Genomic DNA, 72,089 nt, shown 5'->3' on the forward strand with positions numbered 1-72,089 from the left:
GAGAGAGAAAGAGAGATAGATAGATAATAAAGATAAAGATGCACATAGAGAGAGAAATAAAGAGAAATAGAGAAAGATACAAAAAGAAGATTGTGGTAGAGATACGGTAGAGATAAATAGATAGAGATGTTGAGAGAGAGAGAGAGATGGGGATATATATATATATATATATATATATATATAGAGAGAGAGAGAGAGAGAGAATAAGTGTATATAAACAATAAGAAATATAGAGTATGAGTATAAAGTTAGAGAAAGGTAAAATATATAGAGAAAAGTGAGATAAAAAGAGAGGAGAATAGAAAATGAGAATAAGTATAGAGATTATAAAGTAATAAAATGAGAATGAGTATCTTGTGAAAGTCGAATGGCATCTTGAGTAGTTGTAAGGGTATCCACAATCCATTCAACTCTATGGAGTTCAATGGATTGTCACATCATTACGACATCAACATATCACTTTTTATTCAACTATACTCTTTAACATCCAAACTCAATTATATTTTACGAAGTTTAATGGATTTCTATATTTGATTTGAAATTTAATTGGAAAAGAAAAGATTAAATCCATTAAACCACTCAATGATCATTCAACTCTCCTCCATGTCATCACGCACACTCTATTAAACTTCTATTTAATCATATGCATCATCTATCCAACTCTTATTAAACCCCCATTGAATTATAATTATTATGTAAATTGAAATTAGGATTACTCACTAAGCTCTTTATAGTTTATCCTCTTTGTGATGTGTGTTTTGCAGGTAAATTTATATAAGCAATGAATGAAGTAAAGAGATTGCAATTCATGGCTCGGATCATTGAATTTATTTTTCTTTGAACCCACCATGCTTGATTTTGTTATCACAAGGACCACCGGCATAACGTTTTTCAAAGTTATCCTTAACATACCGTTTTTTGAAAACCACAAGTATCATGAAAATTTATCTGAAAAAGTAGAGGATTATTTGATGACGTTTCATATAATCATTTTATTATTATGATGAAAAATATTTTATTGTTGTTAGATAATATCAAGCTATCTCAAGAAATGTATATAATAAGAAACACAAAATACGAACAAAAATAGAAGCTACATGTGCATGAGAGATGAGACCCCATATTCATTCTACATAAATTACAATTTAATTGATACTCTTTTTCACACATACAAACCCACATGTGTGCTCGACTGCTCGTAACTGGAATAAAATTTTTGATATATCATATATGCATTCAAACACGTTTACAATTAATTAGTAACATTGCATCTTAAATTTATTATGCTTAACGACTTCATATTGAAGATTTATGCCGTGAGTATATAATTACTAGATCTATACTATATTACATATACAAATAATTAATAACGGAAAATAAATGATGATGTGTGAGTGTATATGCAATGATAAGAGAAAAATTCCAAAAGATTTTTGGTACCCTAAGAAAAGGGTAAGTTGAGAACGAATGAAGGCCTCACAATACGGAGGGCATGCAATACTTAATTAGAGATTCATGACTTATGTACCTTTCCATCACTATCTCTATTAACCTTCACTTCCAAAGTCCAACCCCACCAAATATATTGCTAAAAGTTCTAAAAACCGACTAATCGGTCTCAAAACCAATCACGAATCGAAAGATTAGACGAAGATAAGCAAACATGAAAAAAATCAAACTATTATTTTGTCCCTCGACACGTGTACGGCATTTCTGATTGGAAGGTCCAAGTCTACAACTAAGTTTGACGTAAAATGTTACAATAAATGTGTAATTAAGAATATATGTATATATACATGTCGAGTTGAGTGATATTCAAAATCATAGAAATTATGAGTGTGTTTTGTTGTTTTTAGTTAAGTCAAGGTCAAGGGTATTTTCGTCATTCACATGTTAGTGTTGCTATAATTGGTTTTTTGTATAAAAGGAGATAGTTGGAGCTACCTAGCATAGTAAGTCGATCAAACTTCACTTTGGTTCCCTCTCTCCTTCTCTCTCTCTCTCTCTTCTCCCTCATTTTGATACAAGAAGACTTCGATCATTCTTTTGTTTTCCCTTCGGTAAGTAAAGAGTTCTAAAACCTTCACATGACACCATGTCTTATACTTGTTAACAAAACCTTCAAAAGAATGCTTCTCTTTCATTAAATCCTTCAAACATTTTTGTGTAATTCATAGCTTCATCTCTTGTTTTCATATACACAAAAAAGCACATGTAAACACTCTTTTTGAGTGGGAATAGTGTCTTGCATTTGAGTTATTGAGGTATCGTTTTGGTCGGTTGATATGCTATTTCTGATAAATATCTGATTATTATACATGGGTTAAACTCGGTTAATTTATATACTTTGGAGTTTACATTCTCTTCAAAAGTTTTTTTGAGAAAGAAAAATCAACGACTCCACATATCTAAAATGGTATCAGAGTTGATGTTTAACACCTCAATGACTCGACATCTAATATAATCTCATCACATCTCCCTATTTAGCCCTTATGGGGAGTATTGTTAGTGTCTCAATTATCACACATTTGTCTTTATTTAAGTTGAATTCTGCTCTATCTCCATAAAAGCTTATTTGACATAAAATCTAGGATTCAACATATCTAACTAGCAACTTGATTATACAGGGAAAAAATGGATAACCCAAATCCCAATCTAGGGTTATGGAGAACAAAGTCAGATCAACTTGCGGAAACTCTAACGGCTACAATGAAGGCAGGTGAAGCCTCAAGTGGCGGAGATAGTGGCGGCGGTGGTAGTGGTGGGACGCTATCAAGAAAGTCTAGTAGACAAACAGTGCTTGCATCTCCCGGACGTGGTGGCAAAAACACACACATTAGAAAGACAAGGAGTGCTCAAATGAAATTTGAACTTGATGAAGTTGGTAGTGGAGCTGCCTTGAGTCGAGCTTCAAGTGCTAGCTTAGGGTTCTCGTTCTCATTCACTGGATTCACTATGCCTCCTGATGAAACTACAGATTCAAGACCTTTCAGTGATGATGACATACGTAAGTATTCCGAACTCTTCGATTAATCTCATTTTTTTTTAAAACTTTACACGTATGTAGAAAGTAACATGATCTTTTAACTAGCGACACTTTCCCTCGAGATAGTCACAAAAAATGTGAAACAATATGCAACTTTTATTACAAATGATACAGTAACATGGTCGAATTAGCCTTTCGGTGGTAGGGTTTGTCAAGATAGTAAGAAAATGAAGTTGATGGCTAGAAATTGTCCAGCTCACATGCTCCCATGATCAAACTTTTGATTGGCAAGAAGCAGCTGAAAAGTAGCTCAAAAATTTATTATTATTTTTTCTAGCTTTTTCAAATTTATACCTTCATGTTTTTAGTAATACATTTAACTATATTTAGTTCAAACTAACAATAAAACATGATGGTAAAAAGTATAGTTTTAAAAGCCGTGTGAAATTAATAAGATTATAAGATGCGATAAGTTAAAAATGTTTATGCCTATAAATATCATGAATTTATTTTTTCGAAAGCTGATGGTTACCTTTCCCGCATTAACTAAAAATATGAACTAGTAACACCTAAAAATTGATAGTATGGTTCTAATTAGATCAAAATTATTATGCATCTTTTAATTAAATTTTCAAAATATTCAAATTCATAAATACTTTTTTTCGACGTTATATTAAAAAAGATATATTTTTGGTCCGGACATTTTGATGTTAAAACTCTAGACTCTATTTATAGGCATGGATGATGGCGCTTACTTTTTCTTTTTGTGCTATACAAAAATGACGCTGGTTTCTTCTTTCATATTAGCCAACAAATCTCAATAATCTACTTTTTTTTATATGTACCAATATAATACAAGTTCATCCTTTGATATTAGCCAACAAATATCAAAGATTCTGTCTTTTTATACTCTACCAATATGATATACAAATTCCTCTTTTCATATTAGCTAGTAAATTTCAACAAGTGTCCATAGTACAAATTCCTACTTTCATATTAGCCAACAAACATCAACAAGTTGTTGTGAAAGGAAAGTTTTGTCTCGCGTGTAATGTAAGTTTAAGCTGAAGTGCATGCACCCTACGGATTAGTGAAATCAAAGGACATCGATGGTATGATAAAACGAAAGAAAATGAAAGATTAAGCATCCAACTTTAGCTTTCATTTTCCAAAGAACAAAATAATAGTCGCAATTGTACAACTGTAACCAGCTTTTGTTAATTGGACAGGCCCAAAGTCTACTTTAACGTCGTAAGTGGGCCAATTGGCCCACTGTCTGTCTGCTTTATCTTCTTCTCTTATCGGTTTCTTCCGCCACCTGGTCCCCAAGAACATGCACCATGCATCCATCAGCAAGCAAAAAACAGACTTTTATCATTGGTATCTTTATTTCCGATTTTGATCCGTTTCCTCGTCTGTCATGTCTATTTCGTAGGTCCCACCTTCTACAGAACACCAAAAAAGAAAATCGGGTTCATGAATTATGAGAAAACCATGGAGAAATACAATAGCATGACCTAGATTTCATCCAGCGAACTTATGGCGTGTTTCTTTTTAACTTAATGTGTTTAATGAGTTATTCATAAATCTTAACAACTATACAGGACTTTTTTTTTTTTTTTTTTTTGCATAATAACATAATAGGTCGAGACAAAAAAAACTGAATTAATGTATTAAGAATTTAAGATACTAACTCTTTACCTATTTGTGAAATTTATCTATTTTGGAAAAATTGTCATTCAATCTCACTAAGACGATTTATAGTGTAGAAAAGAAACACATATTATGTATGCAACACTTTATCCATACGATTTAGTGAGAATAATAATAATAATAATAAAGAAACAACCCCTTAATCTTTTGTACTTCAAGCAAAAACAGAATGACACGTATATTTGACATTATAATATGGTTCTTACAGCGGAAGACATTGAAGCCGGGACGCGTAAGAAGTTTCAGACAGAACCCACTTTGCCAATATTTCTAAAGGTATCAAGATTCAGACAAAAAACAAAAAAGAGAGAAAAAAAAAAGTTCACATTAATGTATGAAATTGTAACCTTAATTTGTGGAATACATGTTTATAAAAACAGATTAATTTCTCTAGTATCTATTTGGACAGGCAAGGATGGAGGTTTATCTATTATGAGATCAACGCAACTCAAATCATGTCAGGTTAATTAGTCTTGTACAGAGTCTCATATCCTATGGCATTTATGTACAAGACTACTTTTATAAACCAATAAAAAAAAAAAGCTAACAAAAGTGGTCTCATATCAACCATCAGAACTTGCCTTGATCAATTAATTACATATATAGTCATAAGTTGCATAATAAAACTAAAGTGCATGTTAATTAAGAGTGTTTTATACTTATATATGATATGAAATTATGAATCATATGATATGCAGTTTACAGAAGTGACATACAAGGTAGTAATAAAAGGATTAACCTCTACAGTCGAAAAGGATATTCTGAATGGAATAAGTGGAGCAGTAAATCCAGGTGAAGTTTTGGCATTAATGGGACCTTCCGGAAGCGGGAAAACTACACTTCTAAGTTTGCTCGGAGGGAGGCTTCCGGATCCTGTCCCAGGAGGATCAATCACTTACAATGATCAACCATACTCCAAGTTGCTAAAGAGCAAGTTTGTATTTTTTTTTTTTTTTAAAGATTCTTGGTTTTATAAAAAATGAATGGAAATTAGTTTTAATTTATGCCCATATGAATGTGTAGGATTGGGTTTGTGACACAAGATGATGTCTTGTTTCCTCATTTAACAGTGAAGGAAACACTAACATATGCAGCTTTGCTACGATTACCAAAGAGATTAACAAAACAGGAGAAAGAAAAACGCGCACAAGATGTCATCCGTGAACTTGGTTTAGAAAGGTATAATGGTTTCCCGAATCAAATTCAAAATAATTCGAGTAATTAGTAATTACCAATTAATATGGCTTAAACAGGTGTCAAGATACAATGATAGGTGGGTCCTTTGTTCGGGGAGTTTCAGGTGGAGAGAGGAAGCGTGTTTGCATTGGAAACGAAATAATAATCAATCCTTCTCTCTTGTTTCTTGATGAACCAACTTCCGGTTTGGATTCAACAACAGCTCTCAGGATAATTGAATTGTTACAAGACATAGCGGAGGTATAATTATCCAGAAAGAATCAAACACTTCAAGTATATATAATCCCAATTCCCAACATTTAATCATAATCATTAGTTAACATTGTTCATGAATATTGGTTATAGACAGAGAAGACTGTGGTTACGACAATTCACCAGCCATCGAGCAGACTTTTCCACAAATTTGACAAATTAATCCTACTTGGAAAAGGGAGTTTGCTTTACTTTGGGAAAGCATCAGAGGCCCTGGTGTATTTTTCATCTATCGGATGTTCTCCATTAATCGCAATGAACCCAGCTGAATTCTTGCTAGATCTTGCAAATGGAAACATGAATGAAGTTTCTGTTCCTTCTGAATTGGAAGACAGAGTCCAATTAGGAAATTCAGAAAGAGAAACAAAAAGTGGGAAACACACACCCGCAGTTGTTCATGATGTAAGCAACATTATTACACGAACCATTTACTGTTAAATGATTCCAACCTCTTAATGGATCAGAGAGTATACGGTTACTTAACCATTCAGAGGTTGGATCAAATGTTAACTGATTCAGAGGTCACCTCTGAGTGGTTCCATTCAGAGGTTATCAAACACCCCTAACATAACAAACATCTTATAACTTATCTAATTTTCAATCGATTGAAATTTGGTTTTGTATTATAGTATTTAGTGGAGGCGTATGAAACAAGAGTAGCTGAAGAAACAAAGAAGCAGCTCATGATTCGCGCATCACTTGATGAAGATATGAAATCGGGTGTTGGGTCAATGAAACGCGAATGGGGAGCAAGCTGGAGGGAGCAATACTCGATATTGTTTTGGAGAGGGCTTAAAGAAAGGCAACATGATTATTTTAGTTGGTTGAGAATCACACAAGTGCTTGTGACAGCTGTCATTTTAGGACTTTTATGGTGGCAATCGGCTGTTCATAGCCCTAAAGAACTCGATAATCAAGTAAGGGTTCTTTATCCAGACAAAATCAAAACATGTTGTTGTATCTAACCCTACATATTGGTTTTCAGGCCGGATTGTTGTTCTTCATTGCTGTGTTTTGGGCATTTTTTCCGGTTTTTACAGCGATTTTCACGTTTCCTCAAGAACGAGCTATGCTAAATAAGGAAAGAGCAGCAGATATGTATAGATTAAGTGCTTATTTTATGGCAAGAACAACAAGCGACCTTCCACTTGATCTTTTTCTCCCAATGCTTTTCCTTCTTGTTGTTTATTTCATGGCGGGGTTAAGACAAACTGCAGAGTCATTTTTCCTAACCATGGTTATTGTCTTCCTATGCATTGTTGCAGCTCAGGTATATCCTTTTTCCATCTAACCATGGTTAAATTAAACTCGAATTAAGAAATTAAAAAAAAAATGACAATGAGTAAATGACAGGGACTTGGGCTTGCTATTGGTGCTACACTTACAGACTTGAAAAGAGCAACAACTTTGGCTTCTGTAACTGTAATGGCCTTCATGTTGGCTGGAGGGTATTTTGTGAAGGTAATGACTCATTCCATTCCTACTTGTGAATCAAGCATGATCATGGAATGGAATGACTAATTCCATTACTTTGTTTATTTTGCAGAATGTTCCGATATTTATATCGTGGTTACGTTACTTGTCATTCAACTATCACACATACAGACTACTTTTGAAAGTGCAATATGAAACCATAAGTCCAGTAATTGATGGAATAAAACTAGATAGTGGTATGAAGGAAGCTACTGCTTTGGCAACTATGGTGTTTGGCTACAGACTTTTGGCATACATATCTTTGCGCAGAATGAAGATTCATTGAATATGAATACATCATAGAATACAAAATTTAACTTCAAACAAAAGACAAGGGAATGTATGGAGGGAATGAGTAGCCACAGTAACTGGACAAAGAGTTTCAGATGTTTGCTATGAAGTTGTGAAATTAAAATCCAGCAGGATGTGACATAAAGGAAAATTTTAATGCTTTTGTAGGTGATGAAGGTTGTAACAAAAGGAATGAATGGATGTTAGTGTTCTTGATCTTCATATCTGACTTTAGAATAACTGCTAATGTAAAATAAGGATTACTGATGAAACTATAAATTGATGTGGTTATTAAACCGATTAACATAAAATTTTCCAAGTAACGCTAATGTTTTAACAAGTAGATATGTTTGATGTCGAATCCATAACAACAAAATCCACATTAAAATTAATATATGGCTCTAGATTGTGACTGATGTAGGATCCAAATGCATGAAGTAATGACTTGACTTTCAATGCCAAAATGCGATATATTTCAACTTCAATTGTGATATGATTCCGAAAAATTGAAGCAATATTGAAAACACACTGATGTCGGTGTTCAAAACCGTTCCAAAATCCGTAAAATGTTTTGTTCAGTATGAAGCGTCTACTTTTTCGACATGAAAGAGTATATCACAGAAATTTAAAGCCAATGAGAGAGAGAGAGAGAGAGAGAGAGCGTCTGATCGCTGGTGATTACGGCTGTCAGCAGTGAGATGCTTTCACCATCAGAGAGAATTCGAGGTCGTCTTTATAGCTTCCCTCGAAAGATTTGCAATTTTTTTTAAAATAAATCACTTAGTTATTAAAGTATCACATAATTCCAAACTTTACCACAAAATTAACAAGATTAAAGAGTATTTTAGTTAGGGAGATGATTTGTACACAACAATTTTTTTCCATACACAACAATTGATGCTTTAAAATGTTGTATTGTACAGCTCTATAATGTATAAATTGTTGTGTATGGTAAAAAAACTGTTGTATATGAATCACTTCCTTTTTAGTTATCTTGACCTACTGTGATGCATAAAATTAATCTTTGATAGAGGTAGGTTGGGGTTTTACTAAAACTTAATTGCAATGAAATATAGGGGAAATCTTGGAAAAAGCTTTAAATATTATGTTTTCAAAATATTACTTTAGTTTTTGAAATAATCTCAAATTAAAATTTATTTGCGAAAAAATATGAATTACCAATAAAAATAGCGATTTGACTCATTTTTTATGGTTTACCGGTTTCATTACTTGCATGTTTCATTAAAATCATATTATTTTAGCCTAATTTACGAATAAGTCTAAAACTAAAATTTAGTGATCAATTGACCATTTTCTCTATGTAACATACATTTTATCGGTTTCATTGCTGACTTGGATACCTAGTCATTAAATTAGCTGAGAATGTAACGTCCCAAAATTTAAGACTATAAATTTTAATTTTTATAATAATAAAACCATCATCCAAAACATTTTATAAAAACCATAACGAAATCAGAGTATGTCAAAATCATCCAAATACATCAGAGTTAAATAAAATGCGGAACAATATGATGTCTGCAATGCGATCATCCCGAGCTCTTCCCCTTCAATCTGAAAGTACCTGAAACATAAACTAAAAATCGTAAGCATGAGGCTTAGTGAGTTCGGAAAATACCACATATCATACATATATGTCAGCTTAAGGCTATGTCCGGTTTATTTCACCCCCGTGTCTATTTCACCCTCGAATCTATTTCAACTCATATGTCGGCCCAAGGTCGTACCGGTTCTATTTTACCCCATGTCTATTTCAACTCTTATGTCAGCACAAGGTTGTACCGGGTTTATTTCACCCCACATACATATAGAAAACAGGAACTTATGCATATAACAAATACAATAAGAATCACAAAGACTACAAGCACACAACATATCCTAGTGTCATATAGTATAGTGAGCAAACTCACCTCAGTCTGCTGACAGTCAAACAAATGATCGGGCTGCTGAACCGGAAATCCCCACTAAATCCCAAGTAAAGAAACCCTAATTAGAAATTAGGTCAATAATCCAACCCGAAAGTCCAAACCCTAAATCTTGGCCTTAAGGGGGAAATTTACTTATTCCTTGCCTTATTGGGCCTAGCCCATCAAGGCCTAAATGCTACTAGCAACGAAGCCCAATAGATAATCTTTGTCCAAAATGGGCCTAAGCCCCAAAGACCCAATACAGCAAAATATTGCAACTTAACAGGAGCCCAAAGTCCCTTACATGACTAGAAACTAGCCCAACACTCTGATGAGTACGCTCAGTGTACCACCCAGTATGCCCGATGTACTTGCAACCCTCGCATCATCGGGACCTCAAATGCATACTTGCAGCGTACCCCACGGTACACCCTGCGTACGCTGCAACTAGCCAAAACATCGATCCAAGGCCTTAACCAGTTAAGACCCAACATCTAATATTAGATCTAGGCTTGTTAAAGTGCATTAATCTGTAAAGTTGCCAACTTTATGCTTTTGCATGTCTTAATGGGGAAAATCTTGGATTAAACTATATTATCTTCATGAAACCACCTTCAATCCTTGCATGATTGAACTTAATCCATCAAGACTTCATTTTTATGCTCACGGAACGTTAGAAACACTAGGATCTAACATTACATTATAACCTTCTAGAGTAGCTCATACTCTCAAGAACGCCTTAAAGGACCATTTTATGAAGAAATAAGCCCTAAACTACAAACTAACACATGGAGTCATCAAGGTAGAAACTTTTTACCTTCATAAGCTAGAAATGATGGGAAACCTCTGGATTTACAAGCTCTTTCTAATCCAATGCTTACTCACAACTCTTCTTTTTCTTCTTCTTCTCTAAGCACCACACACACACATACACAAGCTCAAACTTTAGGGAAAATGGATTAGGGTTTCGAGATATGACTTAAGAGCCAAGGGAGGCTGGTAAGGGATGGTCTTGAGGCACTTAATGAGTTTAAATAGGATGCAAACCCTAAAAATTAAGGGTTGCCCCTGGCTTGAGTACGCCCTGTGTACGCATGGATACACCCAACATACGTAGGGATCACCCAGATACATGCATGCAAAGGAGTATGTTGTGCGTACCTAGTGTACGCCAACGTACTCATGGACTAGTCTTTGATTTAAATTGAAATAATGGCTAAAGTTTATACATGGCGACTTGGGCGTTATATATAAGATGGATATAATGGGTTATATAACACTACATTTACTGTAAAATTTGATATACATCTCATTGGCTCATTTATGACTATGTATCTAGGCCGGCAATGAACCTAATGTTGGGTCAAAAATATGGTTTATACTTTACTTTTCTAGAAAAAAAAATGTATTTTTGTGTTTTGGACCGTAAACAACTTGGTGTTTACGGCCGTATACGTGTTTACGGCTGTGTTTACGGTCATAAACAGGTTTACGACCGTAAACCCATTTACGGCCCATGTTCCCCTTGTGTGTGTGTGTGTATATATATATATATACACACACACACAAGGGGTATATATATATATAGGTGTTAGTGTGAGGAGTATAGATTAATGAATAGTAGATAGTGTACAGTAGAGAGAAGAATAAATGTGTGTTGTGTGTGAATCTTGTAAGGGAACTTCATTCTAATCAATTCAAACAAGATTCATATTATTCTTCTTCTCCTTCTCTTCTATTTGATCTGACATCATCCGTTTGATTGGGATTTCGCATCATCAAACGGATCTGATTGATTCACAGGCATTTTAGGGACTTACAATTGGTATCAGAGCACTGGTTGTATCAGTCAATTTTGTCAGATTTGGAGCATTATTTGATCTTATTTTTGAAAGATTTTTTGCATCTTTGGATAGATCTCTGAAAAATAAGGGGGGTTTGTTCTTCGTGTTTTTCATAAAAAAAAGGGTTTTGATCAAGTTTTGGAGCTTCAAAGTCGAAAAATCGGTGTTTTTGGTCGAAACATGCGAGGGTGCGCCGGAGTTTGCGGACGGCGGCTAGGGTTTCGGAGTTCACGGCCGATCTTCGCACCTCGCAGCAGCAGCGGAGGTGACGGGGTTCGAACTCAGGACCTCTGGTTCACCAAGCTGCGCTACTTCCAACTCCTCTAGGCTACGAGTTGCTACATTTCTCCCCCTTTTAAATCTTAAGGCCTCTTAATTTCGATTAAATTTCGCATTTTTTACACTTTCAGCCCAAAATTCAAATTTCTTTTAATTTTAAATTCCATTTTAAATCAAATAATAATAATAATAATAATAATAATAATAATAATTATTATTATTATTATTATTATTATTATTATTATTATTATTATTATTATTTTTAATTTTGACTTTTTACTTAAAATTTTGACTTTGACTTTTAAAAATTTGCCTTTGACTTTAAACTTTGACTTTCTCATTTAACTTTTAAATTTTCAAATTTAGCTTTTCGGTTTGATTTTTCAAGTTTGACTTTTTAAAGTTGACTTTTAAGGTGTGTAGTCAAAGGGTTTGACTTTTAAGTTTTAGTTTAGCTTCTAGTTGTGCTTTTTAATGGTTTTTAAGGTCTACGAGGGAGTTGAAAACATGAAAGAGAGTCGTCAGGATATGTTAAGACAAAATTTCAACATTTTCGATTATATCCCTGGAGAAACCCTCGAAACCCAATTGCAGCGATTTACTACACTTACTACTGAGATGAATATAGTTGGGATCTTCTTGTCTAAGTTTGAGATAAACAAAAAGCTACTGAATTCACTTCCGAAATCGTAGGATATGAACGTGGCTATCATCAAGAAGACAAAAGATCTCAATCATCTTAGTCTTGCTGATGTAATTGAAGAACTTGATGCTTTGAAGTGTGGAAAAACAATGAGTTCTGAAAACATTCCGGTCACTGAAGTTACATGTACTCCAGCTTGTGAAACTACGATTAAATTTCTTCGGGAACAAATTGATTTATTAAAAAGAGAAGTTGAGGACCTGAGATATGAAGGATATCAACTCAGGAAAGGACAAAAACCCCTGAATGCTGAATTAGAAGCAAAAACCAAGGCCTTTAGGAAACTTCAGAAAGAGTATAACAACAAGGGTGAAAATTATGACTATATTAAGAGACAACTTGCTGCTGTAACTGAAGAACTTGACACTTTGAAAATTAAGTGTGCAAAAACAGATGTTAGTTTTAAAAATTATATTGCGTCAAGTCAGACAGTCGAGTCCTTATTTGAAAGCCAATTAAAATTCAAAGATAATAAAAAAAAAAGGGTCTAGGGTATGATAGTGTTCATCCACCTTTCAATCATAACTACACATCCATCCCTATGACACATAAAGAAATTGACAAGGAGGCAAATCTTCAATATGGAAAACCATCTGGATTTGTGTCAGGAGGTATTCAGGTTGAAGATTCTAATGTTTCTACTTCTTGTACAGGTAAAGTAGCACAAGATGAGAACAAGGAGAACACTACTGAACAAACCAATGACTCCTTGAAATCAGAAATTGTTGCTTCGAATTCTGCTACTCCTAACAAACCTGCCGTTGAGAAATACAGGCCTTTAATTCCAGCGCAACAGAGTGCTTGTTGCAAGTGTGCATGTGGGATCAATAAGAGACAAGGCAAGGATACGCCACCAGGAGCAGGTATAAACAACTTTACAGTGAAGAAAAATACATGTTTTCACTGTGGAACACCTGGATATATTTCCAAAAATTGTCCTAATCGCGCATACGTTCCCTACTATGCATAAGGGTGGCAGAACGCGCCAAGAGGGAGATACTCCAACAAAAACCCCTCAAGGTCACGTTCAGACAATGGTGACTGGAATGCGCAGAAGGCCAAGAATCAAACCCGCAAGGCAAAGAATCCAAATCCCAATGGCAAGAATGGAATGTCGGCCAAGAAGCCAAATCCAAGAAATGCTCCCGTGAATCCAAAATCAAAGTCATCTCAACGGCCGACATCAAGATCAAAAGCAAGCACTGAGCCACCCATCAAATCGAAAAAGAAATGGGTTAAACCCAACTATAAATGGGTACCAAAGGCTCAATCTCCTAAATCTCCTAATGATTCTAATATTTCTACATCTTCTGTTTGTGATAAACAGGACATGTTATGGGAGAAAGTATCATGTGTTGATGACAAAGGTCGACCCAGTTTCAAAATGGACTGGTCTCGCTCTATGTCGGAGCAGCTATGGAGGCATATCATCAGACTTCGGTTTGTAGGTAGTGGTTGTTCCAGGCACATGATATGGAGGTATCTCTCAATTGTACGACATTGAAACCTTTGTTTGAGAGTATGTGTCCTTTGCAAGAAGGGAAGAAAGGAAGGGATCACTCATGGGGTTAGTGCTTAACAATGTGAAGAATTTTTGGATCTGTTCTGAGATTATGCGTGCTGTTTTCAGACCTTCTAGATGCAAATTCAATTGGTGACTTACGGTTTGAGTTTTCTTCTCTATACTCCTAAGTTTTTCTTAAGCTGATTCGCTTTAAAGACTAATTTTTGTTTTAGGATAGTTTAAATTTGCGCATTTACTTTTGTCTCTCTCTTATGCACAAATTTAGGCGGAGAAATAAAAACAAAACAAAAATTAGAAAATTTTAATTAAAAAAAATTAAATACAAAAACATTAAAAAATCAGAAAATCAAAAATATGTTGTTAATGGAATGTGTTTGCACGAGATGTTTTGGTAAATAAATACAAAAACATTAGAAAATCAGAAAATCAAAAATATGGTGTTAATGGAATGTGTTTGCAGGAGATGTTTTGGGAAATGAAATTAGCAAGTGATAACGGGCAATCTGAATTTGCGTAACGTACCTAAGTTGAACCATCTACGCTCTGTGCTCGATGCGCTGGTAGGCATGAAAGATTTGAAATGGACTGGACTAGGCATAGATGAACTTAAGGAATCTAGAGACTTGAAAAATCTTGACCTAGATAGATCCGTTTAGCCTGACATCACGACGCTCGGATAGGTTGAGCAGGGAGATATATTGTCACAACTTGGAATTTAGTGCCTTGTAAACATTGAACAATGATACCAAATATGAACCAACAATGTGAAAACATGTATGATTCTTATTCAATAACAACAAAACTTCCACCAAACACTTTATAAGAGCGCATCAAATAGTCAACAAAAGGTTGGAAACCCTAAAAATCCTAGTTTAAGTCCATTTTGGACTAGGATATCCTTATTGGGCCTAATGGACCAATAAGTTTCCAATTTGATTTTTTTTTGGGTTTTAGAACTCTTAAATGAGCTCTAATTGGACCCCTATACATGAAACTTAATATTTTGGGCCTTACAAGCGTAAAATGAACTAGTTTATCTTAAATGGGCCTTATTGGGCCATAACAAATCTAATTAGCCCTAATGGATCATAAAGATCATCCTTTGATTTATTTTGGGCCAAAAATTATCTAATTGAATCATAATATGGGCTTAAGCATTCAAGGCCCAATCTTCTTTTCTTTCCCCTCTCCTTTTCTCAACCCAACAACCCAAAAGAGAAGGAGTTGACTTTAGGTTGCCACCTCACATTTAACCATTAGAAACCCATGCAAAAATCTCATGTTTTCATGCATGTCAACTCAAAAGTCTTTCTTCCCTCCTCTCTTTTTTTCTCTCGGCCGAAACCAACACAAACACACACACACATTTCACTCAAACACTCTCAAAGAAACTCTCTTCACTCTTCACCAAATTTTCGAGATTTAGGAAGCTTTTCAAGGAGATTATTCCATAAATTCATCATCTAAGGTAAGCTATTGCTTGGATATATGATCTTGATTCTTTTTCTTATCAAAAATCTCTTCCTAATCTATTCAAACTCATGATCACCCTCTTAGAAACATCTAAGTTCGAGATCCTCCAAGAAGACTTGCTAGGATCGAAACTTTCTTCATCACTTCTTTCAAAAACCGAAACCACAACTCAAGGTCAGCTTCATACCCCTCTCTTTTCGGTTTTCATATGTTTTATGGGGGAGAATACAAGAAAATGTGTAGATCTATGTGTATGTGTATGCTATGTGTGATTTTATGTATGTATGTATGTATGATTTTATGTGTTTTTATGATGAACATGTAATTAAAAAGGGGTGTTAACTCGAGATCTATGACATGAGAAAGTAAACAAACATGATCTAAGTTATTTTACACCAAACAAGTCAAGAATAATAACTTATAAGATTGTGTTAAACATACTTCAACATAAAACCCATTTTTGGGCTTAAATTGTCAAATATACAAAAATTTGGGATAAAAGTTGCCAAATCATGGTTTCTTAAGGGTCAAAAGAGTCACAACAGTTTCAATAATTGTTTTGCTAAATATTAAAATTTTCAAAGGACTTGAAATGTAAATTTTTAGCTTAATGCGCTAATTTTGGGCTTTTCGGCCCAATAAGCCCAAAATTGAGAAAAATGACAATTAAAAGGAATGAATGAAACTTTCTTCAAATCAGGGGATAAAATGTGTAACAACATTGTTTCAAGGGTCAAAAATTCTTTTCATTTCCAAAAAGGATAAAAAAATGTAAAGATTTTGGATTTTGGGCCAAAACTGTAAAAATTGCAAAAAGTTGGGTTTAAATCGAAAATACTATTCTGAAAGGGATGAAACTGTTAACAAAATATGTTTTGAGTTAAAACTATCATTTCAACAAATATATGATGCAAAAGTGTCAAGAAAATATTTTAAGGGCTAAAAATGTCTTTTCTTTTATATAAAGGATTAAAATTGTCATTTTTATAAAAAGGAAGGTGTTGAAAAGGTCAAACCATTGTTTTAAGCAAATTATTTCATTATGTCAAATATAAAACCACGAATTACGAAAAATTGAACGACGAATACACGTTTAACTCCAAATATCGTTATAAACAAATCGATCGGTCTCGAATCGATACAAAAAACAACTGTTAAATCGAACCCTCCAATAGATATGCGATACCTAAGATAAGTAATTATTCAAACTTTGGGCTTGAAAGTTTCAAATCATGCTTGTTAGACCTTGCAAGTTCATTAACATGATCTTTGGGCCCAAAAGGATAACGCTTATATGTTATTGGGCCTCCTGTGGCCCAATTCCATATAAAGGGACCTTCAATGGCTCTTAAGTGCTTTTGGGCCCCAATGATCCAATAGTATTGCCAGTAAGGTCAAAATAATCAAATGCGAGATGGGCCAACGAGTCTTTCGCATCCCCGACGGCCTAAAGTAAACTCACGGAAGTAGCAGGATTTGTAACTCCTCTTTTCCTCGTTTGCTAGGCTTATGAGTAATCAATGTAAACAGATTCAGGGCGATAATCGAGAGTAATCAAGGTGGTTGGATTAAGTGAGTTATAACGGGTGATGCCTCTAAGGATCGTTCGTAAATTGTAGTTATAAACTAGTCATTACTAATGCATGATTATAACAACTCACAGGTCTTAATCAATCCAACACCACCCAAGTAATCAAGGAAGAGTAAACAAAATCATTTATTGTGGAGGTATAAAAATTTGAGAAATCACTGTATTTTATGTTTTTGGAAAACATCGGGCCGGGGAAGTTTAACATTTTCACTTGTACGTTTAATACTAAGTTCTTCAATTATACATGTTTCAGAAAATATCAGATTTTCTGGGTTTTACAAACTACGCAAATCATTTTATCACAACATACTTATGAACTCACCAACATTCCATATGTTGACCGTTTTTCAAAATAACTTGTATTCTCAGGTAACAGGTAAGCCAAGGAATAAGTACCAAGTATGTTAGGGTGTTTTGCTTATGAAATCTATCAAACAATTTATGTATGGATTTGTAATGTTAAAACAATGCACTTGATGTGAATAATTCCAGTTGTAATATATTGATGCATGGTGATGTTTATGTTATGATTCATGTATATTCATTGTGATGATATTCAATTTAAGTCACGCGAGCCCTCGGACGTTTCCGCCGTCTGGTTCGAGGGCGTGACATATACATGGGAATCTACCGGTCATATTAAATAACCCGTATTTAGAACGGTGGATTCACTTTTCCTCGATGTGCGGATTCTATCCTTAATTCCGGTTGGATGGGGTGACAGGGGAATTCCGATAAACAAGGTCTGTAGAAGGTTATTTTCTTTATTTTTGACTGTTAGTCATATATTGCCTCCTCTGCGTGATCGAGAGATCCGACCTGGACTATAACATATGCAATTCTATCTATCTGCATCTTCTCTCTATGCAATTCTTTCTATCTGTTAGCCATATAGTGTCTCCCTTGCGTGACTCATAATCCAACCTGGTAGACAGTATATGCACCATTATCTTCTAAATCCCTCTAAAAACTTCAGTTAGTCATATGTTTCATCCTTTGTGTGATTGGAAAAGATCCGACCTGGATGTACAACATATGCATTCTAAATCTGTCTTCTCTCTTAATAATTGTCTGCTCACCCGGTGTAAGGAGTATTCTGGAAGTTCGTAATGGTTGGAGCATATCAGGAAGCGGGAAACACGTTCTAGTACAATTAAAATTGAATACATACAGTTTATCTGTAGATCTCGCTGCTCAATTTAGATTGACAACAATATATTTGGTCGTCGTCAACTAAATGGTCCTTAAGGAATATTATCTATGAACTTAGGATCACATTGTTTTGTCACTTATAGTATGTCCTAATTTTGTCACAATCTCTCGTGTTTAAGTGGACCATAATACCGGCGACTGACCAGATTTATTCATGAAGGGAGAGGTACCGATAAACGGATAAAGGTTGTCTAAAAACTTTGATCCTAAATCACTCTTAAAGTTAGCTATTATTTTTGTTTTTGTTAAGTTTGTTCATAGTGTTCTTCTAATTTAAATATTATGGGAGAAATAAAATTAAAAAAAAAAATCAGAAAATTCAAAAAAAAAAAAAAATAGTGTTATTTATGTTTTATTTCTTGTTCAAGAAAATAAAAAAAAAATCCAAAAATATTTTTGTTTATATTTTATTTTTTTCAGAAAATATGAAAAACCCAAAAATATTGTGTGCTAAATTTTATTTTAGTTTTGTTTTGTCTTGAAAAGTGAATTCAGGTGAAGATGAAACTCATGGAGTTTGTGTCGAATATTTCTGAGCCAAGGCTTCGTCCGTGAGCATCGAATAATTCTCATTTGAAGGAACAAGAAATGAAGATTATTCTTTCAACATTCAATCCTTCAACCCCAGAAGCAAGGTGAAGCAGAAATTGAAGATTATGTGACGGATTGCATTGAAGCCTCCTCAATCAATCTGCTGCTATCGTTGTACCTGCTGAAGTGATCCAGAAAATTTGTTCTCTCTGAAGATTCTCAAGCTGAAAGCGCAATCTTTCAAGAATCAGTACAAGAAGCCTGCTCACCCAATGTGCGTTCAGAGTCAAATCTTGAAGAAAAGCTCAAGTGCTCAAGATGAAGTCATTCATTGAAGATTTATCAAGTACATCTTGAAGTTGTAAAGAATTTGAAGATAAATGTTGAAGCCAATCTCCCAGTGAATATTAACAAGAAAAGCCAACTACTTTTAAGGGGGAGCTTGTTCTCTCAATTAAGAAAAGAAAGTTATAAACCAAGGGGGAGCTTGTTGGGTCAATTAAGAAAAGAAAGTTATAAACCAAGGGGGGATTGTTGGGTCAAAAATATGGTTTATACTTTACTTTTCTAGAAAAATGTATTGTTGTGTTTTGGACCGTAAACAACTTGGTGTTTACGCCCGTATACGTGTTTACGGCTGTGTTTACGGCCGTAAACCCATTTACGGCCCATGTTCTCCGGCTCATGTTTCCCTTGTATATATATAGGTGTTAGGGTGAGGAGTAGAGATTGATGAACAGTAGAGAGTGTACGGTAGAGAGAAGAACAAATGTGTGTTGTGTGTGAATCTTGTAAGGGAACTTCATTCTAATCAATTCAAAAAAGATTCATATTATTCTTCTTCTCCTTCTCTTCTATTTGATCTGATATCATTCGTTTGATTGGAATTTCCGCACCATCAAACGGATCTGATTGATACACAGGCATTTTAAGGACTTACACCTAATAAAATGTGTATTTACATGATAAAAAATAGCAGGAAATGAGTTGATGTTTGATGAGATGGATATATTGGGTTACATAAGTTTAGATAGACAATTTGAAATTTCTTATAAACGTAAAAATAACGAAGTTATTGCTAGTTTATGTAATTATTGCAGTTTTCGTTTGATGCATTTTATATTTCAAAAAATATACAATGCATCAAAATATCAAGTTTTATGGTAAACATAACAATATATAACCCAAAATATCCATTTCATCAGCTCATTTAATAACCAGACGTCAGATCAACAATGAAACCAATAAAATGTATGTTACATTAAGAAAATTGTCAAATCATCACTAAATTTTAGTTTGCGACTTATTTGTAAATTATGGTAAGATACCGGGATTTTAATGAAACCAGTAAACCGTGAAAATGGATCAAATCATCATTTTTACTGGTAATTCATGCTTTCTCGTAAACAAATTTTAGTTTGGGACTTTTTCGTAAATTAGGGTAAAATTTTAGGATATTTTCGAAGATTTCTATGAAATATAATAACGAATGGTATTAGAAGACTTTGGTGTTTTTGTTGTTTGTTTGTTTTTTTTTTCTTTTGAAAAATGCATTTTTCATCACTTATGTTTACCGGCAAGAAGACATAGCCAAAATATATCATTCGTAAAAATGTGTGCTTGACTTCTTTTTCTTCAGAAGAATAACTTTTATTCTTGGAAGACATCTTCTAAACCCTATCATTTCACTTTCTCATGTCTTCCCCTTTGAGAGTTGTTTGTTGTTCAAGACCCACATTCTTCTTCGTAAAAGTTGCTATCATGCCAACATCCCTTTACCACTCATTTACCTCTCATCGACACTACCCATTTCTCCACACTTATGTCTCACATCGATGCATCACACTCCTCTCCTCCTGTCCTCCATGCCTTTGTCTCCCATCAACTGCATCCACTCCTCCACGCCTTTGCATCCTTTGTTCTCGTCTACAAACACCCCTGATGAAGCACCACCATACGTTAGCACCAGTGAAACAGTAACCATACCACCATCACAATTCTCCACTTTGTCCACTAACAACTTCTCCATTTGGCTCTTCTGTCCATTGCATAACCCATATACCTTGAATTCTTTTGATTAAAAAACGTTTTTCCTTTTAACTTGGTGAGTTCATACTTTAATTAAACCTTCTTTTAGTTTTCTAGCATTTTTTTAAAAGAAACCGAATTAAACCTTCTTTTAATTTTCTTGCACTCCCTAAAGTCTAAACTAGTATTTATGCATACTTGGTACTATTGTGTTCAATTACACTTCTTCTAGTTCTCATTGCAACTCTTTTGATTGTATGATTGTTGTACTTAGGTAAACTAAGTTCTTTAATATTTCCATCCATGTTGTTTGTATGGGCATTAGTATCATGGCTATGAAACATATGTTAGGTGATTTACTTTAATATCTTGAAGCTGAATCTTGATGTGGATATGACAAGTCCGTTGATTTTGAAGACCACGTGCGAAATATAAACATGACTCCCTAAATATAAGTAAAAGTTCATTAATATTATGATACGATTTGATACCTAACAGATTGTCGCTAATTTATTAGTGAGTAAAATTAAAATAGAAAAACTATACGTATAAAAATAATCACGAAAGTAATTTAGCAACCAAACCATGAAAGACGCTGCATGATTCCAACTGATTGAACATATTATAACCATGGAAGATATATACCAGATATATCAATATATTTTTTTAATTTAAAATACGTTACGAGTTTTTACGTTTTCATAAAATATATTATTATATATTAAGTTTTTTCAGATTAAATATTCGGTTTTATATGATTTAAAAAAATAATAATAATAAATAAATAAATAATAAAAACCTGAACTTTTATATTTGGAAAAAAAGGTTTTACGTGTGACAAGTCTTATAAAACAAAAGTAAAACTAATATTTAATCTGACAAAAAATAAATACTTTCAAAACCTCCATCAGACGGGTGGCCTCGTATGGGCCCCGGTTGAAAAGAAGATGTTGTAGTCGACAGATACAAACTGATTTTAACGAAAAAAATAACATGGCGAGGTGAAGGTGACATGAGAGATGAGAGAAGACAACGCCACAGAACTTGGATCATTGTTTTTCAAGTTTTCATCAACCATCTCTGATCTCTGTGTTGTCAGGGCTAACAAAATTTAAAGGTCACGAATTTACCAATTGATTTCGCAATTTTAGGTTTCCATTCGTTACTTATCACCCTCACCTTGTCTGATTCGATAGCCCTGTTTTCCCCGGTAAGAAATCTCTCTATCTCTCAGAACAGAACATGCATTTTGCATCTTGATTTGTTTACGCTAAAAAACTATTCATCGGAAATCGATTTCATGTTAACAGTTCACCTGCACATTTCCTAATTGAGGCATGTTGTTCCGGGATTTTATTTTGATTTCCGTTAGTCGGTTACAGAGCCCTGTTTTTCCCTAAACGAGTCGTTTGCGAGATCGAAGAAGTTCTTTGATTTTGATGAGTGACTTCAATTATAAATTTTTATGAATGTATATTAAATAATTTCATCATGTTTCACGATTGATTACACTTCCTTCTAATCATTGTCTTATTATTTGTTTAATCTAAGTCCTGGAAATGTGATTCGGAATGCAAATTTATGGGCGAGATTAACCATCATTCACTACTAAGTGTATAACTCAGGACTAACCTTGCTACTGGTTTTACAGGGTTTATCGACAAGGACAATCATGGACAGGTTTACTAGTTCTCCACGTCTCATGATCGTATCAGATCTTGATCACACCATGGTAGGTGCTACTATCACACAGTATACATTCATAGAGATTCCAGAGTCCAATTCTTCACATCTAGATGCATCATGTTCCTAAAACTAAACCGAGACTAACTGCACTAATTAAGCCTGCCTTTTTGGACTTATTGCAGGTTGATCATCATGATCCTGAGAACCTTTCTATACTAAGGCTCAATGCGTTATGGGAGGCTAAATATCGCCATGATTCACTGCTAGTGTTCTCAACAGGAAGATCACCTACATTGTACAAACAATTAAGGAAAGAGAAGCCCATGTTAACCCCAGACATAACCATAATGTCTGTGGGAACTGAGATAACATATGGTAACAACATGGTGCCAGATGAAGGTTGGGTTGAGTTTTTGAATCAAAAATGGGATAAAAAGATAGTCTCTGAAGAAACAAGCAAGATTCCAGAACTCACATTACAGGTATCAAAATCATCCATAGATAGCATCATAAATATTTATCTCCTCTCCAGTTAGTTATAACTACAATAATCTTGATTTTTTAAGCCTGAAACTGAGCAACGCCAACATAAAGCTAGCTTCTTTGTCAAGAAAGAAAAAGCTCAGGAAGTAATGAAGACACTTTCTGAAAGACTAGTCAACCGAGGGGTGAGAATTGAACTTCATTTTCTAAAAAGTTTAATGACATATTTAATTATTCATCAATTTTTCTTTTCTTGTTTGTCAGTTAGATGTCAAAATAATTTACAGTGGTGGGATGGATTTGGATATTTTACCCCAAGGTGCTGGAAAAGGACAAGCTCTTGCTTATTTACATAAAAAATTAAAAGACGAGGGCAAATTACCCCAAAATACCCTTGCATGTGGAGATTCAGGGAATGATGCTGAGCTTTTCACCATTCCACATGTCCATGGTGTCATAGTGAACAATGCACAGGAAGAATTATTGCAGTGGCATACTGAAAATGCCAAAAATAACCCTAAAATCATCCATGCAAATGACAGGTGTGCAGGTGGTATCATAGAAGCTATTGGTCATTTCAATTTGGGGACAAATATATCATCTAGAGATGTAACCGATCTTTCAGATGCAAAGTTGGACCATTTTGACCCTGCATATGAAGTAGTCAAATTTTACTTGTTTTTCGAGAGGTGGCGACGTGCAGAAGTTGAAAGTCCTGATGTCTATTTGAGCAACCTCAAATCTGTTTGCGTATGTTACTAAATGACCATTTTACCCTTACGTTCCCAAGTAAAAGCAATTATAAGAATATTCATCAATCTTTATACATATTTCTTTACGCAGTCTGCTTCTGGTGTGTTTGTTCATCCATGTGGAGTTGAGCAATCTCTTCATGATTGCATTGATAAACTAAAAAACTGTTGTGGGGACAAAAAGGGAAAACAATATCAAGTTTGGGTTGATCAAGTTTTCCCATCACAGATTGATTCAGACACGTGGCTTGTGAAGTTCAAGAAATGGGAACAAACTGGTGAAAAGCAACAGGGTTGTTTGACAACCGTTGTAGTTAGCTCAAAGGTAAGGGCTTTTAAAATTATCGTTAATGACTATATTACCCTTTAGTGTTTCTTGATGTGTTTTTGTTGGTTTTAGGGGGTGAAACCCGCAGAAGGGCTGACTTGGATTCATGTGCATCAGACATGGATCAATAGCACAACACAGAATACACAAAATGATTGGTTCTTATAGTTAATGCTTTCACAAATTAAACATGTTTCATAAATTAAGGTTAAAACATGTAACCTTTAGAAACGGGTGTAATGATTTTTAAGTAGGTTTGTTATCGACATTGTAATGTTTATATATGATAAAACAATTATTACCAATATTAGTTAGGAGGGAGGTAGCAAATATAGAAGAATATGACTGATCTTTGTGTAAAGTTCTTTTGTTTGGTCATCTTATTTTGTTGCTATATATATATATATATATATATATATATATATATATATATATATATATATATATATATATATATATATATATATATATATATATATATATGTCCTTTTGATCTTATCTTCTGGTAGATACATCTAACCTTGATGAACACAAAAAGAATATATATAGTACTTACAAGGATATGGACTATAAAGTCATTTTTGACCTTCTGCCACACTAATCTCTAGAAAGAAAAAGAATATTTATCTGATTTTTGTGAAGGAAACATTCTGCATAATTCCGTATATTAGAGGACAAAAGATGTCAATTTCATGTGTTTTAGTTTTTATAGAAAATAAATAAATAAATACGTGGTCAAGTCGGCACTTGATGGTCGAAACTCGAAACAAGAAAAGGAATGGAAAACTTAAAATCTAGTTTTTATTTTACCATAAAATATAATTAATTCAAATTAAAAATTAAAGATGTAAACCTTGAAAAGGATGAAATAAAAAGAAATAATGGAGTTCTATTGATTATTTAAATTCTGTATTTATGTATCGTTGACGTCTATGGATTCAAATCTTCATTGACATTAAAGACTTTGAACAATCGTTTGATGTTATTATTAAAAATCCATAATTTCTTCGAAATAATCTAGATGTATTTTCGTCAAAACACGTAATATTGGCTAATACATCACTGGCTGAAAATGATGTGTTTGTGTGTGAAACGTATGACCACCCGAAGAAAAAAAAACAATATCATTGATATATATTATCCCTAGAGTATATTTATTGATATAAGATAAATTACACGAATCGTCCTTCGTGTATAGCTTAAATTGCATGTTTAGTCTATAATTTTTACTTTGAATCCGGACCAGCCCTAGTATACTTAAAAGTTACAAGCTTCTTGATGAGACATAAAATGATTATACTGCCCTTACTAATTATTTTTTATGTTTTTAATTCATTTATTAAATTATTTTAATTATTAAAATATATATCTCTTCTCACCCTACTCCCACCACCCGTCAGCATCTTCCATCAACCCGCCATATTCACTTATAATCCTTATATGTCATCTATTTTTGGTTTTTTTTGTTAATGATCGAGAGAGATGTATAGAAACACAAAACACAAATGGATGTTTGTATGTTGGTGCAATACCAAAAAAGTGAAAGGACAACATAGACAAAACACCTCAAGAACAATATTTATAACACCCATGTGGGAAAACATCTAAACCACCATCACTCCCTTGCATTTGGCTGAAGTTAGGGATTTAAGATATGAAGAACAAAAGCCGAAGAAGGAATCAAATACGTGTTTGTGTGTGTGTGCGCGCGCACGAACGCTTCAAGAACTCCATAACTCAAGATTCGCAAACGATTTCTAAAACGATAAGGGAGGAGGTTGTGGTTTTTAAATCTGTAAACGTATAATAATAAATAAATAATAAATGGATAAAGGGTAAAATAGTCATTTTATATCATGGATGAAACATATGAGTTTAAAACAAACAACAAAATGTCTGAATTAAAAAATAAAAATTAAAAATAGAAACTAAACGTACAATTTAGACCGTACACTAGAGGTGATTCGTATAATTTACTCTTTACACACACACTATTATTAGATCAAACTAATCCACGTAGAAGAAATATAAAATCTAAATGATTTTCATTAATAAAACAAAATCATCTAAATTTTATATTTCTTCTATGCGGATCAATTTAATCTAATAATAGATTATTTTCTAAAGTTTAATAGTTATCGTAAAAAATTTGACACTAAACTTTCTATTAAAACCTATGATTTTTTTATAAATTTCCGTTGTGATCACTATAATAAGATAGAGAATGTCAAAACGTGTCAAAATGATATAATTAAAATATATTGATTTTTATGTTTTGTTATATTGATTCTTCATTTTAATTTTCCTAATTAAGCTGGATTCTTCCATTTTGTTTTTCCTAATTAAGTTGGAGTCTTTGATGACATAATGTTAGGTGTTGTTTGTTTTGGAAGTTGTTAAATATTTTTTGTTTTTTTTTTTCATGTTTACGGAAGAAAACGTGCACTTGCGAAACGTCACCCGCCAGAAGGGAAAAATGCTCAAAAAGTACTTTTGTAGAAAAACAAACCAGACCTGCGTGTCATATTCATATCAAAATCAAAAGCACCAAAGTTTATATTCGTGTCAAAATGATTCGGATTAACCGAATTCTTGAATCTTGGATTTTTCCGTTATGATCCGAATTTTCGATATATACGATTCAAATTTGTAAGTTACTTTGCTATTAAAAAAACATAAATTATTAAAAAAGGATATAGATAAAATGTTGAGGGACTGTTATTGTACCTTTATCTCCTAAAAATCCAGCATCCATTTTGGACTTTACGAAAACATTAATATAAACCCTTTGATGACTCAAATATTACATTCATGCCCTTCTTCGTTATATGACCCCTTAAGACCTTGCGGATTCACAAGTTTGCAGCGACTCGGATGACGATCGAAGGAAATCTCTGAATGGAATCCTTCCGTTTCACGGCTGTGTACCATCGGCGATTTAGAAGATCGGATTAATCTTATTATCCTTTATTAATCGGATCGCTGTTTGCATAAGGAAGGAGAAAGAGCTCGGTGATTTCTGTGTGAGTTGAATCTGGATTAGGTTTTATACTTTTATTATGACGATTCGAAAAATCGTGATCCGGCAGTATACGGTGGATGGACCGCAGCCGTTGTTAGAAGTACAATATCCGTCCAACAATCGGTTTGCGGAGGTCGCTGGTGGAACGACGGCTGAGTGTGCGGCGGTCTGCTGCTGCTGCCCGTTCGCTTTCATGAACTTGTTGGTCTTAGCAGTGTACGGTGTTCCGGCTGGGCTGTTCCGGAAGGCGTTGAGGAAGAAGCGTCGCCGCAGGCTTTTAAAGAAAGGATTGTTGGTCCAAGGCGGAGATGTAGATGGTGATCGGAGCAGCTCAGACGCGGGTGAGTTATTGATTCATCATTCGATCAGCTACGACGTGACGGAACTGTTGATCGATTCGCCGGAGGAGAGATTTATGATGAAACCGATGGAGTTTGACAGTGAAGTGATTGAATTAGAGAATGAAATGTGGGACAAATTCTATGGAACGGGGTTCTGGAGAAGCATCTCTCAAAGAGTCGATTGAACACAACCAAAAGACGCCTTTCGCCACCATTGCCGACCTTCTGCGAGTCATGCACCTTGACTTGTACGGTACAAGTCATCATTGCATGCTGGAAATTTTCTAGAATTGATCTCGTTTAGTGTAGATATTTACCTTCGTTGCCATTCAGACTCTCTGAAGTTTGTCAATCAGACTCTGAATTTCAATTGAAGGGTTTTTTTTTTTTTGAAATCAGGAAAATGAATTTTGTTTTCCAATTCATCTTAATTACGAGTGAGTGAGCATTATTATTTATTTAACATTGTTTTGTCCGTGCCACTAAATAATAATGTCACATGGATCGGTTTTAGACAAAATTTAATGTTTTTTCTGCAACATATAAATGGTTTGTTGTTACATATTGTTAGTTCTTTTGTGATTTTGTAATTAATTAATTATAATGATTAGTTTATAACTAGTGTTCTAAGATAGAAACAATGTGCATCGGGACTATAAGACACATCTTGATGATTTTTATCATACAACCTGTAAAAATAACTCTAAAGAGACCATTTAAGTTTATAAAAAAGTTTTTAAATAGTTAATCCATTTATTAAAATATCAAAATATGTCAAGTTTGTTAAACATATCTGATTTACATCCACGCAAGAAAGTAAGTATGAGAATAGGAAATCGGTGTATCCTAGATTCATTGGTTATACTGGGGAAATGATGTTGCTTCAAACGGTGGTGATGCAACGGAGGATTTGGAGGCTAAACATTTGTACAACCAATGTCTCCATAAGGCATCAAATATGCATTTTAAAGCATTAGTCAAAGTGTTATGTTCCTCCAGCCTTGTTCCATACAGTTGATATACCATGAAGACTATGGAGGCTAAACGTATGTACAAGCCACCTCCGTCCATGTTGAACACCATATTTTATGAACCTACATTTTGTAGTGGAGAGTGATAGTATCATTGGATGTGGTAAATTGTTTTCTAAGAAAACTTCGTTTAGGAGAAACAACTAAGAGGCACATGTTTTTCATTCTCTATGTGGAGAGGGGTTTGACATGGCACCACAAATCTCTTACATGTTATCATTGTAGTGGCGAATCGTTGATGATGAAGAAGATGTTCATTGAGGTTGTCGTGAAAGGATTTGGTAAAGAAATGGAATAATATCTTAATGGTTTTCCGTTCACGGTCGACATGTCATGTGGAGCTGAAACCGTATTGCATAACGTCAACATAGTTTGAGTGTATGTCACGTTGATGAGACCCTTGCAATGCTTACAATATATTTCTCAAATGTTTCTAATCTTGTGGATATATCGGTATTACTACATGAGGCCATGTTGAGGTTCCTTACTATATATATAGTGTATTATTGGGCAGTGGCAAATCTAGAATAGAATTGCATGTGGTTCCTAATTAAGTGCAGACGGAAAAACCAAAGAACCAACATTATATATGACATATCGAGTCGAGCCGAACCAATAAAAAATGACCGATTTGTAAAAACTCGAGTTCAACCGGACCGATAGAATAGCTAAAAACTGATAAAATCAGTCTACTCAACCCTACCACCTGATTTTTGCAACAAAAAAAAAACAACTACTTTGCACGATCGAGTTTCTTTTCTTTTTGAAAAAAATTCGTTTGTAACAACTATTTTGTACGACCAACAATATGAGAGGAATTGTGTTGTTTTTTAAATTTCCTAATAACCATTCATAATTTATTTTTATAACATCAAACAATTTCAGCTTTTTCTGTATCTTTAATGTGATGTTTTGAAAATATTAACTATTTACTTTGAAATTTAAATAAAAGTTCTGTCATTATTTTTTTATTTAATTGTTTTCTTATTTTGTCAAAAAGTATTCGTAATTTTTTTTAAAGTAGTTCTTATTTTGTTTCCTATATAAATACTATATAATATTAAAAAATTAGATGGGTACTAAAACCCATCTTACTTCTAAGTGACTAGGTCCTTGTTATTGGGGTAGCCATCTTGGAAATTTTATTTCTTTGATTATCTTGGCTTGGAATAATCTTTCAACTTATCTTGGAAAGTTCTTTTAGATGCAAATTTTATTCTCTTTTGTTATTTGGATTTGAAACTCGGGACAACACTTAATTTGTAAGTAATTACATCTTTTGATATACGTGTGTATCCTTGTGTTTCATGTTAGATTTTCAATCTTTTTCTACTAAAAGCAAAATTTTGGATTTTTAAAAAATATCAGTTTTGTCACTTTTTAGAAAGCAAGATTTTAGGATACCTAGATTTCAAATTTATTTGTGCATAATTATATGTGCTTGTGTAACTTCTTTTTTGTTTAAAATGGATTTGTAACATTCCAAAATTTAACACCAAAAATTTCGTTTTTATAATAATAAAATCACCAATAAAACATGTTTATAAAACCATACAGGAAAAAACAGAGTATGTCAATCAAACATCCCAAATACATCAGAGTCAAGTAAGGCGGAAATTATGGTGTGTATGTGTGATGCAATCATCTCGAGCTCTTCCCCTTCGATCTGGAAGTACCTGAAACATAGATTGAAAACCATAAGCACGAAGCTTAGTGAGTACTTTTAAATACAACATATCATACATATCTGTCAGCTCAAGGCTGTGTCGGGTCTATTTCACCCCCGAGTCTATTTCAACTCATGTGTCATCACAAGGTTGTACCAAGTCTATTTCACCCCATATAGACATATAACACATACAATAGGAGTCACAAAGACTAAAAACACATAATATATCCTAGTGTCCTACAGTATAGTGAGCAAACTCACCTCAGTCTGTTGTCAGTCAAACAAATGATCGGGTTGTTGAACCGGAAAATCCCCGTGCTATTCAATAAAATAAAACCCCAATTAATAATTGGCTCATAAACCATAACTGGGAATCTAGTTCATTTGTCCAACACCCAGGGTTGCGAGTCGGAGGTTGGACTCGGCGAGTTGGTGCTGAAGAGAGAAAAACCCTAATCTTCGGGGTTGCACCTTATTTAAAGGACTTAATGTCCTCCCCTCAGTCCCCTTAGCCCCTTTTGAAGTCCAGAAACCCTAAATCCGTTTGTGAGTGCATTGGAGAGCATTTGGAACCTTGATAAGTGCTTGGTGAATAGATCTTTGAAGATTAAGAAGGTTGGAGCAAGGGGCTTTGCAGAGATTTGGTTCATTCTTCAGTTAGAGCTTTCATTTGAGGTAATAATCTGTTGATTAAGGTCCTTTGCATCTAGATCCTTTATTGCTTGAGTTTTGTGGCATTTCTAGAGTTATTTCGGATTTGGAGGTTAGATCTAAGGTTACTACCTTAGATCTGGACTTGAGATGGTCCAGAAGATCATAAAGTTCCTGTTTTTGAATCGTTGGTGAAGCCTTCTTGTCCCAAGCCCTAGCTCAAGAGTCTTTTATGCTTAGATCTCTTTGGATTCACGTAAAGTTTGCAACTTTACGTGAGGAATAGCTTATAGAATGGTAGATCTATGGATTGGAGCCCCTGCATGGCTTGGAAAGCCACTGTATGGATTAAGAACTACATGTACTCAGCGAGTCACATGGGTGTACTCGCGAGTTGGATGAAGATAGGCAAGGACTCGACAAGTTGGAAGAACAACTTAGCGAATCTGTTGAAGATTGCCTTGGACTCGGCGAGTCTGTTCTTGGACTCAACGAGTCTGGTCGCGAAGTCCTAATCGTTTTGGTTGAGTTGTGAATCGGTGAGTCGAGGGACGACTCAGTGAGTTGAGCAGGAGGTGACTCGGAGTTCGTGGGACTTGGCGTGACTCGGCAAGTTGGGTTGCGATATGGGAGTTTTCAGAGCATAGGTACTCGACGACTCAGCGGGCTGACTCGGCGAGTAAAGTCAGTCAGGAAGTTTGACTTTGACTGAGGACTTTAACTTTGACCAAGAGTTGACCAGTTGACTTCCAAGGGTATTTTGGTAATTATTGGTATTTATTGAGTTCAGTCTTTTGGTATTATCAGTGGTGGAGTTTGTGTCGGAGGTTGGAGCAGCGTGATCTTATCTTTTCAGTCAGCAGTTGCGAGGTGAGTTATCCTCACTATATCGATAGGGTCTAAGGCACCAAGGCCGGCCCTTTATCGGATTGTAATCAGGGTATTGTTGTTATGTTAGTGCTTTGCTATGTTTGCATCCTGGTAGTTAGGATAGTATATGTTAGTGACTGTTTAGGTCGGTATCCTGTTAAGAGTATGCTATGTACGTGATCTGCTAGATCGGTTGTCTGATGATTAATTGTTATGTGGTTATATGTTTATGTGCACATGGTTGGTTGATTAGGGTTGGGTTGAGGCGGGTCCTACTTTGTGCTGTAGGCCAACATACCCAGGGCGGACCGGATATTCCGAAGGCTCAGCGAGCGGTCCGGATAGACTATAGGCCCCATGAGGGCGGACCAGACGTGCCGAGGCTCAGAGAGTGGACCAGGTCGACTGAAGGCCCGGTGCGCGCGGACCAGTCATACTGTAGACTCAAAGAGTGGACCAGGTAGGTTGAAGGCCCGGTGCGGGCGAACCAACCACACTGCAGACTCGATGGATATGGCTAGACTCGGAGGGTGGAGTAGGTGGACTGAAGGCCCGGTGCAGCGGACCAGTCACACAGTAGACCCGAAGTGCATGGTTGTTCTGTTCTGTTATGATATGTTATGCGTATGGTATATGTGGTTGGTATTTTGGGGGTATCTCACTAAGCTTTCGGGATTACAGTTGTGGTTTAATGTTTTTTAGGTACTTCAGGAGACCGTGGTAAGGCGAAGGCGTGATCATACCGCTCCTTATGTTCTTGTTTTATGATATGGTTCTGGGAATACTCTGATAATAAATGTATTAAAAACCTTTTTGTAATAACTTAATGAAATTGGGTTGTTTTTGAAAAGTTTAAATTGGCTTGAATTTTTAGAGTGTTACAGGGCAAGGCCCAATATGTGTTTATATGTTATTGTATGGTGTGTGGTAGTTTGGGGGAGCTCACTAAGCTTCGTGTTTACAGTTTCAGGTACTCAGTTTCAAAAGAGGAGCTCGGGAAGATTGCAGTGCACACACCATTTGTCCAGCCTGGGATGTTTATACTCTGATATTTTGACAATTGTTATGATATTTTGAGATACATTGTATATGATTTTTATACGATGTTCGATGACAAAGGTTTTATTATTAAATTAAAACGAAATTTTTAGACTGTATTTTTGGGATGTTACATCATCAATTTATGAAGATGTAGCTTCATGACTTAATGGAGCCATAGAACTCATCACCACCTTCGTGACTTTAAGGATTAAGACTCGTAGGCACTCAGTCTAAAATGACTTAATGGAGTCGTAGAACTCATCACCACCTTCGTATGAATATAAGATTTTTGGAAAACGAAAATAAGATAAAGAATATACACATCTTTGAAGATACATTAGAAAATGGGAAAATTTTGTATTATGAGATTTTTACATGGCTTAATGGATTAAGTTCCGTATGATTTAAGCCAAAAGTAATTAGATAGAATTGTATGGTCTTTTAATACCTTCGTGTGGATATAAATATCACTTAAAACGAGTTTGAAACGAAAAAGTTATGACTGTTTAAAGTTGGAATGGAAAATGGCCAAAACTAGAATCTATGAAGTGCACTCACCACGACGTGGTAAGAAGGTTGCAACGGCGTAGTGATACTGCTATAACATATATTTAATCTGTTAAACTCCTTTTCCCCTAACACATTTCACAAGGTATGAGGTTGTTTGGAGATGTCTAGAATCAAGGGAAACAAATGCATCAATTGGAGATTTGGATCCGATGGTAGTTAGTTTTCACTAACTAACAAGGTGAGTTATAACTTTCAATAGAGTATTATTATATGATTTATATGATTATTTGATTTATAATATTATAAATGAGTATGAATGCATGATGATATGTTAGTGTTATTAGTATATGAATGCTTATTTTTAGTACTTAATGAATTGAGTATTAAATCAATAGTAAAAGATTTCTTAATGAAATGAGACGATAGATTGTTTATGTGCCAAGTAGCACGAAAGACTATAGGACGACTATAACATTCACATGAAAGAATATGAGATTGTAGAAATGCAATTCCTTTGAGAATAGAGATATATAATTCCTAAATTCAGTTTTCTCAATTTTTTACATTTTATAAAACCGAAACCGACCCAATATTTCGGTTTTTAAAAAAATCAAACCCAAACCATTGGTTTCTATTATGGTTTTGGTTTTATCGGTTTTTCGTTTTTTGGGTTTGGTTTTTCTCAACCCTGGTTATGTTTGACTAAATATAAAAAAGAAAAAAAAAAGTTAAAAAGTAACATACGTAGAAAAAAAAATTCAATAACAATATATATATATATATATATATATATATATATATATATATATATATATATATATATATATATATATATATATATATATATATATATATATATATATGGGAAGGGAAAAGTGAATATACCCTTAAGGGTATATAAACTTAGGTACCCAAACACACCATAATACATCGTTTTGTTTGATATATTCATTATAGTGTTCTTAAACTTCAACCCCTAACTTGATTTAATTTCAAAATTTCACTATTATCTTTCTCTTATGTCACTCTTTTTGTCGAACACTTATTAAGTTATATTTATTGTAGTTGAAAATGAAAATTAAGTAAGAGGAAGATAAATGTGTAATTTATAAAAATCATGGAAGTAAATCAACTTACAAGTTAAATTATAATAACATTGGACAATTATAATGTATTATATGATACAAAACGACGTAGTATGGTGAGTTTGAGTACCTAAGCTTATATACACTTAGGAATATATTCATTTTTCCATATATATATATATATATATATATATATATATATATATATATATATATATATATATATATATATATATATATATTAATTACCCTGTTTATCCATTTTTCCAACTAGATAAGAAATATTTCGGGTCAATCAAATCTGACGGCAACTTTTTCGATCCATTTTCCAACCCGTCGACCTCTTCATTTTGCAACGGTTGAGCTTTAGTAGTTAAAAGAAATTGATTAAAAGATAAAATGGAGGAACATTTTTGTTAAAACATCCAAAAGCGAAGTAGTTTCACTGAATTCGATTCTCCATCGCTTTCCTCAACACGCCATCATTCTCTCTCTGTTTTATGTCTCATCACAATTCGGTGGTTTAAGAACCATCACGATGATATCTGGATACTAATTTTCCCTTTGCAAGAAGGGAAAATCCTACGAATTTGATCTCCAATTTTCATGAGAGGTTCTTAAAGTTCTTGATCCCTTTTTTTCGAACATCACGTCTATTCCCATGGAGGTAAATCGATTCCTCTATCACAATAAGCTGATCTATGTGCTAAGCGATAGGAATTTGATTAGGGTTTTTGATATTTAACCTTTGTTTTTACACCTTATGGGTTGAGCTGTTTATCTTCTAGGGTTCTCATATTTGATTACTTATCTGATACATCTGTTATTACGAGTTTGAGGTGATCGGTACTAGAAATTGAAGTCTTTGAGTTATACGGAAAGAAATTTGCGGGCAATTTCAGGGAATCACCTTAGTATGCAGTCTTGATGGTGGTTTTAGGGAAGAAAAGTCTAGGGTTTTGATATTTAGTTTTGTGAAATTGAATTCAGGGTTTTAACGACGAGTTAAACAAATTCAATCATACTTTGTAAACTTCGTTTCGGTGTCTTTTCTTCTTGATGTTATATCTAGGGTTTTATAATGTCTAAGGTTTTGGAGAAGGAAGAGAGCAAGAACGATAGTCATCTGACTTCAGCTGCAGCTTTTGTGGAAGGAGGAATTCAAGAAGCTTGTGATGATTCTTGTAGCATTTGCCTTGAGGCTTTCTGTGATAGTGATCCTGGCACGGTACTTAATTTTATACTTATTACATTTATGCCATTGCATTATTTTCCACTTTAGAAGCTCTTAAACTACACCATTTTTGGCAAAATTAAACTTTCCATTTGTTGCAGGTGACTGGATGCAAGCATGAGTTCCATCTTCAGTGCATTCTTGAATGGTAATACCTGAAATATATCCATATTTTGCTTACCCTATAAGCTTTCCTTTTTTTTTTTTTTTTTTTTTTAAGAAAAAAAACTGATTCAATATCTTTCTTATAGGTGCCAAAGAAGCTCAAACTGTCCAATGTGTTGGCAAGCCATCACCCTCAAGGATCCTACCAGGTGATTGTCCAATTCTTGTAATATACATTTGATTACTATCTGTTTACTCTGTTTTGTGGGTCCCATCTTGATTGTGAAAATGCTGACATGTCACTGGTCAACATGAATGTGCAGTCAAGAGTTATTAGAGGCAGTAGAACAGGAAAGACGCATCAGGTTCAAGCCTGCAAGAACTTCAACAATATTTCATCATCCCACTCTCGGGGATTTTGAACTACAACATGTTTGTCATCTATCATTTCTAAAATAATTTATAAAAAGACGTTTTTTTTTGTTAAAATGGATCTTTTAACATTTGTGTTTCTATTTCAGTTACCGGTTGGTGTTAATGAGGGTGAACTTGAGGATCGAATTATCCGGCATCTAGCGGCTGCTGCCGCCATGGGTAGGACTCACCATGTGAGTAGAAGGGAGGGGTCAAGAAACCGGTCAACGGGTCATGGTCAACCACAGTTCTTGGTTTTCTCTGCTAACCCTAATGCACCTTCATCTGCCACTGATCCAGGTGGAGTGGAAGGTGAACCCGTTGGTGTCACTTCAGCTAGCCCATCTGTTCCACTTAGGTCAACTTCAGAAACAGCTAACATATCCAATAGTCAACAAGGGACCTCAGTTATACATAGGTATTTACAAAAAAGATTTAATCTTTCTTTGTTGGGTGTGTACGTGTATGAAGTGGCATGAATATTTGTTAACTTTTTCTGAATTTGTGTTTAGAAAGTGTTAACTTTTTTAATCGGGTATTTAGAAAATTTTGATCTTTCTTCATTGGGTATTTGCATCGATACATGTATGAAGTGGCATAAATGTTTCTTGTTCTTGACCTTTCTAATTGGGTATTAAGATTTTAGAATGTTTTGATTTTCTTTCATCGGTTATTCACTAAGTTCTGATCTTTCTTCATTGGGTATTTACAAAGTTTTGATCTTTCTTCATTGGGTATTTTCAAAGTTGATTTTTCTTCATTGGGTATTTACAAAGTTGATCTTTTTTTTTTCTTGACTATTTACAAAGTTTTGATCTTTCTTAATTGGGTATTTACAAAGTTTTGATCTTTCTTAATTGGGTATTTACAAAGTTTTGATTTTTCTTCATTGGGTATTTACAAAGTTTTGAGCTTTCTTCATTGGATATTTACAAAGTTTTAATCTTTCTTCATTGGGAACCTACATGTATGAAGTGGGATGAGTATTTCTCGACTTTTCTTATGGGTTTATTGGAAAGTGTACACTTTTGACTTTTGAGGTCAAACCTGATATGTTTTTTTTATTATATAGTTGGTACCTAAATGGCCGTTACTATTTGTTGTAGGATTTATCATCAGATTTTTCCATAAATTAAAAAAAATCATACCAATGTTGCAATCTTTTTTATATTCTTGGAAATCAAATTGTATTTCTTGATTGAATCATTTGGTCTTCCTACAGAAGCTCAAGTAGTCAATCCTCTCTTCCTGATCAAGATCAAGCTGGTCCTTCAGAGTTCCAAACAGTTACAAATTCATGGAAATCAAGATTTAATGCTATTTCAATGAGGTTAGGATTTGCTAAAAATGGCATCATAAATTCTGGACAAACTCACTAGTTCATGCAAAGCTTATTTTTTAATTGTTAATTTGAAAAAAGAAGATTATTTTATTTTGTTTTTTCTGAAGATATAAGGAATCACTATCGAAGAGTACACGAGAGTTGAAGGATAGGCTTTTCAACAAGAGTCCATCCATGTCAAACATTGGTTCAGAAGACAGGAGAGAAGTGAACGCTGAAATTGAAAATGTGTCTCAAAGGATGGAGTTCCTGGAAACCCATGAAGATAATAGACAAGATCATGATCATGATCCAGCATCAAATGACAATAATACCCCTGCTACCGGTCCAAATGCTGCTTCAAACTAATATGTTCAACTCATTTGACCAATCAAAGATTTCATTAGTTATCTGCAAAAGCGAGTAGTTACATTTTCATTTATTCATGTTGTAATATTTGCTTTTGTTCTCACTATTCTAATGTTTTTTTTTTTTTTGAAGGTTGTCATGTATCCATATCCAGATATGTCCTGTAGAGGGGAACAGAGAATAAACAGTGGGGGTGGGGAGGGGGATGGGTTAAACACATGGTTTAATATTTCACAACTTTCTTCTTCTATCTGCTTGTGAAAAAAAAAAAAAACCTTCATATAGAAACATAGATTTGGTATGGACAGCATACGTTAATTACATGATTGTTTTGTTTGGAGGGTTTGTGTTGAATTATTTGCTATACCATTAATTACTATGGAGAGATCATGATATTGGGTCAATCACAAGAATGAACATACTGCTCAATCTCATTCTTGATTCAAGAATACTTGAGGATTGTGATTGTTACAACAAATCTCATTCTAAATTGAATGAATTTTATTTAATGGATTATTACAAATATAATATTTATAAAAAGATCGAGGGCCCATTTGAATATACCTAAAGATAAAAGTTTCTATACAACTAGTAAATGACATTCGACGCATTTATAACGTTGTGTGTCGTAATCCCTTCTTGATCGTATGCCCCTTCCTTCAACATCGACTACATGTTTTTTGAATCATGACATTCTCGTTGAGATGGAATACAATCATTCTTATATGCCGACCAGATTGACAGTTGTCCGTCACTGGTGGTTTAATAACCATCAGGTTAATAGAATTTCACATTCATAGGGGGGTGGAACGTGATTCACACCTTCCTCATATACAACTCAATTAACTTGCAAAATAAAGTAAGGCATGTCCCATGATCCCATCCATAGGATTCTAGAAACTTATTTCAAGATCATTGTTGAGTGACCAAGGTAACCATAGCGTTTCAATTTTCATTAGGCTAATGACTCGTCAATGGCATTATTGATATAATATTCGTCTACTTAAAATGTGTAGTCCGTGACAAAGTATACTGTTAATTTTATATTTTATCCAATTCTTTTATGTACTTTCCCCTCCGCCCAAGGGGTGAGTCATGTAGAAATTCTACTACAAAATTGAAAAACATTTATTATCATATAGTTCTGCTAATATATATATATATATATATATATATATATATATATATATATATATATATATATATATATATATATATATATATTCAATAGAAAACCATTATTAATTAAGGAACCAATCAAAAGCGTCAAAATTTAAAATGATCAACGGCAAAAGGAATGGTTGTAAACATTTACAATAAACGCACATGCACCAAAATATAACAAAACCCACTTCTTTTTTTTTCATTTAAAAATTTTTTTAGGCCATATTTTTTATCGAAAAAAAACCGAGTATACCGTTGTTCACGATTTTTCGTCCTCTTTCCAAACAGATCAATGATGATATATAAAAAACGAATTTTTTTTTTCGAAAAAAACTCACTTCATTTTCTTTGTTGAAAAGTTACGGTCTAATTTTTTATAGAAAAAAAATAATAAATATCTTTCAAAATTCATGCTTTTTTGCAATTTTTAAAAATAGATTCATATTCATGTAAAAAAAGATATTTCAGTTCAGATTCATATTGTGAATCTTCTCAGATTCACAATGTGCATAATAATAAGTCGGATACACAGTGTGAATCTGAACTGATCGGAGTTTTTTCACATTGTAAATGTTAAAAATTAAAATATTTACAGTTTAGATTCACAGTGTGAATCTACAGTGTTCGAGGTTTTTTTTTTTTTTTTTTATAATCGGTGTTAGTGTTTATTAATAGAGTACAAAAAATTAATATTTTTGGAATAATTATTTTTTTTGATAAAAATAAACCTAAATATTTAAAAAAACTAACAAAATGAAGTGGGTTTTTTTTTGTAAAAAATCATTTTTTATATATTAACATGGATCTCTATAAAAAGATGACGAAAAATCGAGAACAACGGTATATTCGGTTTTTTTTTTTATAAAAAATATGGCCTAAAAAAGTTTTAAACGCAAAAAAGAGGTGAGCTTTTTGGTAAGAATGTGAATTTTTTGGTATAATCCGGTATGTGTGCATCCAATATAAAAGTGTATATCTATTTCCTTGGTCATTGTTCATTATGATTTCCGACGCTCACGATTGGTCATTGGTTCCTTGTTAATTATGGTTCTCTATTGAACCTCACACACACACACACACGCATATATATATATATATATATATATATATATATATATATATATATATATATATATATATATATATATATATATATATATATATAAAAGGTGGAGTGCCAAATGGACTGTTCGGCTGAGGTGGGGCTAATTTTTGGCACACCATTTCTTTATTATTTAAAAAATCTAATTTTTGAGAAAAAGGGGGAGAGGACTCAAACCCGTGACCTCCCACTCCCAATCCATACACCTTACCATGTGAGCTAGAAAGTTTTATTGTTATTATTTCATTAATTGTATTTATAAAGTTGTATAACCTCCATCTTCATCCCAACAGGACCCATCGATATACCTTTAGTCTTATCGAAACTTGGATTCTTTCTCCCAATTTGTTGGTACGTCCGTTAAAACCTATTTGAAACTGACATCGATGAGTCTGATTTTGCATCATTACTCTTTTGTAACAACTGTCGTGGAGTCATCATCATCGCCGACCCGTACACATACTGTAACTATGATACACTCCCGATGCTTTTAGCGTCATATCCTTTATCTATCAAAAAAATAGAAATCGATCAATAGCAATTTCATAGAATTTTATCCATGTTTCATTCAATTAAAACAAAGGGAGGACCTACAACGACATGCATTTCCAATGGTAACTCAGGGAAGATATGTCAATACGGTCCACCAATGTTGATTTACTAACCAGAATGGAGGTGGGGTGCCCGCCCTTTGAACCAAAACAAATTTTTCGATGATGAAGATGTAGTGGTGGTTGTCGGAGTTGGTGGCGAAGTTGAGATAAGACAATTAAAGTTGGAAGAAATATTTAGGGAAGAAGAAGGATTAGTGGGAGAAAAATGTGAATTTTCTGATGGTAGTTAATGGTAAAGTATTAAGATTTTATAAACACATTTGAAGAAAACATAACAATAAATTATTCTAACTCATGTTGTAAGGTGTATGGTTTGAGAGTGGGATGTCATGGGTTTGATTCCCCTCTCTATTTTTTCTTCTAAAAACTAGATTTTTTTTTTAATAATAATGAAAAGGCATGTCATATCAGCTGCCACCCAACCAAACAATCAATTTGATACACCAGTTCAGCAAGTAACCTGTTGCAAAAGGTAAAAATGTTTAAAATGATAATAGTAATGAGTTTCTTATTATTTTTCGTTAATAAAATTTAATTTAGGACTACATATTAATTGATCCAAAATTTTGGATTTTTTTGAAGAATTTCCATTAATACCACTTGAATAAGGTGGAAAACAAATATTGTTAGTTGGATTAATGAGAATATATGGTCCGTTCAGAATATACAACTTATTATTATTAATGTTAGATTCCAAACCTCTCAGTCAAGATAACAACTAATAGTTTGAAATGGGATGTTTCGGACCAAATGATCCAAATTTATAAATAGTGGGTGTTTCATATACTCGTTTCATTTATCATAGTTATTTTTGTCAATATCCATAATAAAAATCGTGTAAAAATATAATGCTGATTATATTTGATTTGCAAACACCAAATGTATATAAAGAAAAAGAATGTGTCGGTGGCTGGTACAGGGAATGAGTGCCTATTGATTTTCCGGTCATAACATGACTCTAAATAAAATTATTTTTTAAACAATATAAAAATAATTGCAAAATAATTCATGAGATTTGGAAACACCAACAAGATATTCTTATTAGTTATGATTATTTATATTCAAGCCTATATTTATTTATTAAAATATTCAAAGTAAATCAGTTTTTAATAGAATGTGTCAAAACTATTTTATATCAATATTCAAATATGTACAATATAATAATATATTTCAAACTTCAAATATATTATTATATATGTTCTTATACCGTAAGACATGTGGGTTGGAACTCTGGATGCTTGTTTGGAAAAATGTTCCCATCCCCTTTTTTCATCATTGGGAAGCTTATAACAACAATGAAAATATCTAATTTTATAACAATGAATATATATATATATATATATATATATATATATATATATATATATATATATATATATATATATATATATATATATATATATATAAAAGCTGATTGTCTCAATTCATGGGTTTTAAAATTTAAATACAATTTTTATTTTGGTAAAGTAATTAACTGTTTACAAGTTAAGTCAACTGCATATGGTCCATTTTTATTAATACAAATATCACATGTTAATCGTTAACCGAATTATTTTGTTATCCTTTATCAGGAATGTTGTTTAAGTTTGGTTGATATTATATGATAATGAAATTTTTGCAAATGGTTAATATTTTTTTATACGATTTATTATTAAGCTAATTTGAACGGCTTAAAATGTATTATTTTAAATGGATATTATAGGTTATAATGTTTTTTGTATATGATTTATCATTAAATTATAAGATATATATGGAACCAAAATTATCTCACTAAAGAGCTCTTATAAGAGATACATACATATATATATATATATATATATATATATATATACTTATACGATTATGTCATACTGATATGAGATACGCTAACCCCCCCCCCCCCTCTTCGAATCGAAGGATTGATGATGACATACATGGATGTGTCGAACCACATGGTTGTGAGATACTGACTCTGATACCATGTAAGATATATGTAGATCCCAAAATTTGTCTCCACAAGAACCCTTGTAGAGAGAATGGAGACCCTAACATGTATAATTACTTATAAGATTATGTTGTATCGATGCATGATACAATAACATAAACTATGTCACTGTCATCTTTTCCAGCCAACACTACCCACCTCCCACCATTACCATCCACCTCCATAAAAAACATCACCTTTCACCACCACAAACCACCAAGTAACTAATCTAAAACCAGTTTTTCAATCTGTAGCAAGATTGATTCAAACACAGATTTTAACAATAATACTGCTACCTTAAACGGATCTAATTATTGGTGGCATGCGATTCAAGAAAAATGGCAAGAGAGGGATGTCGGTGCATGTTGGTTTTTGCAAAGTAACAAGAGAGGATGAGGAGCGGGGGAAGATGTGACTAGTGATTGGAGGGATGTTGGCAGTTTTTAAGGCTGTGAGGGTATTTTTACCCGAAAAGATAAAGAAGACTATTTGCTTTGCAATGATTTTTAAAATAGTGTTTTATTTCTTCTTTGAAATTGTGTTAGCTAGAGTAAATGATATTATGACAAAAATAAATAAATAAATGTGAACAAAACTTAATTTCATGGTAAATCGTGTACGAAAATAAGTTTAATATTGCTTCTCTAACATAAAATTTGTTAAACTATATATTTTAACGTGTAAACTGGCTATATATCTAATAGCTGATCAAAATAATATTTTTTAAATAATAGATATAGATTTACTGTTAATTAATATAAATTGCATACAAAGTCATTTGTCTTTTAATTTATAAAACCAGGTATAAATGTAATGTAATATGTAATATTTTAAAAAAATAATAATAGGTGCTTTGCTTTATTCTAATTTATTTATTTATCTATTTTTTATGAAAAACCGGTGATTAAAATTATGTAGTTTTCAAAAGTAGTTACAAGATTATTCAACTTTTGAAAATCGTAATAAAATTGATAGAAACATTTATTTTCTTTTGTTAACGCGCATCTCATGGTGTAAAGCTAGTGCTATCTTGGCGTATAACCAAAATAAATAAATAAATAAACAATTTGATATAAGAAATGAAGAAAAATAAATAAATCGAACGACAGGAACAGCTCGTCTTACAGCTAGCACAATTATATACAGCTCGTTTCAAGCCAAGCCAAATGCCTCTCAAGCCAAGCCGTACCTTAAATTAAACATATTCGTTTCGTACGTTAAAAGTAACGCAAAGGCAAACGAGTTAATTCTCATCACAAAAACAAGAGGCAAACCATATATATATTTATAAAAGTTTGATTTTTGTGGGATACTTTTTCTTTTGTTTCTTTAATAGTCAATCACTCAACAAATTTCTAAAAAATATCCTATCTTATATTTCATTGAAATAATATTATTTTTGCAAAAGAATATGTTCTCTTTGCATAAAAAGTTATATGGTTATAATGGAACTAGTTATTTTATAAGGATATTAATTAAACTAGCTATATTTGTAATTATATTCAGTGAAAATAACTCATTTTCATGTTAATTAGCAAAATAATCCAAAATTTTGGAACGGGTACGTTAAGCACTGGTTAACGTAATTGTTGGATATCAACAAAACAAGTTAAGCACTTCAGGTAAAAACCAAAACAAACTTTGGTGACCTAGCGTAAATAAAACTTCTAAAAAAGTAAATCAAGTGAACACAATATTTAACATGGTTCGATCAAGCTGACCTACATCCACGGGCGAACGAGAGAGAGAAGATTTTACTAACTTTCAAGAACAAATACAATCAAACATAAATGTTACACCTCACTTGAGCTCTCAAAACAAAAGAATCTCTCTTGCTTACTAACTACTCCAAAGGAGTGCCTCAACCTCACAGTGCTTACTCTCTTAAAATTTATGCACACATATAATAATAGAGATATGAGTATATTTATACTTGAGGGATCAGACCTAAAACCCTAATGGGCCAAGCTCATTAGCTCATAGGTCCATGAATGATGACAACCAATTATATTTTGTCATGCACCATCTTCTGGAACATTCTTCCATGTCATACAACCCATGAACATCAACAGCATACCTGATGGACCACCTTGACCATAGTGGAGCATCATGATGCACATGTTGCGCATCATGAACACTAATGGCCCAACATCCATCATGGTGGCAGAGCATGGTGTATATATTAAGTAATACCAACTTTTGAGTATCCCTGAACGATCTTGAGTATCACTGAGGACTTCATAGCATACTTGGCTCATCAAGGACCAAGATGGTCCATCTTGTGCCATCATGGCGCAACAGAAATATGGATGGCGCAAGAGACATCAAGTGTGGCACAAGAGCATCTAGGTTAGAACAACATCACCATCTTGGGACAACAATAACATGCATAGCACAACAAGGCCATTCTTGGCGCAACAACATACTCTATGGCGCAACAGGAGTACCCCATGGCGTGAGAGGGAATATCTTGGCATAAGAAGGAGTGTCATTGGCGCAACAACATCCTTCTTGACCCAAATCTTTAGCAGATGGCGCAACAAAGTCCAGTTGTTGCTCCATATCACTCCCACGTGCTCCAAACATCTTCCAGGTGCTCCAAACCCCCTTCTGTATGATATGTTCCTTTGGCACTTGATCCACTCCTTTGTTATAAGATCCATTCCTTTCTCAGATGATCCATTCATTTGTCACATGCTCCATGAACCTCAAGTGCTCCATTGAGTTCTAAGTACTCAATGTTGGACAATACTTTATACCTTAACAGTAATAACTGAATGGGCCACATATTTAAAAGAATTACGGAATGTGGCACCTACCACCTCCCCGAAACGACATTTCAGACTTACGAAAAAAGTAAAAAAAAGGGCAATCGATCATGACGATATTATGCTTTTAAGGGTACATTTCTTTCTTTTTTTTACTCGTTTATGTGTTTTTAAGGGAGTAAGAAGTTAAAATACAAATTTTGATATGTTGAAAACATATATGGAATGTGAAAAATAAGTAGAATTGGACTATTTTGAATCTGAAGCCTTGGAAAGGTATTTATTTTTCATTAATTACCATTCAATTACTTGTAGAACTAGTAATATGGTCTTCTTCCTTGCATTTCGACTATTTCAGATTGTCTTTCATATTCTAAAAAGTGAAGAACATTATGGAATATAAAGAATGGTTTGAAATATGACAAACAATCATAAACAAAAGGGACTGTCCGGAACGCACTCCGAAATAATGTCACAAAAAGATTTTCTTAGTAATTCAACATGATGATGTGCATGAGGCTTATCTGACCATGTCGTTCAAACCTATCATTGGTGCAATTAGTATTTGTAAGCTACAACATCGACTGGCATGCAAAGCCTTTTTCTGATAATCGTGCATTGGTAGGTGGCTGAATATTTTTGACTACATGGAGGAGGACCATTTGCCTATGCATTACATGTCCTGCAAATACAAACCATCAAGTGAAGTGAAGCAAATTTTCTTCGAGATCGACGAGTACAAATCACCTTTGGGATGAAGGAATTTGGTATTATTCACCGAGTTATAGTTTAGTGATTACTTATCGGCTACCTCGTCAATTACAAATTACGGCTATGGGTCTTTTCTCATGGTTTTAGTAAGCGACCCATTTAGGTTGGAAAAGTAGAGGACGCATCTGATAAATCCCTTGATGGGTTACTGAATGAGGAGGTGTTATGAGTGTCATTGTTGTACATGTTCAGCGATAGGTTTAACGGTTTGTCAGCCCATAAAGAAAGAGTTCTTAGCTACTGGAGCAAGTCTTTAGGAGTTCAACGAGTATCGTGACAGTTACCATTTTCATTTACTTTTAAACTATAATTTCTTATTGTTTTGATTTAAATAGTGGATTTATTTTGGTGACATGGGTACTTAAGAGGCAAGGTAGTTTGAGATCATTTGTATAGTCAGCTGAAGACCATATTTAGCAAACACCACAAACATATTGTAGCACGATAAAAAGATAGTTAAGGAAGTTACCATATGTTTGTATATTGAATTATGTTTGTGTATGTTTCTAAAAAGGGCCAAGTCTTTACAATGCATAAAATATGAACAAAAGTATGGATCATGTCAAATATTACCCAATAACCAAGTTCATGAGAAATTTATGATTAAAAAAGTCATGATATGTTATAGAATAATATATTTATGCTTACTATTTGGTTTATTCAAGAAATGTAAAATTGACAATGCATGATTTCGTTATGTTGGAAGTGGGATAAAAGTAGGAAAAATCACCAAATTGTAGTATGATGAAGAAAATAAGTAATGTAATGCTTGGTTAACTTACCTGCATGTATAACATTTGTGTTATAAAGGTTAAATCCCTATAAAAGATAAGACCAAAAAGGGTAATATGCAAGAACCTTGAAAATAAAATAAAACGGGACAAAACATGGAACGCAATGTCAATTTTGTCCTATGAGTTATTGTATAATAAAAAAATCATTGTGACATGTTATAATGTTTATTAAGAGTGAAATGGTGTAAAAGTTTTAGGAGTTGGGCATAAATCCAAACAGATAGAAAAGTAGGTTGCTATAGTTGGAAAATGTACACAAGTGACTCAATAGTGTACAATCATAGTATAAACAAAGATATAATTGAAGTAAAACTGTAACGACCCAATTTTTTTTTTTAAGATATTACTTTAGAAAACATTGATAAATAAAAACATTGTTTGTTCACACCATAACACTTTGCAACCATGTTCTCAAAAGCCAAACCGTACATCCCATCAAAATATCAGAGTACAATCCCAGCAAATCTCATAAATGCGGAAACCGAAGAATGTGTGTATGACGTGCCGCTACCGCGCCGGCTCCTTCCCTTTCGATGCAGAGGTACCTGAAAACAAAACTGTAAACGTAAGCACAAAGCTTAGTGAGTTCCCCCAACGTACCGCATACCATACAAACACATAACATACATACTGCCAGGCTATTCTGGGGTGCCTGACTACCCGGTACGGCCATTCTGGGGTGCCGACCTACCCATGTCAAGCCATTCTGGGGTGCTGACCTACCCATCGGTCCTAACAACCGATCCTCGGGGACTATTTCACCCCCCCTACTACTATGATCACATATAACGTAACAAGCCAGCATGCATACATATCATCACATACTGTCAGACGTATCTGGGGTGTCTGACTACCCTTCGGTCCTAACAACCAAACTCTACTACTATCACATACAATATATCATGCTAGCATATAACATGTCAGGTAATAGCAAACTTAGATGATATCACAAAGACAATCATCTATCATACATCTCCTACTGGTGGGTCGGCATTGTGGCCTTAGACCCACTGCTACTGGAAGGTAACTCACCTCAAAGTAGCTGCTGAACTGATCGGGAACTAACTGGCTGCTGCGGCTCCGGGAGTCCTCCGGCTGCAATTTCCACGACATACTCAATCAAACACTGCTAACTGTCCTTTAGGTAAAATGACCATTTTACCCCTGGATTAGCTCTCAGCCAAAGCTGGAGTCAATTTTCAGTTGACCCGACTCGCCGAGTGGATCACCACTCGCCGAGTCCCTAGCAAACCGATGTCCTGGGTCCCTGGTTCTACTCGTCGAGTCGGGCTATGACTCGACGAGTTCACCTTCTAACTGTCATTCAACACCTTCATCCTACTCGCCGAGTTGTATGAACAACTCGTCGAGTTCGTCTTCATCCGATGAACACTTTATGCTAAGACTCGCCGAGTTGTATGAACAACTCGCCGAGTCTGTTCTTGAGCTATGAAGATTGCCTTGGACTCGCTGAGTCAGGGCATTGACTCGCCGAGTCCTAACATGGGTGAGTTCAGCTCCCAACTCACCGAGTCACCCCCCGTGACTCAAGGCACAACTCGACACATGAAGAAGGGACCAAATCGGTGACTCGCGACCAGACTCGCCGAGTCACCTATGCGACTCGCCGAGTCGCCGCCATGCACTCCTTAAATATACCGATTTGCTCGGTTCCAGTCCATGCCATTCATAGATCTGGACTTCTAGGACACGAATCACACGTAAAGTTTCCAACTTTACGTGTGGATATTCACCAATATGGATTATAAGGCTCAAAATGTCTCAAAAGGGTAGATCTAGGGCTAACAAGCCTCATGGGGCCAAAAAGCTAACAGATCTGAGCTCCTGGAGCTCAATCTTGCATAGATCCAAAGGCCAAACGCCTTATTACGACATATAATGCACATGCAAACTTGGGGCATTGACCAAGAAGGACCCAAATGAAGTTTTAAGCATAGAATCAAGGGGAAAACGGGTTATACCTCAAAGGAAATGTTGAAATGACACAAGGATGGCTGATCTCCTTCTCCTCTTCTTGATCTACTCCTCTTACTCTTCAAAACCTTCAAGAACACACCAAGAACACCTCAAACTCTCAAGGAAACAAGGGAAAACGATGTAGGGGGAGTTCTGGGGGTGAATGGGGACGAGTTGGGGCGGAATGAGAGTTTAAATAGGGTGCAAACCCTTGAAACTTAGGGTTTCATCCCGCAGCGGTGACTCGCCGAGTCCAGGATGTGGACTCGTCGAGTCGCCTACTTAAAACGTGTCCTGAGTCTCGTCCCTACTCGGCGAGTCGGACCCTATGACTCGCCGAGTCTAAGGCTAAATTAGGGCAATGCTCAAATAAATTCACATACCGGAAACCAGGTGCTACAAATCTCCCCCACTTATTTTAGACTTCGTCCTCGAAGTCTGCTGCCTGGTCCTGAAACAGCTCGGGGTAGTGCTCCATCATCTCGTCTACCGGCTCCCAAGTCCACTCTGAACCCTTGCGGTGCTGCCATTGCACCTTCACTAGCTCCACCCTCTTGTTCCTTAAATCCTTCGACTTCCTGTCGAGGATTGCGACTGGGCGCTCAATGTAGTTCAGGCTGTCATCAACCTGAATATCCTCCAAAGGTACTACTGCAGAATCGTCCACTAGGCACTTCCGCAACTGCGAAACATGGAAAGTGCTGTGGATCTGGCTAAGCTCGGCTGGCAGATCCAGCCTATATGCTACCTTGCCCACCCGGGCTAAGACCCTGAACGGTCCGATGAATCGCGGGCCCAACTTGCCCCGCTTCCTGAATCGGATGACGCCTTTCCACGGCGACACCTTCAGGAGGACCATATCCCCGACCTGGAACTCTAAATCGGATCGACGCTTGTCGGCATAACTTTTCTGCCGACTCTGAGCAGTCTGAAGCCTGCTCCGGACCTGCTGTATCCTCTCAGTCATCTTGAGCACCACTTCGGTGCTTCCCATAACTCTCTGGCCAACCTCACCCCAGCATATCGGGGTCCTACACCTCCGTCCGTACAACATCTCGAAGGGAGGGCGGTCGATACTCGCGTGATAGCTGTTGTTGTAGGAGAACTCAGCCAAAGGAAGATAGGTATCCCAGCTACCACCGAAATCCAGAACACACGCCCGCAACATGTCCTCCAAAGTCTGGATGGTCCGCTCACTCTGTCCATCCGTCTGCGGGTGAAAGGCGGTGCTGAAATGCAGACGAGTGCCCAACTCGTCATGGAATCTCTTCCAAAACCTGGAAGTAAAACGCACATCCCTGTCCGAGATCACCGATACCGGCACCCCATGCCGTGCCACAATCTCCCTGATATAGATGTCGGCCAATTTCTCGGCCGATATGCTCTCCGGAATCGGAATAAAGTGAGCACTCTTGGTCAATCTATCCACGATGACCCAAATCGAATCTACTCTACGCGCGGTCCTGGGAAGCTTCGTGATAAAATCCATCGTGATATCTTCCCACTTCCACAGTGGAATGTCCAACGGCTGCATCTTGCCATGCGGCCTCTGATGTTCGGCCTTGACCTTCCTGCAGGTCAAGCACCGCTCGACGTACCATGCCACATCCCGCTTCATGCAGGGCCACCAATAGTCTAGACGAAGATCCCTATACATCTTCGTCGCCCCGGGATGAATAGAGAATCGGGACTTGTGCGCCTCCTCCATCAAAATCTGGCGCACGCCCCCGTGATACGGCACCCACACCCTATGGTGTAGTGTCAATAACCCTCGGCTATCATAATCGAAGGAGGAAACCTGACCTACTACACGCTCGCTCTTCCGATGCTCCTCCTTGATAGCCTCCTGTTGAGCCTCCCGGATCTGCTCCAACAGGGGAGTCACCACAGTCATCCTCAAACAGGCGTCCCTGATCGGCGCCGTCTTACGGCTAAGCGCATCGGCCACCACATTGGCCTTTCTCGGGTGGTAAAGGATCTCGCAATCATAATCCTTCACCACATCCAACCACCGACGCTGCCTCATGTTCAAATTCGGCTGATCCATGAGGTACCTCAAGCTCTTATGGTCCGTGTAGATGGTACACCGAACCCCATAGAGGTAATGTCGCCAAATCTTGAGGGCAAATACCACCGCCCCCAACTCCAAATCGTGCGTCGGGTAGTTCGCCTCGTGAGGCTTGAGCTGCCTCGAAGCGTAAGCAATGACATGCCCCCTTTGCATCAGCACCGCGCCCAACCCAGAAATGGACGCATCACAATAAACCACGAAATCCTCTACGCCCTCTGGCAGGGCTAAGATCGGCGCCTCACACAATCTCTGTCTCAGCATCTCAAATGCAGCCTGCTGCTCGGGTCCCCACCGAAAGACCACGGCTTTCTTCGTCAGCCGCGTCAGGGGTACGGCTATCTTGGAGAAATCCTGGATAAACCTCCGATAGTAGCCTGCCAATCCTAGGAAGCTCCGAATCTCAGATGGGGACTTCGGAACCTCCCATCTCATCACGGCCTCGACCTTGGCCGGATCGACCAGAATCCCGTTCTGGTTGACGAGGTGCCCCAGAAATTGCACCTCGCGCAACCAAAACTCACACTTGGAGAACTTGGCATACAAGCTCTCCCTCCTCAGGGTCTCTAACACCTCTCTCAAATGCTCCTCATGTTCCTCCCGGGTCTTGGAATAAACCAAGATATCATCGATAAAGACTATCACAGACCGGTCCAGCATCGGTCTGCATACACGGTTCATGAGGTCCATGAACGCGGCAGGAGCATTGGTGAGCCCAAACGGCATCACCACAAACTCGTAATGGCCATAGCGCGTCCGAAACGCGGTCTTCTGCATATCCTCCTCCCTGACCCTCATCTGATGATAACCCGAACGCAAATCAATCTTGGAGAACCAAGATGCGCCCTGAAGCTGGTCAAAGAGGTCATCAATCCTCGGAAGCGGGTAACGGTTCTTCACCGTTACCTTGTTCAGCTCCCGATAATCTATACACATCCGATGCGACCCATCCTTCTTCTTCACAAACAGAATCGGGGCTCCCCAGGGCGAACTGCTCGGCCGAATAAATCCCTTGTCCAGCAGCTCCTGCAGCTGCGTAGACAACTCCTGCATCTCGGGAGGAGCCAACCGATATGGTGCTTTAGCTATCGGAGCCGCACCGGGAATGAGGTCAATCCTGAACTCCACCTGTTGCTCCGGAGGTATCCCAGGTAGTTCCTCCGGAAAAACATCAGCAAAATCTCGAACCACCGGGACCTCGCTCACGGTCGCCTTACCCGCCTCCCGGGTGTCCATCACGTACGCGACATAACCCGCGCATCCCTGCTGAAGGTAGCGCCTAGCCCTCGCTGCTGAACATACAGTGGGTCCACACTGCGGCCGCTCTCCATGAATCACTAACTCTCCCCCGCTTGGGGTCTTGACTCGCACTAGCTGCTGTGCGCAATCTATCACTGCCCCATTAGGGCTCAACCAATCCATACCAATAATCACCTTGTTCCCACGCAATGGAATGGGAACCAAGTCTACCAGGTAACACTCCTCAAACAGTCGCAGGACACAATCTCGAAACACCATCGATGCTCGCACCGATCGATCATCGGCAATCTCTACCTCTAACGGGCAATCTAACTCGCCTGAAGTCTCATGAAATCTCTTGCTAAGAGCAAGAGAAACGAACGATCGGGATGCACCCGAGTCGAACAATACCTGAACCGGGATGTCGTTCACATGGAACGATCCTAATACACATGTATACACACGGAGCACATATCAATATCATAACAACGTAAAATAAAAGATAGAAGGAAGGAATCATACCCGTCACCACATCGGGCGCGGCGCGTGCCTCTTCGGCAGTCAACTGAAATGCCCGACTCCTCACCACTGGAGCCTCTGCCTTGCCCTGACGGCCATCCGTGATCCGCAGGGTCGCTGGAGCTGGCGCCTTCACTAGCGCTGAAGCTGTCAACATGGGGCAATTGGCCTTCTTGTGGCCCCTCTGGTTGCAGTGGAAACACAGCAACTCCGATGTCTGAATAACGGTCGCAGGAGCAGTGCAATCCCTGCTGATATGCCCAAACTTGCCGCACTTGTAGCAGCCTGACGACCCCATCCTGCACGCCCCCTCGTGCGGCCTGCCGCACCTCCTGCAGCGGCTCGGTCCCGACTGGCCTTTCGGCCTCCCATCTGGTCCCTTAGGCTTCTTCCCCGAAGCCCCCGATGCCTGACCATCCTCAAGTTTCCGTTTCCGGATGTGCTCCAAATCTATCTCTCTCTCCCTAGCCCTGGAAATCATGGAGTCCAGGGTAGGGCAAGCCGAAAAGCTAACATGCTCCCGAATGTCAGCTCGTAGCATATCATGGTAACGAGTCCTCCTCATATCCTCGTCACCTGCATACTGGGGCACCAATAAAGCCCTCTCCCGAAACTTGGCGGTGATCTCCGCCACGGTCTCTGTCGTCTGCCTCATGTCTAAGAACTCCCTGGCCAGCTGCTGAATCTTGACCGCTGGCGCAAACTCTGCCCTGAACCTAGCCACAAAGTCCGACCAGGTCATTGCCTCGATAGCCGAGGCTCCCAACGAGTCACCCACTGACTCCCACCAATCTCGGGCCCGGTCCCGTAAACACCCTGCTGCGTACCTCACCTTCGACCCCTCGGGGCAGAAGCTGATCAACTGGGCGGACTCGATATCCGCAATCCACCGCCTGGCGACAATGGGGTCCTTCACCCCATGGAAATCCGGCGCACCATTGCCCCTGAAGTCCTTGAAGGACAGTGTGCGAGATCCTGACTGGCTAGAGGCCAAGTCGCTCCTGAATGCCCGTAGGCGATCCTCCATCAACTCCACGATCCCTTCCTTGATCGACCCAAAGATGATGGGGGTCGACTCAAGGATGCCCCTAGTGATCTCCGACGTGATGAACTCACGTAGCCTCTCCTCAATCGGCTCGGTGCCAGATCCCGAACCTGACCCCTCTCCTGACCCGCCATCTGTCGGTCTCGGTCGAAGTACCACCATTCTGCAAAACATCAATAATAATCATTAGTGGTACTGCTACTTTCTGAGGGATCTCAACTACTTACAGGTTCCTTGGTCTCGTCTTGGCCTTCCTCGGCTCGGGTACGGATCCTCTGCTTTCAGTAGTACGGGCCCATACTACCTTCCACATCTATCCGTACCTTCTCCGAGGAATTCCTCGACTCCACCAACTCCCCTCTACTACTGCTACTCTCTGTTATTCTCATCCTAGGCTTGCCCCAGGGAAAACTCAAGTTCAATACAACTGGTCCTCAGCTGCTGTAGGTCTCCTCATAATGCCAGTTAGCCACCACCTAAACACCATCACATGTGATGAGGATTAGATAATCCTTCAAGTAAAAGGTCCGTCCCTACAACGGTTGGACTCAAACAAGAGCTGCGCAATAGGGCCAGTTCCAACACTTTGGGATTATTCAACCCTGATTACATGTGGTGTGACGTGTTTACCTAATGGCTCACTCCCATTACTCGGAATCCCACCAAGCACGAAGCAAGCAGCATTCGGATAAGGAAAAACAGACTCAAGCCAAAACTGTTCTTAGAACAAGAAACGACACTTAACATAGGATGCTAAGCTCATACTATCAGGCATAACCTAAACAGGCTATCCTACTGCTGTCTACTCAATTCTAGCATGCAATATTCAATAAGCTGTAGCAAATAAACAGGCACATAAGGCATCACTCCTAGATCCTTAGCCTATTCTAGCATGCAATATTCATAAAGCTGATAAACATAACATAAACTTGTATGGGTACTATGGGGAATACTTACTTGAGCTCGGCCGGTCGCGCACGTCACACACTTTACTCTTTCTCGTGACTCTTTTCCGGGTTTCAAAGAACAATTTCTTTTGAAAAATCTTTCAATCCCTCGATTTGAGTCCAAACACTCCCGAAGGCGTGTCCGAATCCCTCAAACCAGGGCTCTGATACCAACTTGTAACGACCCAATTTTTTTTTTTTAAGATATTACTTTAGAAAACATTGATAAATAAAAACATTGTTTAAATAAAAACATTGTTTGTTCACACCATAACACTTTGCAACCATGTTCTCAAAAGCCAAACCGTACATCCCATCAAAATATCAGAGTACAATCCCAGCAAATCTCATAAATGCGGAAACCGAAGAATGTGTGAATGACGTGCCGCTACCGCGCCGGCTCCTTCCCTTTCGATGCAGAGGTACCTGAAAACAAAACTGTAAACGTAAGCACAAAGCTTAGTGAGTTCCCCCAACGTACCGCATACCATACAAACACATAACATACATACTGCCAGGCTATTCTGGGGTGCCTGACTACCCGGTACGGCCATTCTGGGGTGCCGACCTACCCATGTCAAGCCATTCTGGGGTGCTGACCTACCCATCGGTCCTAACAACCGATCCTCGGGGACTATTTCACCCCCTACTACTATGATCACATATAACGTAACAAGCCAGCATGCATACATATCATCACATACTGTCAGACGTATCTGGGGTGTCTGACTACCCTTCGGTCCTAACAACCAAACTCTACTACTATCACATACAATATATCATGCTAGCATATAACATGTCAGGTAATAGCAAACTTAGATGATATCACAAAGACAATCATCTATCATACATCTCCTACTGGTGGGTCGGCATTGTGGCCTTAGACCCACTGCTACTGGAAGGTAACTCACCTCAAAGTAGCTGCTGAACTGATCGGGAACTAATTGGCTGCTGCGGCTCCGGGAGTCCTCCGACTGCAATTTCCACGACATACTCAATCAAACACTGCTAACTGTCCTTTAGGTAAAATGACCATTTTACCCCTGGATTAGCTCTCAGCCAAAGCTGGAGTCAATTTTCAGTTGACCCGACTCGCCGAGTGGATCACCACTCGCCGAGTCCCTAGCAAACCGATGTCTTGGGTCCCTGGTTCTACTCATCGAGTCGGGCTATGACTCGACGAGTTCACCTTCTAACTGTCATTCAACACCTTCATCCTACTCGCCGAGTTGTATGAACAACTCGTCGAGTTCGTCTTCATCCAATGAACACTTTATGCTAAGACTCGCCGAGTTGTATGAACAACTCGCCGAGTCTGTTCTTGAGCTATGAAGATTGCCTTGGACTCGCTGAGTCAGGGCATTGACTCGCCGAGTCCTAACATGGGTGAGTTCAGCTCCCAACTCACCGAGTCACCCCCCGTGACTCAAGGCACAACTCGACACATGAAGAAGGGACCAAATCGGTGACTCGCGACCAGACTCGCCGAGTCACCTATGCGACTCGCCGAGTCGCCGCCATGCACTCCTTAAATATACCGATTTGCTCGGTTCCAGTCCATGCCATTCATAGATCTGGACTTCTAGGACACGAATCACACGTAAAGTTTCCAACTTTACGTGTGGATATTCACCAATATGGATTATAAGGCTCAAAATGTCTCAAAAGGGTAGATCTAGGGCTAACAAGCCTCATGGGGCCAAAAAGCTAACAGATCTGAGCTCCTGGAGCTCAATCTTGCATAGATCCAAAGGCCAAACGCCTTATTACGACATATAATGCACATGCAAACTTGGGGCATTGACCAAGAAGGACCCAAATGAAGTTTTAAGCATAGAATCAAGGGGAAAACGGGTTATACCTCAAAGGAAATGTTGAAATGACACAAGGATGGCTGATCTCCTTCTCCTCTTCTTGATCTACTCCTCTTACTCTTCAAAACCTTCAAGAACACACCAAGAACACCTCAAACTCTCAAGGAAACAAGGGAAAACGATGTAGGGGGAGTTCTGGGGGTGAATGGGGACGAGTTGGGGCGGAATGAGAGTTTAAATAGGGTGCAAACCCTTGAAACTTAGGGTTTCATCCCGCAGCGGTGACTCGCCGAGTCCAGGATGTGGACTCGTCGAGTCGCCTACTTAAAACGTGTCCTGAGTCTCGTCCCTACTCGGCGAGTCGGACCCTATGACTCGCCGAGTCTAAGGCTAAATTAGGGCAATGCTCAAATAAAATTCACATACCGGAAACCAGGTGCTACAAAAACTCAAAAATGAATTATGTTATATGAAATACTATAAGTGTGGATAAAAAGGTAAATAATACTGAAATTATAAAGAATGGTAATATAAAGAATATTAACAAGTGTAAAGAATAATAATCTTACAGAGAATATTAAGATTGTATCCAATACTAACAGTGTAATGAATATTAATGAGTGCACAACACCCCGATATTCATGGTCTTATGAGCTAACATATATATATATATATATATATATATATATATATATATATATATATATATATATATATATATTTATTGAATGTAATACCTTTCTAAACGAATTATGTAGTCAACATAAAAAAGGAATCCATAGCCAAGCGACATGTTTTGTTTCTAATTTTTCATTAACTATGCGAAAGTTTGCAAATTCCTAGATCGTATGTCAATTTGACAATTTTTGTGATAATGTTATCAAGTTTTCACTCCTACTAGTAACGACAATGTTATTAATTGTAACTCCCGCGTTTCCAGACTAGGCATTATCATTAATGTAATAGTCTAGGTTAACATTTTAACTCTTTTTGAAGTATTGATGATGAAATATTTGAGTATTATGTGAATTATGTGATTTACGTGTTTGTTTTCTTAATTATTATATTTTAATGAATTAAGAGTAAAATAAGCATCGAAAGTAAAGTGTGAGATAAGCCCAATAGCTTTGCTTGAAGATGTAGTAGTTGAAACAAGGATTCCGGAGATATAAAGATTGCAAAAATCCGAGTTATAACGAAGAAGTTATGACCTGTCGAAGTTTCGTAATAGGACCAGCACGATGCTGAATGATGTAAAATGTGAATTTGAGATAGAGATTAGTGATCTAAACTAAAGTCGTAGAGTTTGTTAAATCAAGAGCGTGCATAAAAAGAACACCCAAATCTGACTTCGTATGAGGAAGTCATGATTTTCCGAAGTTTCAGCTTAGCACTATGCAGCCCAAAACTCGAATATGAGATCGTGTGATTTCTAGCCGAAGCAATCTAAATGAGAATCGAATATCTCGTCATTAGTAGTGCAACGATAAGAAGACAGACGAAAACTGACGTCATATGAAAAAGTTATGAATTCATAACGGAGTTTTCCTGTCCCGACCTAATAAAAATAAATAATAAAAATAAATTCAAATTAGTTGACGAAGTCTAAACGAAAGTTGTATAGCGTAGTCTCACCTACGTGTGGATATAAATAACGTCGAAAATGGAGTTCTTATGAGGAAAATATGAATTTTTGAAGTTTATTAAATAATTAGAATATTAAATTGAAATATAAAATCCGATATTATCCGAAAGGGGGAGTCACTGGACTTATCGAGGTTACGCCCAACGTAGTGCGAGTTTAGATGATGATCACAGACTTTTCTAGATAGTCCTGTTGAACGCTAGCATGCTCGCCACCTGCATGTGTTAATGAACTTGGGTGTTCATTCGCTGTACTCCATCCCCCTCATGGTTGCCTTATTTGACATATATTGCTAGGAAACCCCCGAAGCATGTGTTGTCGCCCCGATGAAATATTCTTAGACTAGGTCCCTTGTGTTAGTTGTTTTAAGGACGTAAAGAAAGAATAACAGGAATGGATAATTGGGTTATTGTTGGTTGATGAAAAATTAAATTAATTATTTGTTGTGAGTTGAAAACCCTATATGCTCACCAGGCTCTCAAACCTGACCCACTCAGTTTTCTTTGTATTACAGGTAGTGGCGCCAGAGCATAAGTTGGATGATTTGTCAAGATATTTTGGATTATAGATTTGTTGTTGTAAATAAAAGGATTACTCTAACATTATTTTAAAAACATAAATTAAACCGGTCTTTTTTGGCCGTGATTTTGGGGATGTCACAGTTGGTATCAGATCATTAGTTTAAGTAAACTAGGAATTTGTAGGATTTCTAAACTTAAACTTAGAATGCTAAGAGAAGTTGTGAGATGTGTGTCTGTTGTATTTTAGACACGAGCACTAGTTTATTTTAGGAAAGTTGCCTAAAATGTTTTTATGTGTTAAATGTTATATGTTTGCCATATATGATGTTATTTGTTCGGATCTACGGATTGTTGCCAACCGGATCTCTAAAACTTATGTGTTTAGGATTCTAAGCGTATGTATGCGATATTAGAACTAGCATGTAATCGTTTGGAGTAATAAGTATGATTTGAATATCTATCGTGAATGAGGATCTAATTTCACCTTATTCGGTGTATAGATCAAAAATGGTGAGAATGAGGAGTGGAGTTGGAAATGCTGATGAAAACATGAATCAAATACATGCGATTGAAAAAGTAGTTGTTACAGTAGCAACACCTGAGCCAATGAATATGGCTGGTGTGCAAGTGATGATTTAAACTATGTTGGATCGCCAAATGGAAGAAACGAGGTGTCTGCTTCGACAGAATCATGAAGAACTGTCAATTCATGTGGAAGAGCCCGAAGTTAATGGAGGACAATCTAAAGGAGAGAACTTTAGTGGGATAATTGGTCAAGACAACCCACCGATAGTTCGACAAAACAACCAAGATATAGAAAATACTGGACTGGGATGCAAGTACAAGGACTTTTTGACTTGCAAACCATCAACCTTCTCTGGAAAGGAGGACCCGATCGGAGTGGTGGATTGGATCTCCGAAATGGAGTTAGCCTTCATGACTTGTCGTTGCAGAGGCAAGTTGCAGACTACCTTTGCAGTGCGTCAGTTCTGAGGTGGATCCGTTCGTTGGTGGAACACTCTAGGGAAGAATTTAAGCCCTAATGAGACACTGTAATTGTCATGGGTAGAATTTTTGGTGCAATTCAAACGCAAATTCTGCTCGGCTCAAAATCTGTTGGAGTTGGAGAACAAGTTTTTGACATTGACGAAAGGCAGCATGTCAGTTGATGAATACACTAATAAGTTCACAGACAATATGGAGTTTGTTTTGCACATTGTCCCAAACGAGCTGACGAAAGTTTATAGGTACGCAAAGGGACTCCCATGGGAGTATGCGGTGCCAGTACACCAAATACCTACTCTAGAGGCAGCTATTTAGGCTGCCAAGTCTGTTGAGGATATGATCAAGGGGAGGACCGCCAACAAGTTTAAAGTTGGCAAAAAGAGAAAGTTTGAAGGAACTTCAAGTTCCAATAAGAAAAGTAAGTTTTCGAAGTCTAATTCAAAGAAGTTTGGAGGGAAGGGAGGCGAAGCGAAATGGTGTGATAAGTGCAAGAAAAAGAACTTTGGGAAATATAGTGAGGTGGTGACTTGCTACAAGTGTGAAAAAACTGGGCATTATGCCAATGAGTGTCCATCCAACAAGAGGATTTGTTTTGGATGTAACGAGGAGGGCACATTTTGAAAGACTGTCCGAAAAAGAAAATGGCAGCAAAACCTAACACTCCACCAAAACCGAAGGCGAGGGCATTCTAGATGACACTACAAGCTGCGAAGGATGAAGTTGATTTCGCTTCAGGTACCTTTCTCGTAAACGAATTGCCTGCCCAAATTTTATTTGATTCTGGAGCCAACTACTCATTTATTTCGCATGAATTTGGTAGAAAACTAGCTTTGCCTGTCAATATACTAGATAACGCCTTATTAGTCGAAGTTGCTAGTGGCAAGTTTGTACCTGTTAGCCATCGTATGAAAAACGTATTAATTGACTTGAATGGGAATAAGTTTCACGAGGAATTATTTCCTATCGAACTTAACGGTTTCGTCATTGTGTTGGAGATGGATTGGCTTAGCGCCAATGATGCCGGGATTTTATGCAAGAAGAAGATTGTAAAAGTAAACCTCCAGGGAAAGACTCATTTATGGTGTATGGGGACAAACACATAATAAATTCTGGAATCATTTCGCTAATGAAATCCATAAAGTGTTTGGCCAAAGGATGTACATCATATTTGGCATTTGTGATCGATGCTAAGGAGGAGAAAAAGGAGATGCATAGCATTCGTGTCGTGTGTGATTATCCGAAAGTATTTCCCGAAGATCTTCCCGAATTACCGCCTGATAGACAAGTGGAGTTCAGAATAGACTTGTTACCAGGAACAACACCAATAGCCACGACGCCTTACCGACTAGCACCGATGGAGATGAAGGAGATAGAGATGCAACTTCAGGAGTTATTGGACAAAGGTTTCATTAGACCTAGTTCATCACCATGGGGAGCTCCGGTGTTATTCGTGAAGAAGAAAGATGGAAGTATGAGAATGTGCATCAATTAGAAAGAGCTGAACAAGGCAACAATAAAGAATAGATATCCGTTGCCAAGGATTGATGACCTGTTCGATCAACTACAAGGTTCAAGTTATTTTTCAAAGATCAACCTAAGGTCAGGATATCATCAGCTGAAGGTGAGAGAGCGGGATACAGAGAAGACTACATTCAGAACACAATATGGACACTACAAGTTTTTGGTTATGTCGTTTGGACTAACATATGCTCCAGCAGCATTCATGGATTTAATGAACAAAGTTTGTAATCCGTTCCTTGATAAATCTGTGATAGTGTTCATAGATTACATTCTGATTTATTCAATAAGCCAAGAGGAGCATGGCAGACACTTGCGAGAAGTATTGGAAGTCTTGAAAAAGGAGAAGCTGTATGCAAAGTTCTCCAAATGTGATTTTTGGATTCAAGAAGTCCAATTCTTGGGTCACGTGGTCAACCAAGAAGGGATAATGGTTGATCCAGCAAAGATTGAAGCTGTAATGAAATGGGAACAACCGAAAAGTCCCACGGAGATCCGAAGCCTTTTGGGATTAGCTGGGTATTACCGAAGGTTTATCCAAGGATTTTCTTCGATCGCTACTCCATTAACAGCTTTGAATCACAAAGGAGCTACTTATGCTTGGAGTGAGAAGCATAAGGAAGCATTCGAGAAGTTAAAGAAGAAGCTATGTGAAGCACCGATTCTTTCTCTACCCGATGGAGTCGAAGACTTCGCTGCCTACAGTGATGCGTCAGGTGTTGGGTTGGGTTGTGTTTTGAACCAAAGGGAAAAAGTGATAGCATATGCGTCTCGACAGTTGAAAGTGCACAAAAAGAACTACCCCACTCATGATTTGGAGCTGGCCGCGGTAGTATTTGCACTAAAAATGTGGAGGCATTACCTCTATGGCACGGAGTGCAAACATTTCACTGATCATAAGAGTCTCCGTTATCTCTTTAATCAGAAAGAATTGAATATGAGGCAACGACGCTGGCTAGAATTACTCAAGGACTACGACTGTGAGATACTTTACCACCCCGGTAAAGCTAGTATTGTTGCTGATGCTCTCAGTCGGAAAGTCAATGTTGAAAGAAAAGGCCAAGAGCGTTGAGAATAAAAGTTGTCTCGACAATTATGGAGAGTATAAAGAAAGCTCAAGAAGAAGATTTAGAGAAGAATGACCGAAAGGAGGAACGTTTGGGTAAAACGTTAGTGTTTGGTATAAACAGTCACAGACTGAAGGTGTTCCAAGATCGGATTTGGGTACCTAGGTCCGGAGGAATAAGAGATCTTCTAATGGAAGAAGCTCACAAAACCATGTACTTGATTCATCCAGGTAGCAGTAAATGTATAGGGACTTGAAACCATATTACTGGTGGCCGACGATGAAGCTTGATATTGCAAAGTACGTGGCGGAATGTGTGACGTGTGCTAGAGTTAAGGCACAACATCAGAAACCATATGGGAGTTTAGAACCTTTACCTGTAACTATGGATAAATGGGAAGACATTGCCATGGATTTTGTCACTAAACTACCCAGGACAAAGAGCGGTCATGACATGATTTGGGTGGTCATGGATCGTTTCACCAAGAGTGCACACTTCATAGCAGCCAACGAAAAATGGTCTATGGATAAGCTTGTGAATGCTTATGTGAAGGAAATTGTGAGACTTCACGGTGTTCTTCTAACAATTGTATCAGATCGTGATAGTCGTTTCACGTCTAGATTTTGGAAAAGTCTACAAGAGGAAATGGGTACCATGTTGTGTTTAAGTACAACTTACCATCCACAGACTGATGGTCAGAGAGAAACAACGATACAAACACTTGAAGATATGTTGAGAGCATGTACCCTGAAATTCCTAGGTATCTGGGATAAACATTTACCTTTGGTAGAATTTTCCTGCAATAATAGTTTCCACTCGAGCATAAAGATGGCACCTTATCAAGCTTTGTATGGATAGAAGTGTCGTACGCCGTCTTGTTGGCTTGAGGCTGGGGAAAAGCAATTTATGGGACTAGAGACTGTTCATCAAACTGCTGAAAAGCTGAAAATAATCAGGGAAAGAATGTTAGCAGCTCAGGATCGTCAAAAGAGCTATGCTGACAAAAAGCGTAGACCGATGACTTTCGAAGTTGGAGATTCGGTTTTGCTTAAAGTCTCGCCGTGGAAGGGACTTATAAGATTTGGTAAGAGCGGAAAATTGAGTCCAAGGTTTATTGGACCGTTTAAAGTTCTTCAGAGGATTGGGAGACAAGCTTACAAGCTCGAATTTCCCGAAGAACTAGATGGTATTCATAACACTTTTCATGTGTGTTATTTGAGGACATTCACGGGAGAAGTTCCCAACATTATTACAATCTCTGAGTTAAGATTGGATGAGAACAAAAGATTGATTGAAGAATCAGAGGCAATCGTTGACCGAAAGACTAAGAAGTTACGAAACAAGATGGTCGAATTGGTGCTTGTCTGCTGGAAACATGCGAATGGGAAAAATATCATATGGGAAACAGAGAGCGACATGTTGAGTCGCTATCCGCATTTGTTTGTTGATGTGTGATTCCGGGGACGAAATCATTCTAAGGGGGAGAGAATTGTAACGCCCGTGTTTCCAGGCTAGGCATTATCGTTGGTTTAATAGTCTAGGTTAACCTTGTAACTCTTTTTGAAGTATTAATGATGAAATATTTAAGTATTATGTGAATTATGTGATTTACGTGTTTGTTTTCTTAATTATTATAATTTAATGAATTAAGAATAAAATAAGCGTCAAAAGTAAAGTGTGAGATAAGCCCAATATCTTTGCTTTAAGATGTAGTGATTGAAACAAGGATTCCGGAGATATAAAGAATGCCAAAATCCAAGTTATAACGAAGAAGTTATGACTTGTCGAAGTTTCGTGAGAGCACCGACACGACGCTGAATGACGTAAAATTTGAATTTGAGATAGAGAGATATTTAGCATTGTTGATCTAAACGGAAGTCATAGATCTCATTAAACCGAGAGCGTGCATAAAAAGAACGCCCAAATCTGATTTCGTATGAGGAAGTTATGATTTTTCGAAGTTTCAACTTAGCAGAATGCAGTCCGAAACTCGAATATGAGATTGTGTGATTTCTAGCTGAAGAAATCTAAACGAGAATCGAAGATCTCGTCATTAGTAGTGCAATGATAAAAAGACAGACGAAAACGGACGCCAGATGAAGAAGTTATGAATTTATAACGGAGTTTTCCTGTCCCGGTCTACTAAAAATAATAATAAAAATAAATTCAAAATTAGCCGATGGAGTCTAAACAAAAGTTGTAGAGCATAGTCTCACCTACGCGTGGATATAAAGAATGTTGAAAACGGAGTTCGTATGAGGAAGATATGAAATTTTGAAGTTTATTAAATAATTAGAATATTAAATTGAAATATAAAATCCGATATTATCCGAAGGGGGGGAGTCACCGGACTTATCCAGGTTACGCCCAGCGTAGTGCGAGACTCAGCCTCTATAAAAGGCATGCGAAGGCAACCAACTTCCTTTTCCAAAATCTCTTCTCTCTCTCTCTCTCTCTCTCTCTCTCTCTCTCTCTCTCCCGTTTTACCTCATTTTTCATGCAAGAAACATCCCGAAGCCCCGATATCATTCCCTAAGACCCAAAGCAAGTCCTGAAGCCCCGAAGATCCCGAGAAGTAAAGTTTCCGAACCGAAGCTCTGCCTGCGAGAAGCTCGGTTTTTGTGAAGATCTCCCGGTTTCACCGAAGCATACTACTTCTACAAGTCGTAGTGCTGTCCGGTCATCTTCTGATCAAGTGAGTGTGTGGTTACTTTCTTCTAACACATAAATATGAAGTATTTTCTTTGAAATACGTGTTATGTGTATATATATTGTTGTTTATTTGAGTGAGTGTATATTCCTTTTCTTCTAATACACCGACACAAAGTATTCTATATAAAATACGTGTTATGTGTTTATACATTATTTGTTTATTTGAAATAAGTGTTGAATAAATGTTTTATACAAATTTTAAACTGTATATGTATTTTTATCTACAAAAGTGTTGGATAAAGCATGAGTAGATAGTTGATGTGTGTTAAAATGAAGAGAGGCCTTGATGTTGTTTTTGATTTAGTCATCTAGCAGAGTTTTGATGACGATCACAGATTTTTCTAGACAATCCTATGGAACGCTAGCAGGCTCGCCACCTGTAGGTGTTAATGAACTTGGGTGTTTATTCGCTGTACTCCATCACCCTCATGGTTGCCTTATTTGACATATATTGCTGGGAAACCCCCAAAGCATGTGTTGTCGCCCGATGAAATATTCTTAGACTAGGTGCCTTGTGTTAGTTGTTTTAGAGACGTAAAGAGAGAATAACGGGAATGAGTAATTGAGTTATTGTTGGTTGATGAAAAATTAAATTAATTATTTATTGTGGGTTGAAAACCCTATATGCTCACCAGGCTCTTAAGCCTGACCCACTCAGTTTTCTTTGTATTACAGGTAGTGGCGCCAGATCATAAGTTTGATGATTTGTCAAGATATTTTGGATTATAGACCTGTTGTTGTAAATAACAGTTGTAAGTTCTGTTTTGAAATGTTTATGCTTTTGGTCTGTTTATCGGAACATGACATCCCGAGTTTTGTTATATAATGAAAATACATTTCTTTAAGAAATGCTTTGGTAAATCTTATTTTTATCATATTCCGTTTTGCGAACAAATTCCGCAACTCTTTTAATAAAAGGATTACTCTGATATTATTTTAAAAGCATAAACTGCCAATGCTTTTGGGGATGTCACATTAAATTCCAACCCATGCATATCAATGAAGAACATGTTCAAAATTCTTAAAAAAGTATGTTTGAAAATTATACCAATGAAGAAAATCTTCAAAGCTCATAAAAAGAAAATATTTAACATTTTTTGGAAAAATATGTATGGAGATTCATATTCAAGTTCGAATATCTAGATTTTGTAAAAAAAATCAAGCTAGTTTTATGTCGAAATGTGTTCCAAAATAAAAAAAAAAAAAAATTAGTGTTTAGACAGTTCGTATGATGCTATGGAAGCCCGATATATTGAAAAGCACAGCACGACATGGATAATGTTTGTGAGAGAAATTTTGAGACAACTTTCAACCATAACCTAAAAAAATTATGTAATGAAACAAAACGTAACTTTAATGGACATGGTAACTCATTTTTATTTAGTATATAGAATATAATTTATAAATATTAACAGTGTTGTAAAAATTTATAAAGTTTAAATAAAATGTAATATTAATAAAAATGAAAACTATAAAAAATTTATGTAAGAGACTAAAACCGTAACTTCAAAATATAAAAAGGGATTAAAATCACGACTTGTAAAATACAATAATTTAAGTTTAACGATGAAAACTATTAAATAGTTTTTTTTTTAGGGTAGATAATAAAAATATAAGAATTTGTTATGGCCAAATAATAAATCTCTATTTTCAAAAGATTTTTGTTTTTTATTTATGCATCAAAATATGTAATTTAATTTGATTTTAAAGTTTTTATTCTATACATGATAAAAGGAAATGAAAAGTAAAAAGCTCTCACATTACCTGTTTGGAAATATATATAATGTTGTGTTCAAAAATAAAAAATGCACACTTTTTTACTTGACAACCGTTTTTTAAATTTGTAAAAAATGATTATTTTCTTATAATTCATTAGATTATTTCGTTTCGGAAAGACAAAACTGCAAAATTGGTCATTGTGGTTTCATAAAAACTTTGGATAGAATTCAAAACGTTTCCGATTTGCATGAAAGGTCCAAAATCCAAAACTTCCTTTGATTTTAGTCCATTTTAGTCATTACAAAACCTGAAAAGACTTTTTTACTCTTTTGTTTTTTTTTTTTTTTTTTCATTTTTAGTATCAATTTTAACTATTTTATAAATAAAAAAAAAAGAAAATATCCTTCTCTCTCTCTTTCTCTGTCTCTCTCTCTCTCTCTCTCTCTCTCTCTTCGATTCTTTGTGAAATTCTTTCTCTTTCTTCCATTTTTCTTCTTTACTTTTCACTTTCAAGTGCAACTAAATGAAAAAAACCTGAGATCAGAGAAGCAAATCCATGTCAAAATGGAATAAGAATCATTGAAACATTAATATCAACTTACATATTTCCTAACCATCTTCTTCTTCTCCTGTTAATCAACCCCCTGATTGAATTGATTGAACCCACCTACCTCATCTCTATGTTGTGTCTCATCAGAAAAACGTGGTACGATGTCTCTAGCGAGACCAAGCGTTCGTCACCGACCTTGCCTCTACCGATGACTTAGGAAGCTAAAACTCGTGGCTTCCCTTATTTGATCTCCATTCTTGCAATTAAAGGTGTTTTTTTCTTGCTGATCTTACTCCTCTTTGTGTAAATCAAAAACCTAGAAGATGAGATGATGTAAACTGAAAACCCAGAAGAATATTTAAACCAATGTCGTCGAAGATGGAGTGATGGTTGAGCGATGTCATCAAATGTCTTGACTCCTAGAACTAACACCTTTATTAGTGGGTTTCGTTTGTGAGAGATTTGATTTTCAGGATGATATGTGAGAGGTTTCAGTTAAAGGTAAATGTGAGGAAGAAGAAGATGAGGGGTAGTGATGAACTTGCATCAACGATATGAGTCTTCCTCATCAGATCGTTCGATAACGATGTGTGTTTTAGTATTGAACCAACAATTGTTTATGAGCCTCATCACCAGAAACAATATCTAAATCTGTAAACATGTGTGTTGAATCTAAAATCAAGGTGCACTAACTTTCTGAGATAATTTCCTCCTTCTTCAACACATAAACAAATACACACAAATTAATGTTGATTTCGTAAGTGTGTGCTAATTTCGCCATTGGTTTGACTTCGAAACTGAATCAAAAGTGTGTATGTGTGAGTGTGTGTGTTTATTGTAGAGAGAGAACGGTGGAGGTGGGTGGGGATAATCTTTTTCTTTCCTTTTTTAAGTTAAAATGTTATTAAATTAACTATAAAAAATACAAAAAAGAAAATGAAAGAGTATAACCGTCATTTTAAATTTTTTTGAATTAAAATCAAAGAAATTTTTGATTTTGAACCTTCCATACCAATGAAAACATTTTGGAACTTATCCCAAAGTTTTATCTTTCGGAAATATGTATCTTTTTCCTAATTCATGCAATTCCAAAGAATAGGAAAAAGGCTAAGCAACTATGAGCTGGGAAGCCATACAAGAACCGCAAAAAGCCTTTTTGTCCACCGTGTGGGACCCATCCTGTCAGCCAGCCTGTGTTTTCCCTTCCTAACTCATAAAACGACACCACCGCTTGCCGTTTCATCTTTCTCTCTCATCTTACCACCTGAACCCGCTGTTTTAATCCCATCTTCCATTTAATTCCACTCAAACCCTATAGAGAGAGAAACCAGTTTTTAGCAAAGGGAAAGTGCAAAATTTTATAAAAACACGACACACATTTTCGTCAAATCTATATAGAAAGAAAGTGTTCTCGAATCTCAAGTTCATCATCATCATCATCTTCTTCAGGTAATCTGTAATCTTGTAAATTTCTCCCACTTAGGCGCCATGGATTCTCAGATCTATGGTGCATTAAAGCTCATCGTCTTCTTTCTCGCCATTAATGTAAATGCATTGACGGCACAAAACCCCAAATCTAGTTCTACCCAGATTAATTCCAACTCGGTTCTGGTAGCACTTCTCGATTCACACTACACAGAGCTATCGGAGCTCGTTGAGAAAGCACTTCTTCTACAGACGCTTGAGCAAGCGGTTTCGCATCACAATATCACCATTTTCGCACCCAATAATGAAGCTCTTGAGAGACAAATGGATCCTGAGTTCAAACGCTTCTTGCTTGAGCCCCGGAATCTCAAGTCTCTGCAGAATCTGTTGCTTTACCATATAATTCCGTCCCGGGTTGGGGCAAAGGAATGGCCTGAACAAGAAGTTGTTCACCATCAGACGCTTTGTGTTGACGAATCCGACAACCGCTTGCCGTTGACACGAGGGAATTCCGGCGAGAAAATGGTCGGTGGTCTAGCTAGAGTTGTTCGTCCCGATGACGTCATACGAGCCGATGGGTTGATCCATGGGATTGAGCGGTTGTTGGTTCCTCGATCGGTGCAAGAAGATTTTAATCGGCGGAGGAGTTTGAGTTCTATTTCTGCTGTTTTACCGGAAGGAGCTCCTGTTGTGGATCCGAGAACCCACCGTTTAAAGAAATCAGCTACTCCGGCTCCTGCCGGTGCCCCACCGGCACTTCCGGTATACGACGCATTGGCCCCGGGCCCTTCTCTAGCCCCAGCTCCAGCCCCAGGTCCCGGTGGTCCCCGCCACCACTTCGACGGCGAAAGCCAGGTGAAAGATTTCATCCAAACGCTACTCCATTACGGCGGCTACAACGAATTAGCAGACATACTGGTAAATCTAACGTCGTTAGCGACGGAGATGGGGAAATTAGTGTCTGAGGGTTATGTTTTAACTGTGTTGGCACCCAACGATGAAGCCATGGCTAAACTTACCACCGACCAACTCAGTGACCCGGGTGCACCGGAGCAGATAATGTACTATCATATAATACCGGAGTATCAGACCGAAGAAAGTATGTACAACTCAGTACGACGGTTCGGGAAGGTCCGATATGATACACTCCGGCTACCGCATATGGTGGTGGCCGAGGAGGCTGATGGGTCGGTGAAGTTCGGTCAAGGCGAGGAGTCTGCGTATTTGTTCGACCCGGATATTTACACCGACGGGAGGATATCGGTGCAGGGTATCGATGGAGTTCTATTTCCGGTGGAGGAAACGACGGAGACTCCGTCTAGTAAGGTGGCACCGACGACGGCGCCGAAAGTTGTCTCAAAGCAAAGGAGAGGTAAAACCGTAATTCCGTAAAAGTTTTTTTGTAAATTCTTTGATTATCAAGAGTCAAAATAGGACTTTAATCTCGTGCAATAGTGACTTGTACTTTTTTGTACAATTTGCCACAACTTATTAAAAAGTCCAGACAAACCCCAGCTGTGATCGACTGAAGCCATTCCTTTTCGCTTACCCTATATCCCACTTGTACTTAGTGCAGTATGATTTGTAAATTATGCATCAGGAATTGTATGACTAAATAGTATATTTTTAAATGCAGGGAAATTAATGGAAGTGGCATGTACATTAGCTGGAGCACTTGGACAGAGTTGTTAATTTGTTTTTTTATATTCAAAGAAAATTACAAAAAAATGAAAAAAATCAAATACAGCGTTGCAGAGAAAGGTTTGTATTTATTTATAAAGATGCTTTTATTAATTTTTTGTTATTTACAATGGATTATTTAATAAATATGATTATTTTTGCGTTGCAGTTATATTAGGAAAGATTCTGTCCAAATACTATAGATAAAAGGGAAGTGGACGGTGCAGATTACATTTCCCTAGACGATGAACAAAGTTTGCCTTTTTTTTGAAGAATTATTTTATTTTATTACTATAAAAACTGTAATTACTATAAATGATTTTTTGATGTATTTATTTTGTTTTTCGATAAATATACAAATGTGTCTTTTTAATCTACCTACCAAAGATGAAAATTATATATCGATCTTATTTTAATATGCAATGTTTATTTGTATTTTACATTAACGGATAATTACTATTAAGAAAATAGCTAAAAAACTAGTCGATAAAAATAGCCTTTGATAAAAAAGTTGTAAGATTGTTGAAAAATATTAAATGGCATAAAATGAAATTTAGAAGAATATATGTTTACTATAACTATTGTTGAGTATATTGGATATGGGAATTTTTTAAAAAGCTTTAGAAGAATTTATGTTTTTTATAATTAATTACGAGTAAATTTAAAAAAAAAAAATTTAAAAGCTGGAGAAGAATTTATGTTATGTATAATTAATTATGAGTATCTTTAGGAAATTTTTTAAAGCTCTTAAAAAAAATTTAAGTAGCTTTTTTAAAAATATGGGTTATAAGCAATTTTTTGACATGCAAAACATGAAATCTTAAAAAACTTAAAAAACAAAGTAGCTTATAGCTGGTTGTAGTTTGTTAATCACTTCAATGACAATTTATTATTGATCGAAAATGAAAGGAAACAATAAATTAACAAATTTTGCTAAGAAGTTTTAGGTCTTAAATGGACCCAAAGAGATCAAACAAATGATCATTGCTAATGATGGTATTTACTATATTGGATTGAATTTTTTTAATAAGAAATGTGAGGTGTTGAGCTTCTATAAGATGCATATAATGTTAATTGGTCACTTTCAAACGCAAATGCAAATACAATAACAATAATGGTGGATTGTGATGGCAATTACATATTGGCTTTTTCTTCATGGAAATCATCACACCTTCACATGTAAGGTAAGGTGATGACTTTATGGACTCATGCTACATGTGTATTAATTTAAGTGGTACCCTTTTTCCGGTATTGGAAAATTAAATCAAACATTACTATGTTAGTGCTTATTTGGTAATTGATAGTATAACACATTAACACCCCCTTTTTAATATTACTTGTAATCTATACACCGGATGAGAGATAGTGAATATTTCATAATGAAAGCTTAATAATATATTAGAACTTACAGTACTTTAAATTCAAATCACATCAACATAGATAAATGACTAATTAATGTCATCCCAAAGCTCATTCAGCTCTAGTCGTTTCTTTTGAAGATTCATCAACTTTAATACTTGTTGATAC

At 36.5% G+C, this 72,089-nt stretch overlaps 5 protein-coding genes across 7 annotated transcripts; all 5 read left to right on the plus strand.

Annotated features, from left to right (window-relative positions):
- Window positions 1–1,924: 1,924 nt before the first annotated feature.
- Window positions 1,925–8,134, plus strand: LOC145035501 (ABC transporter G family member 22-like). Of its 2 annotated transcripts, XM_078984038.1 has the most exons (11): window positions 1,925–2,060; window positions 2,628–3,007; window positions 4,908–4,975; window positions 5,398–5,633; window positions 5,723–5,878; window positions 5,953–6,136; window positions 6,242–6,550; window positions 6,778–7,065; window positions 7,134–7,418; window positions 7,502–7,609; window positions 7,695–8,134. In XM_078984038.1, exons 2-11 carry the CDS (start codon window positions 2,635–2,637, stop codon window positions 7,905–7,907), a joined length of 2,220 nt encoding a protein of 739 aa, XP_078840164.1. In that variant the 5' UTR covers window positions 1,925–2,060; window positions 2,628–2,634; the 3' UTR covers window positions 7,908–8,134. The 2 variants fall into 2 exon arrangements, with proteins under 2 accessions (XP_078840164.1, XP_078840169.1); XM_078984043.1 differs by lacking the exons at window positions 1,925–2,060; window positions 2,628–3,007 and adding an exon at window positions 5,109–5,161 and having other exon boundaries at window positions 4,915–4,975.
- Window positions 8,135–21,986: 13,852 nt separating this feature from the next.
- LOC145035515 (sucrose-phosphatase 1-like) lies at window positions 21,987–24,650 on the plus strand. Its single transcript, XM_078984049.1, has 7 exons — window positions 21,987–22,233; window positions 22,675–22,755; window positions 22,892–23,191; window positions 23,276–23,377; window positions 23,457–23,942; window positions 24,036–24,269; window positions 24,345–24,650. Exons 2-7 carry the CDS (start codon window positions 22,696–22,698, stop codon window positions 24,438–24,440), a joined length of 1,278 nt encoding a protein of 425 aa, XP_078840175.1. The 5' UTR covers window positions 21,987–22,233; window positions 22,675–22,695; the 3' UTR covers window positions 24,441–24,650.
- A 2,436-nt stretch (window positions 24,651–27,086) lies between these two features.
- Window positions 27,087–28,100, plus strand: LOC145035523 (uncharacterized). The gene has a single exon (XM_078984056.1). It carries the CDS (start codon window positions 27,332–27,334, stop codon window positions 27,818–27,820), a length of 489 nt encoding a protein of 162 aa, XP_078840182.1. The 5' UTR covers window positions 27,087–27,331; the 3' UTR covers window positions 27,821–28,100.
- Window positions 28,101–34,885: 6,785 nt separating this feature from the next.
- On the plus strand, window positions 34,886–38,275 carry LOC145035532 (E3 ubiquitin-protein ligase RHF2A-like). Of its 2 annotated transcripts, none has more exons than XM_078984062.1 (9): window positions 34,886–35,159; window positions 35,583–35,720; window positions 35,828–35,874; window positions 35,978–36,040; window positions 36,155–36,263; window positions 36,353–36,663; window positions 37,468–37,575; window positions 37,695–37,989; window positions 38,068–38,275. In XM_078984062.1, the coding sequence occupies exons 1-8, from the start codon at window positions 35,154–35,156 to the stop codon at window positions 37,933–37,935; spliced, it is 1,023 nt and encodes a 340-aa protein (XP_078840188.1). In that variant the 5' UTR covers window positions 34,886–35,153; the 3' UTR covers window positions 37,936–37,989; window positions 38,068–38,275. The 2 variants fall into 2 exon arrangements, with proteins under 2 accessions (XP_078840188.1, XP_078840192.1); XM_078984066.1 differs by having other exon boundaries at window positions 37,695–37,985.
- A 30,432-nt stretch (window positions 38,276–68,707) lies between these two features.
- Window positions 68,708–70,935, plus strand: LOC145035546 (fasciclin-like arabinogalactan protein 15). The gene is made up of 3 exons (XM_078984075.1): window positions 68,708–70,254; window positions 70,519–70,643; window positions 70,732–70,935. Exons 1-2 carry the CDS (start codon window positions 68,946–68,948, stop codon window positions 70,572–70,574), a joined length of 1,365 nt encoding a protein of 454 aa, XP_078840201.1. The 5' UTR covers window positions 68,708–68,945; the 3' UTR covers window positions 70,575–70,643; window positions 70,732–70,935.
- The last annotated feature ends 1,154 nt before the right edge of the window (window positions 70,936–72,089 follow it).

Source organism: Lactuca saligna, chromosome 1 (assembly GCF_052625555.1).
Source record: "Lactuca saligna cultivar CGN05327 chromosome 1, ASM5262555v1, whole genome shotgun sequence".
Taxonomy (NCBI): Eukaryota; Viridiplantae; Streptophyta; class Magnoliopsida; order Asterales; family Asteraceae; genus Lactuca; species Lactuca saligna.

Bases quoted from the DNA above. Each gene is read 5' to 3' on its own strand.
- LOC145035501 (XM_078984038.1), top strand. From the start codon at position 2,635: ATGGATAACCCAAATCCCAATCTAGGGTTATGGAGAACAAAGTCAGAT. The intron at 4,976-5,397 runs GTATCAAGATTC...TATGATATGCAG, and splicing joins CTTTGCCAATATTTCTAAAG to TTTACAGAAGTGACATACAA. The intron at 5,634-5,722 runs GTTTGTATTTTT...ATGAATGTGTAG, and splicing joins TCCAAGTTGCTAAAGAGCAA to GATTGGGTTTGTGACACAAG.
- LOC145035515 (XM_078984049.1), top strand. From the start codon at position 22,696: ATGGACAGGTTTACTAGTTCTCCACGTCTCATGATCGTATCAGATCTT. The intron at 23,378-23,456 runs GTGAGAATTGAA...CTTGTTTGTCAG, and splicing joins AAAGACTAGTCAACCGAGGG to TTAGATGTCAAAATAATTTA. The intron at 23,943-24,035 runs GTATGTTACTAA...TTCTTTACGCAG, and splicing joins GCAACCTCAAATCTGTTTGC to TCTGCTTCTGGTGTGTTTGT.
- LOC145035523 (XM_078984056.1), top strand. From the start codon at position 27,332: ATGACGATTCGAAAAATCGTGATCCGGCAGTATACGGTGGATGGACCG.
- LOC145035532 (XM_078984062.1), top strand. The intron at 35,721-35,827 runs GTACTTAATTTT...CATTTGTTGCAG, and splicing joins GTGATAGTGATCCTGGCACG to GTGACTGGATGCAAGCATGA. The intron at 35,875-35,977 runs GTAATACCTGAA...TCTTTCTTATAG, and splicing joins CTTCAGTGCATTCTTGAATG to GTGCCAAAGAAGCTCAAACT.
- LOC145035546 (XM_078984075.1), top strand. From the start codon at position 68,946: ATGGATTCTCAGATCTATGGTGCATTAAAGCTCATCGTCTTCTTTCTC. The intron at 70,255-70,518 runs GTAAAACCGTAA...TTTTAAATGCAG, and splicing joins TGTCTCAAAGCAAAGGAGAG to GGAAATTAATGGAAGTGGCA.